The 72,089-nt window shown below is 38.5% G+C and overlaps 1 protein-coding gene across 3 annotated transcripts; it reads left to right on the top strand.

Annotated features, from left to right (window-relative positions):
• Positions 1 to 34,268: 34,268 nt before the first annotated feature.
• LRIF1 (ligand dependent nuclear receptor interacting factor 1) lies at positions 34,269 to 61,163 on the top strand. Of its 3 annotated transcripts, none has more exons than XM_062191942.1 (4): positions 34,269 to 34,343; positions 56,176 to 57,682; positions 58,823 to 59,089; positions 59,945 to 61,163. In XM_062191942.1, exons 2-4 carry the CDS (start codon positions 56,189 to 56,191, stop codon positions 60,374 to 60,376), a joined length of 2,193 nt encoding a protein of 730 aa, XP_062047926.1. In that variant the 5' UTR covers positions 34,269 to 34,343; positions 56,176 to 56,188; the 3' UTR covers positions 60,377 to 61,163. The 3 variants fall into 3 exon arrangements, with proteins under 3 accessions (XP_062047926.1, XP_062047925.1, XP_062047928.1); XM_062191941.1 differs by lacking the exon at positions 34,269 to 34,343 and adding an exon at positions 42,778 to 43,081; XM_062191944.1 differs by lacking the exons at positions 34,269 to 34,343; positions 56,176 to 57,682 and adding an exon at positions 42,784 to 43,081.
• Positions 61,164 to 72,089: the final 10,926 nt, after the last annotated feature.

Here is a 72,089-nt window from a genome sequence, read left to right as displayed (position 1 = left end):
GGCTTTGGAGCCTGCCTGGCAATAGACTGTGATTGGTTAGGGCATAGACTGCCCCTTGACTGGATGGGCTGTCTTGGCTATATAAGCTTCTGTAGCAACTGAAATAGAAAAGTCTGCGGGCTGCTCCCCTCTGGCCTGCTTTCACCCGACTCCCGGGGTCTGTGTGGTGACTCTGCACCTCTTGCCCCCAGCACACTCTTCCTTTCAAGAACGAATCAACAACAACATACTTCCATTACATTAATAGGTTTTTTTCATTTGGGGTGAATTTTCTGAAAGAGTGAAAGATGATTTGTTATATCCTCTTGTTGAATTTCCTGTGTCCCTTTTTAGCATTTATGATTAAAAGTCTGTCTTATCTGATATGTGTATAGATACTCCAATTCAGTTTTGTTTTCCATTTGCATGGTATATTTTTTCTCAACCCTTCACTTTTAGACTATGTGTATCTTTACCTATATGTAGTTTGGTCTTTTTGTTTGTTTGTTTTATTTTGGCCAACCTATATATTTTTAATTAATTAATTAATTAATCCTTTAAGGAATACAAATTTCATATGTACAACTTTAGGAATATAGTTATTCTTCCCATCGTACCTAACTAAATATTATCACTTTAACACTTAAGATGACATTTTTATCAACCAGCTTAATGGGATTTGGGGTCCCATGTCAAATTTTTAAACCATACCCTTAGAAGTTAGTCCTTAAGGATGTATGCACACCTATACAGCCTTACAGTTACAAACTTCCTCCTCCTTCTCTTATTCCCACTCTTACTTCTTATGAAGATCCATCCTCAATTGACTTTATACAAATATGATTAACTCTATCTTAAGTAATGAGTTCAACAAATACTATGAAGAGAAAAAATGAAAAATAAAAAAAACACACACACACCAAAACTGTTCCTCAACAGTCAAGACAAAGGCAGCTCAGGTCAACCCTTCTCAAAGTGTCAATTTTACTTCTGCAGATTTCATTTTATGTGCTCTATTCATTCTCGCAGACCAGGGAGAACATATGTATTTGTCTCTTTGGGAATGGCTTATTTCACTAAGTATGATGTTTTCCAGATTCATCCATTTTGTTGAAAATAAGTGGATTTTATTTTTTACTGCTGAGTATTATTCCATAATGTACGTATCCCATAATTGTTTATCTAGTCTTTGCTTGATGGGCATTTAGGTTGATTCCATGACTTAGCTATTGTGAATTGAGCTGCAAAAAACATAGGGGTAGAGATAACTTTTTTATTTACTAATTTCATTTCCCTTGGGTAAATTCCCAGGAGTGGAATGGTTGGGTCATATGGTAGATCTATATTCAGATTTCTGAGGTATCTCCATACTGTCCTCCAAAGTGGCTTTACCAGTCTGCAATTCCACCAAAAGTGGATTAGGGTACCATTTTCCCTAGATCCTCACCAGTATTTGTTTGTTGATTTCTGTATGAAAGCCATTCTAAATGGGGTGAAGTGAAACTTCACTGGGGTTTTGATTTGCATTGCCCTGATGGTTAGTGATCCTGAACATTTTTTTTCATGTGTCTGTTGGCTATTTGGATTTCCTCTTTTGAGAAATGTCTGTTTAAGTCTTTGCCTATCTCATGACTTGGTTGTTTGTTTTGTTGTTGTATAGTTTCTTGATCTCTTTGTAGATTCTGGTTATTAATCCTTTATTAGTTGCATAGTTTGCAAATAATTTCTCCCATTCTATTGGTTGCCTCTTCACTTTCCTGAGTGTTTCTTTTGCAGTACAGAAACTTTTCAATTTGACGTAATCCCAGTTGTTAATTATGGCTTTGACTGCCTGTGCTCTGGGTCCTTTTCCAAGAACTATTTGCCTATGCCAATGTCTTTCAGGGTTTCCCCAATGTTCTCTAATAATTTGATGGTGTCATGTCATAGATTTAGATCTTTTATCCATTTTAAGTTGAATTATGTGTAAGGTGTAAGGTAGGAGTCTTGCTTCATACTTCTACATGTGTAAATCTAGTTTTCCCAGCAATATTTGTTGAGACAATATTTGAAGAGATTGTCCTTTTTCCAGGGATTGATTTTAGCTGCTCCTTGGAAAAATACAATTTAGTTGTAGATATTGGATTGATTACTGGTGACTCTATTCTGTTTCATTGGCATAACCAGTTTTTTAATGTGATGTATCACATTGGTTGATTTATAAATATTGAAGCATCCATTCAAACCTGGGATAAATCCCACTTGGTCTGGATGGATAATCTTTCTGATGTGTTGTTGGATTCAATTGGCTAGAATTTTGTTGAGGATTTTTGTGTCTGTATTCATCACGGAAATTGGTCTGTAATTCCCTTTCTCTGTTGCATCTTTTCCAGGTTTAGGAATTAAGTAGATGCTGACTTCATAGAAAGAATTTGGGAGGATTCTCTCCACGTAAATTGTTTTTTAATAACGTCTGAAGAAATGGAGTTAGTTCTTCTTTAAATGTCTGATAGAATTCAGCAGTGAAGCCACCCAGTCCTGGGTATTTCTTTTTTGGGAGGGCTTTTATTACTGATTCAATTTCTGTCTTGGTTATGGGTCTTTTTCAGTTTTCTATGTATTCCTGGCTCAGTTTATTTAAGTTGTATGAGTCTAGGAATCTAGCCATTTCTTCTATGTTCCCCAGTTTGTTGGCATAGAGCTCTTTGTAATAATTTCTGATGATTCTTTTTTATTTATGTGATGTTAGTTGTTAAATTTCCTTTTTCATCTCTAATTTTATTGATTTTGATTTTCTCTCTCCTTTTTTAGGGATAGTTGGGCCAATGGTATATCTATTTTGTTTATTATTTCAAGAAACCAGTTCTTCATTTTGCTGATCTTTTGTATTTTCTTATTCAATTTTGTTGATTTCTTCTCTAACTTTAATTATATATTTTCTCTAATTAGTTTTGGGTTTGGTTTGCTTTTGTTTTTCTAGATCCTTGAGATGTATTGATAGCTCATTTATTTGGTGTCGTTCCAATTTCTTGATGTAGACTTCAATTGATAGAAACTTTCCCCTTAACACTTCTTTTGCTGTATCCCATAGATTTTGATATGTTGTATTATTCCCATCTTTGTTTCCAGAAATTTATTGATTTCTCTTTTGATTTTTTTTCTATGACCCACTGTTCATTCAGGAGCATGTTGTTCAGTCTCTATGTATTTGCATATGTTCTAGAGATTCCTGAGTGGCTGATTTCCTGCTTCTTATGTTGTGGCCTGAAAAAATGAATGATATGATTTTGATATCTTCAAATTTGCTGAGACTTTCTTTATGGTCTAGCATGTGGTTGATCCTAGAGAAAGAAGGATGCACTGCTGAGAACAACGTGTATTCTATAATTTTAGGATGAAAAGCTCTGTAGATATCTGTTAGGTCCATTTTGTCTATAGTGTCAATCATCTCTGCTGTTTCCCTGCTGATTTTATGTCTGGTTGATCCGTCCATTACTGAAAGTGAAGTACTGATGTCCCCCAATACTATTGTATTTGAGTCTATGTCTCCCTTTAGATCTCTTAACATTTCTTTTAAATAGCCAGATGCCCTTTAGTCAGTTGCATACACATTTATAATAGTTATATCTGCCTGTCGAATTGATCATTACATAGTGCCCTTCTTTGTCTTTTTTTTCCCACAGGTTTTGTGTTAAAGTCTATTTCATCTGATAATAGGATGGCTATACCAGCACTTCTTTGGTTACTGTTGGCATGGAATAACTTTTTATATCTTTTAACTTTCACTCTGCATTCATCTTTGTTGGTGAGATGCGTTTCTTGTGGACAGATAAAGGATTGGTTTTGTTTTTTTAAATTTTTATTTAATAAATATAAATTGCCAAAGTACGTTTGGATTATAGCAGCTTTTTCCTCCCATAACAACCCTCCCACCTATAACCATCCCATCTCCCACACCCTCTCCCATTCCATTCTTCATCAAGATTCATTTTCAAATATCTTTATATACAGAAGATCAATTTAGTATATATATATATATATATATATATATTTAACTTTTACTTAATGAATATAAATTTCCAATGTACAGCTTATGGATTACAATGGCTTCCCCCTCCCATAACTTCCCTCCCACCCACAACCCTCCCCTCTCCCGCTCCCTCTCCCTTTCCATTTGCATCAAGATTCATTTTCAATTCTCTTTATATACAGAAGATCAATTTAGTATAAAGATTGCAACAGTTTGCACCCACATAGAAACACAAAGTGAAACATACTGTTTGAGTACTAGTTATAGCATTAAATCAAAATGTACAGCACATTAAGGACAGAGATCCCACATGAGGAGCAAGTGCACAGTGGCTCCTGTTGTTGACCCAACAAATTGACACTCTAGTTTATGGTGCCAGTAACCATCCTAGGCTGTCGTCATGAGTTGCCAAGGCTATGGAAGCCTTCCAAGATTGCCGACTCTGATCATATTTAGACAAGGTCATAAAAGACAGAGTGAGGATAGTAACCAATGATCCTAAGAGTGGCATTTACCAGGTTTGAACAATTATACAGCATTAAGTGGGGAAGAGGACCATCAGTACACACATGTTGGGAGTAGAGCCATTGGTGGTAGAGTAGAGGTTATGATTACAAAGGAATGAGGCCCAAGTACACTAGACAGGGCCTAGAACAAAGGACAGAGTCATTATTAGAGGAGCTAAGAAAGGTGCTGTCTAAGCTACAATTAAGTTTTCTGACTGAGAGGCAAATAGAACCTCACAGAAGGGGCTTGATAATAATCTGGTGGGCTTTAGGCCTTGTAAATTCAGAGGCCCAGACCAATCTATCTCTTCACATGGGGTATATCCTAAGGGAGGTGTGAACTTCCTAGGGGAAGGCACTCTGTTGACTTTCATTACTTGGCTGGCCTGGGAGGAGAGCTGGCCAGGTAAAGGCAGGGGGCATCTCTAACAAGAAATTTACAGTTCTGCCTGCAATGTTGCTGACCCTACTTGACCATCCCCTCAGCTGCAGTGGTCACTTTGGAAGTTGGGCTGAGTGAAGGGCTTTTCAGCTTAGAGCCAATCAGATCTGTGGCTCTGACCTGGGCATCCTTCGACTCCAGGGCAGGTCCATTTCCAGTGATCCAACTCTTGGCAGAGCTGCCAGGGCTCTTCACAAGCTGACTTCTGCTGAAGCCCAGGCTTACCACATTGAAAGCCACTGCAGTGGACTGGCCTGTTGGGTCTCCTTGAGGGCAGATCACTGTACAGATCAGCCATTAATAGGCCTGCCACCCATTGCTTCTGATGCCGAGCTTTCTTTTCCTCCTGGTTTGTGTTAAAGCAGACCAGAGGATGCAAGTCAAGGGAGTGCCCGTTTCCCATCTCTAATCTTCGGTGGCCTGAACTACAAGTCTATAGTCACAGGCATGTTCTGTAGTAGTTTTTCTAAGGTAGACAATGCCCATGAGGAAAATTATATTCTCACTTTAAAACTTTCTTTCCCTTTGGTCTGAAAGGGAGGTTTTTTTCTACTTACTGTATACTTCGCTGATGGCGAAGTGAATCTAGCTATGAGATTATTATTTACGTTCTTATTTTGGCTATGCTATTACAGAAAAATGTTAGCCATCTCTTTTATAAGGTCTAAAGATTAAATTGTGCATCCTACAGATTCCTTTATAATAGAATTAGTTTCCTACCTTGAGGAGAATAGAGAAATGAAAGAACAAGTTGGGCTTAGAATAGAGAAATGAGGGAGCAAGTCCTAGATCGCTTGCTGACAATAGCAATATCACATGAATACTTAGCAAACCATTTCAACCATTAGATAACAACTTAAGAAAACATTTACCAGAAGGTCTAATGCCTTCTATAAATTTTAAGAATCATGTATTTGGAAACACCTCTTAAATATCTAACATGGTGTAGTTTGTTTAGCCAGTAAACTTAAGCACAACCATATAAAATGTTAAGTAAAGATTTCAACAGTTTGCACCCAAACAGAATAACAAAGTATAAAGTATTGTTTGAGTACTAGTTATACCATTAATTCACATAGCACAACACATTAAGGACAGAGATCCTACATAGGGAGTAAATGCTCAGTGACTCCTGTTGTTGACTTAACAATTGACACTCTTATTTATGGCATCAGTAACCACCCGAGGCTCTTTTCATGAGTTGCCAAGGCTATGCAAGCCTCTTGAGTTTGCCAACTCCGATCTTATTTAGATAAGGCCATAGTCAAAGTGGAAGTTCTCTCCTCCCTTCAGAGAAAGGTACCTCCTTCTTTGATGGCCTGTTCTTTTCGCTGGGATCTCACTCGCAGAGATCTTTCATTTAGGTCATTTTTTTTTGCCAGAGTGTCTTGGCTTTCCATGCCTGCAAGATTCTCTGAGAGAGAGGTCTTCCATCTGTTGGTGCATTTCCCAAATGGTTGCAATATAGGGTTCCCAATATGACTGCAGGGTCCAAGTACTTGAGACATCATCATCTACTGCTTCCCCAGGTGCATTAGCAGGAAGATAGATTGAAAGTGGAGCAGCCAGAACTTGATCCAGCGCCCGTATGGGATGCTGGCTGCTTTACACATTACTCTACAACACTGGCCCCTAATTATTATCATTTTACAATAGGTGGTTATAATTAAAGATGTTTTTTTTAAACCTCATGGTAACCAAAAATCAAAAATCTATAAAATATTTATCAAAAATAAAAAGCAAAAATCAAAGTATACGACTATGGATAATCACGTAACCACAATTAAAGATCTTAAGAAAAGGAGAAAGAAAGAAAAAACTTCAATAAAAATATATAGCAAGTATCAAAATGGTGGTAGTGAGACCTTGTCTATCATTAATTACCCTAAATGTGAATGGTTTAAATTCTCTATTTAAGAGCCACAGAGTGACAAAATGGATTAAAAAAGAAAGACCTCACCATATGGTGCTTACAGAATCTTACTTCACATCTAAGGAAACTCATGCACTGAAAGTGAAAGAATGGGTTAAGAAAGCAGAGTAGCCAAATTCTATCTGATAAAATGTACTTTAAATGAAAAACAGTAAAAACAGAAGTGGAATTGTCTTATATGATGATAATGGATTGAATCCAGCAGGAGCAAAGAACAATTAATATATATAATCATGTAATTACATAAAGCGAATTTTATTATACCTAAAAGGAGAATGTGCTCGAGTACAATAATAGCATGGAATTTAATGCATCACTTGCAGAAATGGACAGATTATTCAGACAGAAAATCAACAAAGGAGGAGTAGAGGTAAATTGAATGCTAAATAAATTAGACCTGACATCTACATAATGTTTCAGCCAAAAGGAGCAAAATACATGTTCTTCTCAATAGCACATTGAACATTCACTCAGAGAGATCAGGTAGTACGACACAAAACAAGTCTTTTAAAAAATATTTAGTTATTGGAATGGTAGAAATAGAGAGAAAGAGAGAGAGATAGACATAGATACATATTTCCATCTGCTGGTTCACTCTCTAAATAGTCACAACATCGAAATCTGGGCCAGGCTAAAGCCAGGAGCCAGGAATTGCATTCTGGTCTCCTACATTTATAGCAGGAGCCCAAGCACTTGGGCCATCATTTACTTCCTTTTTAGGTGCACTAGCAGAAAGCTTGATCAGAAGTGTGGTATATATACACAATGGAATACTACTCAGTCACAAAAAGAATGAAATCCTGTCTTTTGCAACAAAATGGATGCAACCACAGACCATTATGTTTAGTGAAATAAGCCAGTCCACAAAAGATGAACATCATATGTTTTCTTTGAGATGTGATATACAGAATACAAAAGATGCATAAGAATGAAACTGACATTTTATGATTTGATTATTATTTTTAGCCATTGTCTACACTCCACGGTGGAACAGTAATCTTTCTACTTTTTATTTGTTGAACCTTATGGTTAGTTAGTGCATGAAACCTGTGATTATAAAGTCAATTGAAATTATATTATTACAAAAATTAAAAGAAAAAATAAAGGAAGGAAGGGGGTATCAAGAGAGGGAGAGTGGGAAGTATGGGTTATCTTAGATTTGTACCTATGAAGGCCAGTGCCGCAGCTCATTAGGTTAATCCTCTGCCTGCGGCACTGGCACACTGGGTTCTAGTCCCAGTCAAGGCACCGGATTCTGTCCCGGTTGCTTCTCTTCCAGTCCAGCTCTCTGCTGTGGCCCAGGAGTGCAATGGAGGATGGCCCAAGTCCTTGGGCCCTGCAACCACATGGGAGACCAGGAGAAGCACCTGGCTGCTGGCTTCAGATCAGTGTGGTGCACCAGCCGCAGCGCACTGGCCATAGTGGCCATTGGGGGGAGAACCAATGGAAAAAAAGGAAGACCTCTCTCTCTCTCTCTTACTCTCCACTCTGCCTATCAAAAAAAAAATTGTACCTATGAAATCTGTTCTTTTTTATATCTACTCATTTTTTTTGAAAGTCAGAGTTACAGACAGAGAGGTCTTCCATCTGCTGATTCACTCCCCAAGCAGTCACATTGGCTAGAGCTAAGCCAGGCTGAAGTCATGAGTCATCCGGGTTTCCCGTATGGGTTGCAGGGGTACAAGCATTTGGGCCATGTCTGCTGCTTTTCCAAGGCCATTAGCAGGGAGCTGGATCGGAAGTGTAGCAACCAGGACATGAACTGGCACCCATATGGCATGCCAGCATCACAGGCATCAGCTTTACCTAATACTATGCAATGCTGGCACCTATTCTCTTTATATTAATAAAAATTTTAACTGCCAAAAACACAAAAAGGAAGTAGAGTAGATGGGACTCAAATTGGCACTCTCATATAAGATGCCAGCATTGCAAGTAATGGCATAACCTGTACCACAAGACAAGTCCCTACGATACAAATTTAAAAGAATAGAAATAATAATATTTCTGACCACAATACAATATATCAATAACAAAAACTTTGGAAATAAATACATGGAAATTAACTTTCTCATGGACAACCAATCGATCAAGGAAGAAATCAAGAAGTAATATTTAAAAATTTTCTTGAAATGAATAAAATGGAAATACAGCATACTAAGTCCTATGGGGCATTGCAAAGAAGGAGGTTTAGAGGCTGGTGATGTGGCATAATGGTTAAGCCACCGCCTGCAATGTTGGCATCATGAATGGTCACCAGTTCTAGTCCCAGCTCCTATACTTCTTATCCAGTTCCCTGCTAATGTGCCTGGGAAAGCAGTTGATGATGGCCCAAATCCCTGTGCCCCTGTACACAAGGGAGACCCAGATGGAGCTCCTGGTTCCTGGTTTCAGCCTGGCCAATTCTAGGCATTGTGGCCATTTGGAGTGAAAGAGCAGATGGAATAATTCTCTCTGTGTCTCTCCCTCTCTATCTCTGTAACTCAGCATTTAATATAAATAAAATATTTTCTAAAAAGGAGGTGTATAGCAATTTATGTCTGCATCAAAAAAGCAGAATACACAGCAGGCTCATAGAATGGCAGATGTCCTAAATAGCACTCTGGCCTCAGAATCAGCCCTTAAGGCATTCGGATATGGCTGAAGAGCCTGTGAGAGTATTTTAGGCATGGAAAGCCAAGATAACATGGAAAAGAAAAAAAGAAGACCTAAATGAAAGATCTCAGCGAGTGAGATCCCAGTGGAAAGAACGGGGCCATCAAAGAAGGAGGTACCTTTCTCTGAAGGGAGGAGAGAACTTCCACTTTGACTATGACCCTGTCAGCATAAGATCGAAGTCGGCAGACCCTAAAGGCTTCCATAGCCTTGGCAACTCATGAAAAGAGCCTAGGGAGATTACTGATGCCATAAACAAGAGTGTCAAATTGTTAAATCAACAACAGGAGTCACTGTGTACTTACATCTCATGTGGGATCTGTCCTTAATGTGTTGTCCAGTGTGAAGTAATGCTATAACTAGTACTGAAACAGTATTTTTACACCTTGTGTTTCTGTGTGGGTGCAAACTGGTGAAATCTTCACTTAGTATATACTGAATCGATCTTCTGTATATAAAGATAATTGAAAATGAAAAAAAAAACTTGGTGTTAAATTGGAAATTACATAGAAAATTAACCAATTCTTAAAAAAATATCATGTAGGATCTCTGTCCTTAATGTGCTGTACATTGTGATTTATGCTATAACTAGTACTCCATCGGTATTTTTCACTTGGTGTTGCTATGTGAGGGCAAACTGTTGAAATCCTTACTTAATATATACTAAACTGACCTTCTGTATATAAAGAGAATTGAAAATGAATCTTGATGTGAATGGAAGGGGAGAGGGAGCGGGAAAGGGGAGCGTTGCGGGTGGCAGGGAAGTAATGGAGGGGGAAGCCATTATAATCCATAAGCTGTACTTTGGAAATTTATATTCATTAAATGAAAGTTTAAAAAAAAGTAAAGATAATTGGAAATTAAAAAAATCTTGGTGTTAAATTGGAAATTACATAGAAAATTAATCAATTTTTAAAAAATCATGTAGGATCTGTCATTAATGTGCTGTACACTGTGATTTAGTGCTATAACTAGTACTCCAACAATATTTTTCACTTTGTGTTGCTATGTGAGGGCAAACTGTTGAAATCTTTACTTTATATATACTAAACTGATTTTCTGTATATAAAGAAAATTGAAAATGAAAAAAAGCAGAATAATCTCAAATAAACAACTTACTATTGGACATCAATTTACTAAAAAGGTAAGAACAAATCAAATCCAAAATTAGTAAAAGAAAGAAATAATAAAACTCAGAGCACAAATAAATGACAGATACAAAAAAACTGTAAAAATTCAAGAAAACAAAAAATTGGTGCTTTGACAGATTGATAAACCTTTGGCTAGACTAAATAAGAAAAAATGAAAGCAGATTCAAACACATAAAATTGATGATAAAAATGGAGACATGACAGATGCCAGAGAAATACAAAGGATTGTGAGAGATTATTATGAACAGTTACATGGTAAAAAAAAATCAAAAAGCTAGAATAAATGGACAGATTCCTGGACCCATACCTATTCAATAATGAATCATGAAGAAATAGAATTCCTAAACAGACCAATATGAAATAAGTAGAACTGAAAATCAGTAATAAAAACTCTTATGCTAATGAAAAGTTCAGGATCAAATGGCTTCACTGCTGATTTCTTCTAATTGTTTAAAGAATAATTATCAGCAGTCCTTCTTAAATTATTTTTAAAAATGGAAAAGGAGGACGTTCTTCCAATTTCATTATTTTGTATTGATAATAATTTTTGTTAATATTTCAATGATAACAAATGAAAGATTGTCTAAAATTGAATAAAATAGGACTAACAATAAAGAAAGTAAGGATAAATACAGGTCCAGTGAATGTGATTTTAATTCTTTTCCTTGAGTGTCTCCTGTAGAAGTATAGCAAAAGAAAGGGATAGTTAAAGTAGATTAAGAACAAGGATTTAAACAATGTTTATTAATATAAAGGAAACAAATTTCATGTATTTCATAGACACAGTTATAAAAAAGATAGCCGTATTTCCTACCTTCTCTCTTTACCTCAGTCCTTTCTCCTTCCTTCCTTTCTTTTTTCTTTAATTTTTTTGGTAACATAATTTCAATTTACTTTACAATAATAGGCTTAATGCAACACTAACGATAATGTCCAACAAGTAACAATTAAAAAGATTGCTATTCCACAGTAATATAGACAAGAGTTGCAACCAATAGTTAAATCATAAGCTGTCAGTTTTATTTTATACTCTCCTTTGTATTCTATATTAAGTACCACATGTCAGAGAAAACATTTGATGTTTATCTTTTGGGGTCTGGCTTATTCCACTAAACATAATAGTCTCCAATTGCATCCATTTTGTTGTAAAAGACAGTACTACATTGGGTATATGGAATACTATGTTCTCTTTATCTGGTCATTAGCTGATGGATATCTAGGTTGATTCTATATCTTAGCTGTTGTGAACTGAGCTGCTATAAACATGGAGAGGATTGAAATAACTCTTTCATATAATGATTGCATTTCCTTCCCAGGAGTGGAATGGCTGTATTGTATGGTAGCTCTATTTTCAGAACTCTGAGAAATATCCATACTGTCTTCCACAACAGTTGTACTAGTTTACATTCCCACCAACAGTGTATTAGGGTACCTTTTGCCCCACATCTTTGCCAGCACTTATTATTTTTTTCCTTTTGGATGATATCCATTTTAATTGGTTGAGGTGAAACCCCTCTGTGGATTTTATTTTAATTTCCCAGAAGGCTAGTGATCCTGAGCATTTTTTCCTGTGTCATGGCCATTTCTATTTCATCCTTTGAAAAATGCCAAATTCATTCTATGAGGTCAGTATTACCTTGCTACCAAAACCAGGAAAAAACAACAACAAAAAAGAAAGCTGCAGGCCAATGTCCTTGGTAAACATAAATGTAAAATGCCTCACCAATGATTGAAAACTATTATTTACCATGGTAGAGTGGGATTAATCATGAGGATGCAAAGGTCGTTCAACATAGTCAAATCAATAAATGTGATACATCACATTAAATAAATGACCAAAATCACATACCTCAGTAGATAGAGGAAAGGGATGTGATAAAATTCAACATCTTTTCATGATTAAAAACCTCTGAATAAATTACTTATAGAGAGAGCATACCTCTACATAATAGAGGTCACTTGTAAGAAGCCAACGTATAATATATTGTATGGGAAAAAGTGGAAGTCTTTAAGATCTAGAACAACACAAGGATGGACACTTTCACCACTTTTATTCCACATAGTACTAGAAGTTCTAGCCTGAAAAATTAGGCAAGAGAAGGAAATAAAAGGCATCTAAATCAGAAAAGAGGAATAAAATTATCACTGTTTACAGACAGCATGATTTTTTAAAAACTTTTATTTAATAAATACAAATTTCCAAAGTACAGCTTATGGATTACAGTGGCTTCCCCCCCATAACTTCCCTCCCACCTGAAAACCCCCCATCTACCAATCCTTCTCCCATTCCATTCACATCAAGATTCATTTTCAATTATCTTTATATACAGAAGATCAATTTAGTATATATGTATATATATATATATATATATATATATATATATATATTGACAGGCAGAGTGGACAGTGAGAGAGAGAGACAGAGAGAAAGGTCTCCCTTTTGCCGTTGATTCACCCTCCAATGGCCGCTGCAGCTGGCGTGCTGCGGCCGGCACACCACGCTGATCCAAAGGCAGGAGCCAGGTGCTTCTCCTGGTCTCCCCTGGGGTGCAGGGCCCAAGCACTTGGGCCATCCTCCACTGCACTCCCGGGCCATAGCAGAGAGCTGGCCTGGAAGAGGGGCAGCCAGGAGAGAATCTGGCGCCCTGACCGGGACTAGAACCTGGGGTGCGGCGCTGCAAGGTGGAGGATTAACCTATTGAGCCGCGGTGCCGGCCAATTTAGTATATATTAAGTAACAATTTCAACAGTTTGCATACACACAGAACATAAAGTGTAAAATACTGTTTGAGTACTAGTTATAGCATTAATTCACATTGAACAACACATTAAGGACAGAGATCCTACATAGGGAGTAAGTGCACAGTGACTCCTGTTGTTGACTTAACAAATTGACACTCTTGTTTATGGCATCAGTAATCTCCCTAGGCTCTTTTCATGAGTTGCCAAGGCTATGGAAGCCTTTTGAGTTCGCCAACTTCAATCTTATTTAGACAAGGTCATAGTCAAAGTGGAAGTTCTCTCCTCCCTTCAGAGAAAGGCACCTCCTTCTTTGATAGCCCGTTCTTTCCACTGGGATCTCACCTGCAGAGATCTTTCATTTAGGTTCTCTCTCTCTCTTTTTTTTCCCCCAGAGTGTCTTGGCTTTCCATGCCTAAAATACTCACATGGGTTCTTCAGCCATATCCGGATGCCTTAAGGGCTGATTCTGAGGCCAGAGTGCTATTTAGGACATCTGCCATTCTATGAGTCTGCTGTGTATCCTGCTTCCCATGTTGGATCTTTCTTTCCCTTTTTAATTCTATCAGTTGGTATTAGCAGACATTAGTCTTGGTTATGTGATCCCTTTGACTCTTAGACCTACCAGTATGATCAATTGTGAACTGAAACTGATCACTTGGACTAGTGAGAAGTACTGAAAAACCCAATGGCTTTAGCAAAAAGCTCTTAGATCTAATAAACAAATTCAGAAATGGTGTGGGACACAATGTAACGAGGAAAATCAGCAACATTTTATACACCAATAGGAAATCATCTGAAAACTAAATCAAGAAATTAATCCTATTCCCAATAGCTACAAAAATAAAATATCCAGGAATAAATTTAACCAAGTGGATGAATGATCTCTATTATAAAACTGTAAGTCACAGCTGAAAGAAATTGAAGAGGATACAAAGAAATGAAAATACATTGAGTTCGAAATGTGCCAGGGGATTCCAATTCAATCCCATCAAGGTGGCATGTACAAATGCCATCTCACTAGTCCAAGGCACTCTGGCCTCAGAATCATCCCTTAAGGCATTCGGATATGGCTAAAAAGCCCATGAGAGTATTTTAGGCATGGAAAGCCAAGACACTCTGGGAAAAAAAAAGAGAGAGAACCTAAATCTCTGCGGATGAGATCCCAGTGGAAAGAACGGGCCATCAAAGAAGGAGGTACCTTTCTCTGAAGGGAGGAGAGAACTTAAACTTTGACTATGACCTTGTCTAAATAATATTGGAGTTAGAGAACTCAAAAGGCTTCCATAGCCTTGGCAACTCATGACAAGAGCCTAGGGAGATTACTGATGCCATAAACAAGAGTGTCAATTTGTAAGTCAACAACAGGAGTCACTGTGCACTTACTCCTCATGTAGGATCTCTGTCCTTAATGTGTTGTCCAGTGTGAAGTAATGCTATAACTAGTACTCAAACAGTATTTTACACTTATGTTCTGTGTGTATGCAAACTGTTGAAATTGTTACTTAATATATACTAAATTGATCTTCTGTATATAAAGATAATTGAAAATGAATCTTGATGTGAATGGAATGGGAGAGGGAGTGGGAGATGGGGGGTTGCAGGTGGGAGGGAAGTTATGGGGGGGGGAAGCCACTGTAATCCATAGCCGTACTTTGGAAATTTGTATTTGCTAAATAAAAGTTAAAAAATGAAAATACATACTGTGTTCATGGATCTGAAAAAAATTTATATTGTTAAAATATGCATATTACTAAAACAGAGTTTTATATTCAATATAATCCCTATAAAAAATCCCAGTGACATTTTTCACAGAACTAGAAAAAAAATTACTAAAATTTGTGTAGGAAAAACGACCCCAAATAGCCAAAGACAGCTAGAGTGAAAAACAGAGGAATTACACTGCCTTTGAAATATATTAGAGCTACAGTAATTAAAACAATATTGTATTGACACATAGTCAGACCCATAGATCAGTAGAGTAGAACAGAGACCTTAGAAATAAACCTGCATATCTACAGTCAATTAACTTTTGACAAAGGCGCTAAAAACATGCATTAGAAAAAAGATGGTCTTTTTGATGAATGTTTCTAGGAAAATTGGATATCCGTAGGCAGAAGGAAACTAGACCTCTATCTCTCACCATGTATAAAACTTAACTCAAATAAAGACCTAAGTGTAAGTAGCTGAAATTATAAAACTAGAAGAAAATATAGAGACATTTAACTTAAGCACATTGGAATTGGCAAATATTTTATGAATAAAACACAAAATCACAGGAAACAAAGCAAAAATAGAAAATGGAAAACAAAGGAAATGTACTTAACGAAATAAGCCAGTCCAAAAAGGCAAATACCATATGTTTTACCTGAACTGTGGTAACTAACAGAGTACCTAAAAGCTACTGTATAGGAGTGAAATTGACATTTTGAGATTCAATGATTGTTTATAGCCCTTGTCTTGATTATTGAAGAACAGTGCTTTTTTTCCCTTCATACTATTTGTTGAACTCTACTTAGTGTAGGATTACTCTGATGAGTATAAAGTTAACTTTAAATAGATCTTTGTAAAAATTATGAGTGGGAACAGGAGAGGGAGGATGAAGAAGGATGGGAATGTGGGTGGGAGGGAGGGTAGGGTTGGAAATATCACTGTGTTCCTGAATCTGTATATAGGAAATACACAAAATTTGTATATATGAAATAAAATTTAAAACAAAACAACATAAACAAAAAAAGAGTGAAGAGATAACCTACAGTATAGGGAAAATATTTGTAATCTGCATATTGAACAAAGGATTAATATCCAGAATATAAAAGAAGCTAAATTGAATTTCAATGAAACAATGGAATTAAAAACTGGGCAGTAGATATAAACAGGAATTTCTCAAAGGAAAAATACAAATGGTCAATAGGTACAGGAAAAAATGTTCAACATCAGTAATCATCAGGTAAATGCAAATCAAAACTAAAAAGAGATATAATCTCACTTCAGTTAGATTGGCTATTATCAAAAAGACTAAAGATAGCCGGCGCTGCGGCTCACTAGGCTCATCCTCTGCCTTGCGGCGCTGGCACACCGGGTTCTAGTCCCTGTCGGGGCACCGATCCTGTCGCGGTTGCCCCTCTTCCAGGCCAGCTCTCTGCTGTGGCCAGGGAGTGCAGTGGAGGATGGCCCAAGTACTTGGGCCCTGCACCCCATGGGAGACCAGGAGAAGCGCCTGGCTCCTGCCTTCGGATCAGCGCGGTGTGCCGGCCGCAGCGCGCCTACCGCAGCGGCCATTGGAGGGTGAACCAACGGCAAAAGGAAGACCTTTCTGTTTGTCTCTCTCTCTCACTGTCCACTCTGCCTGTCAAAAATAAACAAAAAAAAGAGAGAGAAAAAAAAGACTAAAGATAGCAAGTATGTGAACAAAAGATAACAACTGCACATGGTTGCTGTGAATGGAAATTATTATAGTGTTGTGTAAAAAAGTATAGCGTTTCCTCAGAAAACTAGCAGTAGAACTACCATTAAGTCCAGTAATCCCACTACTGGGCGTACACCCAAAGGGAAGGAGATCAGTCTGCACTCCTGTATTTACTAGAGCACTATTTACAATAATCTAAATTACCAAATTTGAATGTGTCACAAAGAATATTCACAAATATAGAAGATCTACTGAGCATTCAGCTTTTTAAAAAAAGACTTTATTTATTTATTTGAGATGTAGAGTTACAGACAGAGAGAGGGAGAGACAGAGAGAAAGGTCTTCCATTTGCTGGTTCACTCCTTAGATGGCTGCAATAGCCAGAGCTGAGCCGATCCCACTCCAGGGGCCAGGAGCTTCTTCTGGGTCTCCCACACAGGTGCAGGGACCCAGGGACTTAGGCCATCTTCTGCTGCTTTCCCAGGCAATAGCAGAGAGCTGGATTGGAAGTGGAGCATCTAGGACTTGAATCAGTGCCTGTATGGGATGCTGGTGCTGAGTGTTAGTTTTTTGCTACTATTCCATCCCTTCTATCATGTTCAGATACAGAAACTAAAAATGTACTCTACTATCCCTCAGCTTTTCTGTCTTTGAACTGGTCATAAAAAAGTTCTCTGAGCAGGTATACTTTGCCTGATAACAACTAAGAACCTTATCTGAGAAGGAGTCTTGCTCCATATCTGGGAGGAGAGAGGCCAAGAAGAATCTGAACATACAGTCCTTTCTGGGCTTCCCTCTTCCGGCATTATATCATACTGGTTTTGTGCAATCACATTTCTATGCAGCTGTCCATGCTTTGATCATGCACATGCAATGAAGTCCCCATTAAAAAATTCAAACTGTGGGGTTTGGCACACTTACAAATAGCTGATCGCACTGAGAAGTTCCTGGAGGGCAGTGCACTCAGAAAAGGCATGAAAGCACCACCTGCCTTCTCCAAACCTCTGCCTGTGTACCTCTTCACTTTTGTGTTTTAATATACTTTATAATAAACCAGTGAATATAAAAAAGAAGTGAAAACAACCTTAGTGTGCCAATACTGATGAATAGGTAATAAAATGTGGTGTATTTACTCAAATGGAAAACTACTCACCTAAGAAATGGTGAAGTCTTGTCATTTGCAATTACTGGATGCAACTGGAAGTCTTTATATTCAGTGACATATACCAAGCACAGAAAGACAAGTACCACATGATGCCACTCATATGTAAAGTCTCTTAAAAGAGGTGATGTTATAGAAGTTAAAAGTGTAATGGTACTTACCAGGGGTTGGCAAATGAAGTGGGGTAGATGGATATGGAAAGTTTGATAAATGTGTACTAAGTTATAACTAGATATGAGTAAGAACTTTTGGGTTCTGTTGCACAGTAGGATAACTATCAGTAGTAGTAATGTTCTACTAGAGAAATGTACTAGTAGAGAAAAAAATCCTAGAAGATACAGTTTCAGATGTTTTCACCTTAACAAAATGTTATACATTGGAGGAGATAAATGCATTTAACATGATTGGACATTCCACAATGTATACATGTATTGAAACATAGCATGATACCCCATAAATATTTATAATTCTTATATGTCTATTATATTTTAAAGTTAAAAAATAAAATAAAATTGTGGGATACAACAAAAGCTCTAAAATGAAAATGTATAACCTTAAATATTATATTAAAGAGGACTAAAAAGTGATGAAATAAGTTTGCAAAGTACCAAACTAACAAATGAAGAGCATATTAAACTGAAAGAATTATGGGAGAGGCAGCTGTAAAGTTAGAAGACATCAGTGAAATGGAAAAGTGACAGACAATAAAAATTAGCACAGGCAAATGTTATTTCCTGTAAGGATTAATTTCTAAAGCCTTGGGGAGACTAATTGAAGATGAAAACACAAACTACCAATAGCAGAAATGTCAAAAAGAACATTAACAGAGATGTTATACACATTAACAGGATAAATAGGAAATAATATAAGCAACTCTAGAGTAGTTTTGAAAGCTACCTAGAAATTGCCAACTTTCTTGAAAAACTCAATTTACCAAAACCAGCATGGGAAGAAATTAAAATATAAATAGGCTTATCCTACAAATTAAATAAGTTGAATTCATAACTTGAAACTTTCTCACAATACCACTCTACTTCCAGAGTGCTTCATTTAAAAATATTTAATACAGAAATAATATCAATGTTATACATTTAAAAAAGAATATAGTAACAGAGTAAGCTGTGTGGTATTAGAGAACTCCTATACTACTTCCAATTTTTGTTTTGCAAATTTTAGGCCACCCTGAAATAAAAAGTTAGAAAAATCAAAAAGAAAATAGAAGACAGAGGAATCTGTTGTTATTTGGTTTATGGAGTGAGCTAATTCTAACAAGAAATCTGAGAAGGACATTGAAAGAACTACAAATACTCATCCATGAACAGAGAAGTGTTTTTGATTTTAGCTAATCTATTCAAGCAATATATAAAATAACATGATCATTAAAAGCTTGAATCATCATTGGAAAATCATAAAATAAAAAGTAAAATCATATAATAATTTTAACTGATAAAGTGAGAAAATTGGATAACATTCCAGCATACATTTTATATTAATTATTTATTTGGAGGCAGAGAAACAGAATGAGAGAGCTCCTATCCACTGATTCACTCACTAAATGTACATAACAGCCAGGGCTGAGCCAGCGCCAACACCAGCAGCTGATTATGGCGACTATTGGTCCAAAACCTTCAGAGATGATGTTTAGGTTAGAATCTGGAGGCCAGAAACTCTTGAAGTGATGTGCTAGTAAGAGACCAAAGGTCAGCAGGCACAATAGGACCAGGAAGAATTGATGTTCCAGTCTGAAGTCTTTTATTTGGGGGAGTGTCAACTTTTTGTACCATTGAGGTCTTCAAGTAACTTCAATTCCATGTACATTAAAGATTACAAACTGCTTCACTTTTGATATGGATTTCAATGTTAACCTAATCCACAAAAGTCTCATGGAAATATCCAAAACAATCTTTGACTAACCTTTTGGCTGCCCTGTAGCCCAAAAAAGGTGACACATAAAATTAAGCATCACAAGTGGTAAACTAATAGGGGACAAAATTGTAAATATTATTAAAATAAATCAAAACCCATCTAACACTCATAGTTAGAAATAAGTTTACAATCGGTATGTATAATTGATAAACTGAAAAATATTGCAGAAAAAACTTTAAAACTCAAAAACTTCTGCACAGTAAAGGACACACTCAACAAAGTGAAGAAGGAACTGACAGAATGGGAGAAAATATTGCAAACTATCCATCTGATAAGGGATTAATATCCATTGTATCTAAGGAGCTCAAAAACTCAACAGCAACAAAGCAAACAATCCAGTAAAGCAATGGAAAGGGATGTGAACAGCCATTTTTCAAAGGATGACATACAAATGGCCAACAGACACAGGGAAATTGCTCAGGATCAAGAAACATCAGGAAAATGCAAATAATAAACACAGTGAGGTTCTACCTCACCCCAATTAGAATAGCTATCATGCAAAAATCAAAAAACAATAACTGCTGATGAGGATGTGGGGGAAAAGATACCCTAACACAGTGTTGGTGGGAATGTAGATAGTACAATCTTTAGGAAAGAGTATGGAGATTCCTCAGAAATCTGAAAATAGATCTACCACATGACCCAACCATTCCACTCCTGAGAATTTATCAAAAGGAAATGAAATCAGTGTGTGAAAGAGTTATTTGTACCCCTATTTATAGCAGCTCAATTCATAGTAGCTAAGATATAGAATTAATCCAGATATCCATCAACTGATGTCTGCATAAAGAAAATATGGTATAGGTACGCAATGGAATATTACTCAGCCATGAAAAACAGTGGTCTTTCTATTTTTCATTCATAGAACATTGTAGTTAGTAGCGTATTAAGCTCGTGATTATATAGTAACCTGAAAGTATATTATTGGGGCCAACTCTGTGGCATAGCAGGTAAAGCTGCCACCTGCGATGCCAGCATCCCATATGGGTTCTGGTTCGATTCCCAGCTGCTCCACTTCTGATCCAGCTCCCTGCTAATGTTCATGGGTAAGCAGCACAGGATGGCCCAAGTACTTGGGCCCCTGGATCCACGAGGGAGATCCGGATGAAGCTCTTGGCTCCTGGTTTTGGCTTAGCCTCAGCCTGGGCCACTGCAGCCATTTGCGGAGTCAACGAGCAGATGGAAATATCTCCCTCTCCCTCTCTCTCTCTCTCTCTCTCTCTCTCTCTCTCTCTCTGTAGGTGTGTGTGTGTCTCCCTTTTTCTCTGTGACCCCAACCTTCAAATAAGTTGATAAATGTCTTTTAAAATGTATGCTATTCCCGAAGATGGCGGAATAGGCAGAGAGCAAACTATTAGTCCGGAGACAGAGACAGGTGAATATAAGTGGAGATACTGCAGGGTCAAGGAAGAGTACGGGAAGAAACAGCAGAGGAAACTCTTCCGGAACTAGTGATTCACAGTGGACCTGCGTGGAGAGCGTGGGAGCCCAAGTTCGGGACACCAGCAGCAGACTCAACGCACCAGCGCTGGAACGCGAGGTGAGCCGAACCACAATAGCCCGAGACACCAGCGGGCAAGCGGAAAGAGGAGGCTAGAGGGAACGAGGCTTGAAACTCCGTGGGGAAAAGTTCACCAGGCTAACTAGAAGAGAGAGAGGAAAAAAATAAAAAAAGCAACCGATACGGACACAAGTTTCTCTCTCTCCGCTCACCTCTCAAAGGCGAGCAAGACAGAGCAGGCGCCATTTTGGACATACGTCATAAGCAGGGCGACCTCAGATCTGCACCAGCCCTGAGCCTAGCAGAAAAACCTGACTCTGGGGGGAGGGGTGAAATAACAGGAGATTAGCATCTAACTTGGCAACCCAGTGGGAGATTTCAGGAGAATTGGAGCCCACACTGAGGGCAGCAGAGATTGCCTGTGTGGTCCGTGGGAAAGAGCTTCCGATCTCTGGCTCCTGTGGGTATATCATTTGCCTGCTAACTACCTCCAATTACGTTCAGCTGTGCGGAATTACTTCCCTTTTGAATCAAAAAAGAGAGAGATTTACCACACCTAACCTGGGAGTGTCATCTTTGACACACCCTCAGCCCTGAGAAACCAAACACAGCTCTCAGTCCACGCTCATCTCAAGCCTCTAAGGCACCACTGAAAGCAGACAGTACACTTAATATAGAGCCATAGTGTAACAAGAAAAAACACCACAGTGAAGAAACCAAATATCTCCAACATGCCAAACAACAAACGCAAAAACCAAGCTAACAAGAACAAGGAAGACACTATGACACCCCCAAATGAAAAAGACACCCCAATTCAAGATTATGAAGATGAGGAGATTGAAGAAATACAAGAAGCAGATCTCAAAAAATTGATAAGAACATTAAGAAGTTCTCAAAAACAAATTCTTGAACTACAGAAATCCCTAATGGACAAGGTAGAAAATCTCTCTCGTGAAAATGTAATATTAAGGAGGAATCAAAATGAAATGAAACAACTAGTGGAACAAGAAATGGTGATAGTGACGAGAAATCTTAATGAAATGAAGAATTCAATAGATCAAATGACAAACACATTAGAGAGTCTTAAAAACAGAATGGGCGAAGCAGAAGAGAGAATATCAGACTTAGAAGACAGAGAACAGGAAAGGAAACAATCAAATCAAAGAAAAGAAGAAGAAATCAGAAATCTAAAAAATACTGTCAGGAATCTACAGGATACTCTTAAAAAACCCAACATTCGAGTTCTAGGAGTACCTGAAGGCATGGAGAGAGAGAAAGGATTAGAAGGCCTTTTCAGTGAGATACTAGCAGAAAATTTCCCAGGTTTGGAGAAAGACAGAGACATCCTAATACAGGAAGCTCATAAAACCCCTAATAAACATGACCAAAAGAGATCCTCACCACGACACGTCGTAATCAAACTCACCACAGTGAAACACAAAGAAAAGATCCTAAAATGTGCAAGAGAGAAACGCCAGATTACTCTCAGAGGATCTCCAATTAGACTCACAGCTGACTTCTCTTCAGAAACCCTACAAGCTAGAAGGGAATGGCGAGACATAGCCCAGGTGCTAAGAGAGAAAAACTGCCAGCCCAGAATATTATATCCTGCAAAGCTCTCATTTGTGAATGAAGGTGAAATTAAGACCTTTCACAGCAAACAGAAATTGAAAGAATTTGTCGCCACTCGTCCAGCCCTGCAAAAGATGCTTAAAGATGTGTTACATACAGACACACAGAAACACGGTCACCAATATGAAAGAAGGTAAAGGAAGGAAACCTCACACCAAAAGATCACAGGAATCTCAAACCATATATTAGAAAGTATCTTTGGCAAATGGCAGGGCAAAGTTACTCCTTCTCAATAGTCACATTGAATGTTAATGGCTTGAACTGTCCAGTTAAAAGACACCGATTGGCTGATTGGGTTAAGGAACAAAACCCATCCTTTTGCTGCTTACAAGAAACCCATCTATCCAACAATGATCCATACAGGCTGAGAGTGAAAGGCTGGAAAAAGATATACCACGCCAACAGAAATGAAAAGAGAGCGGGCGTAGCCATCTTAATATCGGACAACATAAACTTTACCACAAAAACTGTTAGGAGAGACAAAGAGGGGCACTATTTAATGATTAAGGGATCCATTCAACAGGAAGATATAACGATTATCAACGTATATGCACCTAATTACAGGGCACCAGCTTATTTAAAAGACTTGTTAAGGGACTTAAAAGGAGACATAGACCCCAATACAATAGTACTGGGGGACTTCAATACTCCACTCTCAGAGATAGACAGATCAACAGGACAGAAGATCAACAAGGAGACAGTAGATTTAAACGACACTATAGCCCAAATGGATCTAACAGATATCTACAGAACATTTCATCCTACATCTAAGGACTTTACATTCTTCTCAGCAGTACATGGAACCCTCTCTAGGATTGACCACATACTAGGCCATAAAGCAAGTCTCAGCAAATTCAAAAGAATTAGAATCATACCATGCAGCTTCTCAGACCACAAAGGAATGAAATTGGAAATTGGCAACTCAGGAATCCCTAGAGCACGTGCAAACACATGGAGATTGGACAACATGCTCCTGAATGAACAATGGGTCATAGAAGAAATTAAAAGAGAAATCAAAAATTTTCTGGAAGTAAATGAGGATAACAGCACAACATACCAAAACCTATGGGATACAACAAAAGCAGTGTTAAGAGGAAAGTTTATATCAATAGGTGCCTACATCAAGAAATTGGAGAGGCACCAAATAGATGAGCTTTCAAGTCATCTCAAGGATCTAGAAAATCTGCAGCAAACCAAACCCAAACCCAGTAGGAGAAGAGAAATAATTAAAATCAGAGAAGAAATCAACAGGATTGAATCCAAAAAAACATTACAAAAAATCAGCCAAACGAGGAGCTGGTTTTTTGAAAAAATAAACAAAATTGACACCCTATTGGCCCAACTAACTAAAAAAAGAAGAGAAAAGACCCAAATCAATAGGATCAGAGATGAAATGGGAAACGTAACAACAGACGCCACAGAAATAAAAAGAATCATCAGAAATTACTACAAGGACTTGTATGCCAGCAAACAGGGAAATCTATCAGAAATGGACAGATTCTTAGACACATACAACCTCCCTAAATTGAGCCAGGAAGACATAGAAAACCTAAACAGACCAATAACTGACACAGAAATTGAAACAGTAATAAAGGCCCTCCCAACAAAGAAAAGCCCAGGACTAGATGGATTCACTGCTGAGTTCTACCAGAAATTTAGAGAAGAACTAACTCCAATTCTTCTCAAACTATTCAGAGCAATCGAAAAAGAGGGAATCCTCCCAAATTCTTTCTATGAAGCCACCATCACCTTAATTCCTAAGCCAGAAAGAGACGCAACATTGAAAGAGAATTACAGACCAATATCCCTGATGAACATAGATGCAAAAATACTCAATAAAATTCTGGCCAATAGAATGCAACAACACATCAGAAAGATCATCCACCCAGACCAAGTGGGATTCATCCCCGGTATGCAGGGATGGTTCAACATTCGCAAAACAATCAATGTAATACACTACATTAACAGACTGCAGAAGAAAAACCATATGATTCTCTCAATAGACGCAGAGAAAGCATTTGATAAAATACAACACCCTTTCATGATGAAAACTCTAAGCAAACTGGGTATGGAAGGAACATTCCTTAATACAATCAAAGCAATATATGAAAAACCCACGGCCAACATCCTATTGAATGGGGAAAAGTTGGAAGCATTTCCACTGAAATCTGGTACCAGACAGGGATGCCCTCTCTCACCACTGCTATTCAATATAGTTCTGGAAGTTTTGGCCAGAGCTATTAGGCAAGAAAAAGAAATTAAAGGGATACAAATTGGGAAGGACGAACTCAAACTATCCCTCTTTGCAGATGATATGATTCTTTATTTAGGGGACCCAAAGAACTCTACTAAGAGACTGCTGGAACTCATCGAAGAGTTTGGCAAAGTAGCAGGATATAAAATCAATGCACAAAAATCAACAGCCTTTGTATACACAGGCAATGCCACGGCTGAGGAAGAACTTCTAAAATCAATCCCATTCACAATAGCTACAAAAACAATCAAATACCTTGGAATAAACTTAACCAAAGACGTTAAAGATCTCTACGATGAAAACTACAAAACCTTACAGAAAGAAATAGAAGAGGATACCAAAAAATGGAGAAATCTTCCATGCTCATGGATTGGAAGAATCAATATCATCAAAATGTCTATTCTCCCAAAAGCAATTTATACATTCAATGCAATACCCATCAAGATCCCGAAGACCTTCTTCTCAGATCTGGAAAAAATGATGCTGAAATTCATATGGAGACACAGAAGACCTCGAATAGCCAAAGCAATCCTGTACAACAAAAACAAAGCCGGAGGCATCACAATACCTGATTTCAGGACATACTACAGGGCAGTTGTTATCAAAACAGCATGGTACTGGTACAGAAACAGATGGATAGACCAATGGAACAGAATAGAAACACCAGAAATCAATCCAAACATCTACAGCCGACTTATATTTGACCAAAGATCCAAATCTAATCCCTGGAATAAGGACAGTCTATTCAATAAATGGTGCTGGGAAAATTGGATTTCCACGTGCAGAAGCTTGAAGCAAGATCCATACCTATCACCTTACACAAAAATTCACTCAACATGGATTAAAGACTTAAATCTACGACCCGAAACCATCAAATTATTAGAGAGCATTGGAGAAACCCTGCAAGATATAGGCACAGGCAAAGACTTCCTGGAAAATACTCCAACAGCACAGGCAGTCAAAACCAAAATTAACATTTGGGATTGCATCAAATTGAGAAGTTTCTGTACTTCAAAAGAAACAGTCAGGAAAGTGAAGAGGCAACCAACAGAATGGGAAAAAATATTCGCAAACTATACTACAGATAAAGGATTGATAACCAGAATCTACAAAGAAATCAAGAAAATCCACAACAACAAAACAAACAACCCACTTAAGAGATGGGCCAAGGACCTCAATAGACATTTTTCGAAAGAGGAAATCCAAATGGCCAACAGACACATGAAAAAATGTTCAAGATCACTAGCAATCAGAGAAATGCAAATCAAAACCACAATGAGGTTCCATCTCACCCCGGTTAGAATGGCTCACATTCAGAAATCTACCAACAACAGATGCTGGAGAGGATGTGGGGAAAAAGGGACACTAACCCACTGTTGGTGGGAATGCAAACTGGTTAAGCCACTATGGAAGTCTGTCTGGAGATTCCTCAGAAACCTGAACATAACCCTACCATACAACCCAGCCATCCCACTCCTTGGAATTTACCCAAAGGAAATTAATTTGGCAAATAAAAAAGCCATCTGCACATTAATGTTTATTGCAGCTCAATTCACAATAGCTAAGACCTGGAACCAACCCAAATGCCCATCAACAGTAGACTGGATAAAGAAATTATGGGACATGTACTCCATAGAATACTATACAGCAGTAAGAAACAACGAAACCCAGTCATTTGCAACAAGATGGAGCAATCTGGAAAACATCATGCTGAGTGAATTAAGCCAGTCCCAAAGAGAAAAATATCATTTGTTTTCCCTGATCGGTGACAACTGAGTGCCAAAGGGGAAACCTGTTAAGTGAAATGGACTATAAGCAACAATGAACTGATCAGCTCCTGTCCTGACTTTAGATGTACAATGTAATACTTTATCCTTTTTAGTATTTGTTGTTGTTGTTGTGGTTCTAGTACTATTGGTTGAACTCAGTAATTAACACACAATTATTCTTAGGTGTTTAAATTTTAACTGAAAAGTGATCCCTGTTAAATCTAAGAGTGGAAAAAGAGAGGGAGGAGATGAAGAGCTATGGGTTATTTAACTATGTGCTTATTTTCAAAGACTTGAATAATCACCTTGTAACAATGATCAGATTTGGTCTATGTTATGTCATGATTTTAAGGAATCTTATTTCAACCAGATATTTTGGATTTTGATATTGGTCTATTATGCTATGTTATATGTGCGTACATATTGTATGTCCACATGGGGAAATTTTATTAAGAGTTTTATTTTAAATGGCTTTTAGATAAGATTGTCCATAAATTTAAGCTGCTAAAATCAATCAAAGATACATTTTAATTTGTATGACCTGAATCTGTGTATCATATGTTTTAAACTTGTTGGTAGAAAGAAACTAAAAACATTTTATATGGTTGTGCTTAAGTTTACTGGTTAAACAAACTACACCATGTTAGATATTTAAGAGGTGTTTTCAAATACATGATTCTTAAAATTTATAGAAGGCATTGGACCTTCTGGTAAATGTTTTATTAAGTTCTTATCTAAGGGTTGAAATGGTTTGCTAAGTATTCATGTAATATTGCTATTGTCAGCAAGTGATCTAGGACTTGCTCCCTCATTTCTCTATTCTAAGCCCAACTTGTTCTTTCACTTCTCTATTCTCTTCAAGGTAGGGAACTAATTCTATTATGAAGGAATCTGTGGGACGCACAATTTAATCTTTAGACCTTATAAGAGATGGCTGACATTTTTCTGTAATAGCATAGCCAAAATAAGAACTTAACTAATAATCTCATAGCGAGATTCACATCGCCATCAGCGAAGTATACAGTAAGTAGAAAAAAAAAAACCTCCCTTTCAGACCAAAGGGAAAGAAAGTTTTAAAGTGGGAATATAATTTTCCTCATGGGCATTGTCTACCTTAGAAAAACTACTACAGAACATGCCTGTGACTATAGACTTGTAGTTCAGGCCACCGAAGATTAAAGATGGGACACGGGCACTCCCTTGACTTGCATCCTCTGGTCTGCTTTAACACAAACCAGGAGGAAAAGAAAGCTAGGCATCAGAAGCAATGGGTGGCAGGCCTATTAATGGCTGATCTGTGCAGTGATCTGCCCTCAAGGAGACCCAACAGGCCAGTCCACTGCAGTGGCTTTCAATGTGGTAAGCCTGGGCTTCAGCAGAAGTCAGCTTGTGAAGAGCCCTGGCAGCTCTGCCAAGAGTTGGATCACTGGAAATGGACCTGCCCTGGAATCGAAGGATGCCCAGGTCAGAGCCACAGATCTTATTGGCTCCAAGCTGAAAAGCCCTTCACTCAGCCCAACTTCCAAAGTGACCACTGCAGCTGAGGGGATGGTCAAGTAGGGTCAGCAACATTGCAGGCAGAACTGTAAATTTCTTGTTAGAGATGCCACCTGCCTTTACCTGGCCAGCTCTCCTCCCAGGCCAGCCAAGTAATGAAAGTCAACAGAGTGCCTTCCCCTAGGAGGTTCACACCTCCCTTAGGATATACCCCATGTGAAGAGATAGGTTTGAGCCTCTTAACTTACAAGGCCTAAAACCCAACAGATTATTATCAAGCCCCTTCTATCAGGTTCTATTTGCCTCTCAATCAGAAAAATTACTTGTAGCTTAGACAGCACCTTTCTTAGCTCCTCTAATAATGATTCTGTCCTTTGTTCTAGGCCCTGTCTAGTGCACTTGGGCCTCATTCCTTTGTAATCATAACCTCTACTCTACCACCAATGGCTCTACTCCCAACCTGTGTGTACTGATGGTCCTCTTCCCCACTTAATGCTGTATAATTGTTCAGACCTGGTTAAGGCCACTCTTAGGATCATTGGTTACTACCCTCACTCTGTCTTTTATGACCTTGTCTAAATATGATCAGAGTCGGGGAACTTGGAAGGCTTCCATAGCCTTGGCAACTCATGACGACAGCCTAGGGTGGTTACTGGCGCCATAAACTAGAGTGTCAATTTGTTGGGTCAACAACAGGAGCCACTGTGCGCTTGCTCCTGATGTGGGATCTCTGTCCTTGATGTACTGTACATTTTGATTTAATGCTATAACTAGTACTCAAACAGTATGTTTCACTTTGTGTTGCTATGTGGGTGCAAACTGTTGAAGTATTTTATACTAAATTGATCTTCTGTATATAAATAGAATTGAAAATGAATCTTGATGTGAATGGAAGGGGAGAGGGAGCGGGAGAGGGGAGGGTTGCGGGTAGGAGGGAAGTTATGGGAAGGGGAAGCCATTGTAATCCATAAGCTGTATACTGGAAATTTATATTCATTAAATAAAAGTTAAAAAAAAAATAAAATGTATGCTATTCCCTAAATTAAAGGAAAGAAAGGAAGGAAGGAGGGGGGATTGAAGAAGGGAGTAGAAAGGGACTTGTGGTTATCTTCTTAGAATTATATCTATGAAATACATGAAATCTGTTCTTTTGATATTAATAAAAAAATTTTTAAAAATTTAAAACTCTCCAAGTAATTAAAAAATGTACTATGTTCATGAGTTAAAAAAGCCAATAATGAGGGCCGGCGCTGTGGCTCCCTTGGTTAATCCTCCACCTGCAGCACCGGCATCCCATATGGACGCCAGTTCTAGTCCCGGTTGCTCCTCTTCCAGTCCAGCTCTCTGCTGTGGCCCGGGAAGGCAGTGGAGGATGGCCCAAGTGCTTGGGCCCGCATCGGAGGCCTGGAGAAAGCACCTGGCTCTGGGCTTCAGATAGGCGCAGCTCCGTCCGTTGTGGCCATTTGGGGAGTGAACCAATGGAAGGGAGACATTTCTCTCTGTCTCTTGCTCTTGCTGTCTGTAATTCTACCTGTAATTCTACCAAGTAAAAAATATAAAAAAAGAGTCAATAATGTTTGAAAAATTTAACTCTAGGGACTGGTGCTGTGGCGCAGTGGGTTAACACCCTGGCCTGAAGTGCCAGCATCCCATATGGGCTTCACTTCCTATCCCGGATGCTTCACTTCCTATCCAGCTCTCTCTATGGCCTGGGAAAGCAGTAGAAGTTAGCCCAAGTCCTTGGGCTCCTGCACCTGTGTGGGAGACCTGGAAGAAGCTCTTGGCTCCTGACTTCAGATCGGCACAGCTTTGGCCGTTGCGGCCAGTTGGGGAGCGAACCAGTGGATGGAAGACCTCTCCCCACCCCCACCCCCTCTCTCCTCTCTCTGTGTAACGCTGACTTTCAAATAAATAAATATATCTTTAAAAAAATTCACCTCTAAACTTAATACTTGTAAGTCAGTTTTCTGTTACTGCAACAAAATACTAGAGACAACTAACTTTATAAAGATGAGGTGTAGGGGCCGGCACTGTGGCACAGTGGGTTAAGCCACTGTGTTCAGCACTGGATTCCCATATGGGCACTAGTTCGAGTCCCGGCTGCTCCACTTCCCATCCAGCTCTTCTCTATGGCCTGGGAAACCACAGAGGATGGCCCAAGTGCTTGGGGACCTGCACCCATGTGGGAAACACGGATGAAGCTCCTGGTTCCTAGCTTCATCCTTGTCCAGCTCTGGCCATTTGTGAAATGAAACAGAGAATGTAAGTTCTTTCTCCTCCGTGTGTGTGTGTGTGTGTGTGTGTGGTTCTCTGTCTCCCTGTAACTCTTTCAAATAAATAAATAACTTTTTAAAGAAAAGGTGTATTAAGCTCGTAATTTTGTATGTTCAAGTCCAAGATCAGGCAGCCCATTGATCTGGAGTCTTATGATGGCAGTGGCTTACAAGGTTGGAGTGCATGCATAGGAAGGATCACATGCTAAACCAGGGAGCAGAGAGAAACTGCAGGGGCCCAAACACAAGCTTTTAGCAGAACCCTCTTGTGAGAACTCAAGAAACCACATGAGAACTCCCTTCCAAGGGCACCCCCTCCATCATGATTGAAGGGTCTCTGTTCATGCTCCACTTTGTAAAGGTTCTCAAAAATAGTACCACCTTAAAGACCATGCCTTTAACTCATGGGCCTTTTGGAGATATTCAAACTAGTATCCAAACCATAGAATTCCGTCTGTTACCTCCAAAGTTCCATTCCCATCTCACAATGCAAAATGTATTCATTCCATCCCCCAAGAATCCCAGAGCCTTAATGTTCCAGCACTGCTCAAAGCCCAAGTCCAACATCTGAGACTCAAGACAAACTCCCTTAACTGTGAGTCCCTGTAAAACTTTTAAAAAAGTTACATACTTCTTTATTTAAAAGATTTATTATTTATTTATTTGAAAGAGTTACACAGAGAGAGGAGAGGCAGAGAGAGAGAGGTCTTCCGTCAGCTGGTTCACTCCCCAATTGGCTGCAAAGGCCAAAGCTGCGCCGATCCAAAGCCAGGAGCCAGGAGCCAGGAGCTTCTTCCAGGTCTCCCACGCAGGTGCAGGGGCCCAAGGCCAAGGACTTGGGCCATCTTATACTGCTTTTCTTGGCCATAGCAGAGAGCTGGATAGGAAGTGGGATGCTGGCACCTCAGGCCAGGGCGTTAACCCACTGTGCCACAGCATCAGCCCCAAAAGTTACATACTTCTAAGATACAATGACTGGACAGGCAGAGGGTGTACATTTCATTTCCAATCAGCCCAAAGCAAGAGACAAAGCAACATGGAGCAAACATTCAATATAAACTTCAGATCTAGTATCCAGGCACACGAGGGTGGAGTATGAGCTCCCAAAGGTTTGTGCAGCCCCAACCTTATAGAGGTAGAGAGAAGAGGGGAGAGAGGGGGAGAGAGAGAGAGAGAGAGAGAGAGAGAGAGAGAGAAGAAGAAGAAGAAGGAGGAGGAGGAGGAGGAGGAGGAGGAGGAGGAGGAGGAGGAGAAGGAGAAGGAGAAGGAGAAGGAGAAGGAGAAGGAGAAGGAGAAGGAGAAGGAGAAGGAGAAGGAGAAGGAGAAGGAGAAGGAGAAGGAGAAGGAGAAGGAGAAGGAGAAGGAGAAGGAGAAGGAGAAGGAGAAGGAGAAGGAGAAGGAGAAGAAGGGAGGGGAGGGGAGGGGAAGGGAAGGGAAGGGAAGCGAAGGGAAGGGAAGGGAGGAGAGGGGAGGGGAGAGGAACGGAGAGGAACAGAGAGGAGAGGAGAGGTGATGAGATTTGGGGTTAGAACCAGAGAGCAGGAGTGCAATCCAGCTGTTCTGCATGGTAGCCATCCCTATCACCTCCTAGAATCTGCACAGTCAGGAAGCTAGAGTCAGGAGCCAGAACCAAGAATTAAATGCAGGCATTCTGATGTGGGATGTAGGCATGATAACCACCCCATCCCAGGCTTTCCTTTGGTAACTTGGTGAAAGCAATTGTGACCCCACAAACTCTTGTATTCTCCTAGTCAGCAAAATCAGTATCATGTGGATGATGCCAAAACCTGTTGGCAGCATGAGCTACACCTGGGCCCCACTGAACCATGGCTGCAGCTGTGGAGTGCTTCACCACCTGAATATCCCCAAGGTGGTCTTGTACAAGCCTATGGAAATTTCCCCAGGATTCCATGAAATGGGGCTTCTGACAATTGTGGGTGTTTTGGGGGGTTGCTGCATCAAAGATTTCTGGGATGTCCTCAAAACCTTTCTTCCAGTATTTTGCCAATTATCACATGGCTCCCATTTACTCTTTAGGAAGCAGTTTCCCCATCACTCTCCTGTTCAGAGTACGCTATTTCTTCTCTCCATCTGGGGACAGGCTGTAAATTTTCCAAATGTTTCTGATTTGCTCATTTTGCTCATGACTCTTACTGCAAGACTTACTAAAGCTGGCCAGTAACATCCATGGCTCAGTCCCGATCCTTTGCTCTTTTGAAATCTGTTCTGCCAAATAAATTAATCTATCATCATTAAGTCTGGCCTCCCACAAAGCCTCAAGGCATGGACACAATACAAACAGGTTCTTTTTGCCTCTGTACAACAAGAGTGGCCTTTCATCCAATGCCCAATAGAAACCTCATTTCCAGTTTAAAACCTTTTTGTCTTTGCTTGTTTATTTAAAAATTACTAGTAATAATTTTACATGTTTATGGGTTATAGTATGATATTTCAATACATTTATATAATATGCACCAATCAAACCAGGGTAATCAATATTTCCCCTTATCTGACATTGCTTTATGGTTATAGCCCTGGTGCTCCTTTATTCTATTTATTCATAAAATACATACTAAGTTATTATGGAATATAGTGCTATTGTGTAACACCAGGAACTTATTCCTTCAATCTAACTCTGATATGGTATCCTTCATTCAAACATTCTCCAACCTTCCCTTCCCAGCCTCTGCCTCTAGTAATCAACATCCTGTGTAACTCTGACTTTCAAATAAATAAATAAATCTTAAAATAGAGAGAACACACATGCGCGCGCACACACACACACACAGATCATTCATCTGCTGGTTCATTCCCCAAATGGCTGCAATGGTCAGGAATGGGCCAGGTTGAAACCAGGAGCCAGGAACTTCATCTGAGTCTCCCACATGGGTGCAGGGGCTCAAGGACATGGACCACATTCTGCTGCTTTCCCAGGCACATTAACAGGGAGCTGCATTGGAAGTGGAGAAACCAGGGCTCGAATCGGTACCCATAAGGGATGCCAACATTGCAGGTGGAGGCTTTAAATACTGTGTCACAACACTGGCCCCCATGTCCATTTATTCACTGAATTGATTGTTATTTTGTTGTTGATTTTTGAATTCCTTATCTATATTCTGGATATTAATCCTTTGTCAGATAAATATCTTGCAAATAACGTATTCCATTCTGATGATTGTCACTTTACCGTGTTGATTGCTGTGCAGGAGCCACTTAGTTTAATGCAATTTCATTTTTTTTTTTTGCTTTTGTGGCCTGTGATTTTGTGGTCTTAACCAGAAAACCACTGCCTATGCCACTACATTGAATTTCTCCCTATAATTTCTTCTTATAGCTTCACAGTTTTGAGTCCTACACTTATATCTTTAATACATTTTAAGTTTAATTTTGTACAGGGTGAAGGTAGGAGTGTGACTCATATACAAAAGCATCTATTCCGTTTTCCCAGTACAATTTGATGAAGACACTCTTTTCTCCAGGATATGTTTTTAGCTCCTTTGTCAAAGGTAAGTTCATTAATTGCTTAGCTTTCTATTTCATTCCATTTTGTATATATCTGTTTAATGCCAATGCCATACTATTTTGGTTACAATAGCTCTAGAGTATGTTTTGAAATCCAGAATTGTGATGCTTCCAGCTTTGCTCTTTTTGTTCAAGATTGCTTTGAATATTCAGTCTTCAGTGTTTCTATATGCATTTTAGGATCATTTAATCTAGTTTTGTGAAGAATGCTATTGGTACTTTGGTGGGGATTACAATGAAGTCATAAGTCACTTTGGGTAATATAAACTTTTTAACAACATTAATTCTTCCAATTCATGAACACTGGGAGTTTTTCCATTTTTGTATCCCTGGGTCAATTTCTTTTTTTTTAAGATATAGTTTATTTATTTCAAAATCAGAATGACAGGCAGAAAGGGATCTTCCATCCACTAGTTCACTTCCCAAATGGCCACAGACTTCCAGGGCTAGGCCACACTGAAGCCAGGAGCCTGGAATTCCATCTGGGTCTCCCACGTGGGTGGCAGGAGCTCAAAAAAGTGGGACATCTTCTGCTGCTTTCCCAAGCACATTAACAGGAAGCTGGACCAGAAGAAGAGCAGCTAGGACTCAAACTGGTTTGATATGGGATACCATTGTCACAGGCAGCAAGTTAACTGCTGCACCACAATGCCAAACACCTTGGTCAATTTCTTTCATAAATGTTTTTAATTTTCCTTGTAGAAATATTTCACAGATTCGGTTAAATTTATTCCAAATTGAGCTGGGAACTCAATTATGTGCAGCTATTGTGAGTGAGATTGCACTTATAATTTATTTCCCAAATAGTTCATTTTTGGTGTATAAAAATGGTATTGACTTTTGTTTATTGATTTTTTCCCTGAAACTTTGCTGAATTCATTTATAAGTTCTTATAGTCTCTTGAAGAAGTACTACTCCTGCAAACAGGAGTAGTTTGACTTCTTCCTTTCCTGTTTTCATGCCTTTATTAATTAATTAATTAATTAATTTATTTCTCTTGCCTAATTTCCCCAGCTAAAACTTGCAATAATATATTGAATAGAATGTTCTATGTGCTGATGAAAAAAATGTGTACTTTTCAGCTGTTGAATGGAATTTACTGTAGGTTTGTCAGGTTAATTTGGTTTAAGTGTCGTTAACGTTAATATTTGTTGAATTTTAGTTCAGGTGATCTGTTCATTGAAGAAAATAGGGTATTGAAGTTCCTCACTATTGTCATGTTGGAGCTTATCTTTTCTTTTAAATTTAATAATGTTTGCTTTACAAAACTGAGTGCTCAGGCATTAGGTATGCACACATTTAAAATTATCATATCTTATTGAATTAATCACTTTTTTGTTATATAGTAACCATATTCATCTCTAGAGTTTCTGTCTTCAAGCCTATTTGGTTTGTTACCAGTATGGATGCCCCTGCTTGGTTTTGGTTTCCATTTGTATTAAATACCTCATTCTATTCTTTCACTTTCAGGCTATATGTCTTTGGAATTTCTTCTAGGTGACATAGAATTGGGTCTTTTTCTCCATTAATCTAGTTCATATCTTTTAATTGGGGAACTTAGTCAATTTACAATCAAAGTTACTAATATGTAGGCTTTGGTCCTCTTGTTTTTACTTTATTATTTCATCTGTTTATTCACAATTTCTTCTTTTATTCATTTTTCCAAGTATATCTTTTTTATTCTATTATTGTAGACATGGCTATATTAATAAAAGTTTGTCTTATCTTATTTTTTATTTTTCTATAATATAGTTTTGTCTTTTCTTTCTCTTTGTGCCTTACATTAGACAGGAAAATTCCTTCTGTAGTACACAAAGGATTGCATTCTATTTTTTAAAATATTTATTTATTTTACTTGAAATGTGGAGAGATAATGAGATATCACCCATCCAACGTTTCACCCCATAAATGCCCACAACCTCCAGGGTGGGGCCAAGCCAAGCCAGGAGCTGGGAACTGAATTTTGGTCTCTAATACAGATAGGGATGCAACCACCTGAGCCATCAGTTGTTACCTCCCAAGGTGCACATTAGTAGGAATCTAAACTGAAAGAAGAGGCAGGACTCAATCTCAGGACTCTAATATTGGATACAGGTGTCCTAGGAGGTGTCTTAACTGCTATGCCAAATTCCTGCCCCTATATTCTAACTTTGTTATTTTGATGATTAAGACCCTTATTCGAGTTTGTTTGCTGAGTGCTGTTTTATAACTGTATCACTTTATCTTTTAGCTGACAAGATTTACATTTTAATATGCTTTGATTTCCTTTTGGTCTCACAGTCATCCCATTCTCCATGCTGTATGGTCCAGAACATCACTGTGCATTAACACTTCCTATAACAGTGGGAATGCTCCTTTTAATGCATTGTTGAAAACAATAATCCCGTATAGCTTTTGAGCACTTGAAATGTAAAAAATTAAGCTGATAATGTTCACTAACTTAAATAGCTAAATATGAATAGTCCCTAAAATACTGGCAAGCTCAGGTGTAGAATGTGAGTAATGGTTTATTATGAAAACATTTTACATGTCTTGAACCTCCTTCTCCTAAAGCAACAATAAAATATATCAAGATTTCTCTAAAATTTTTGGTTTTTCAAAAATTTGAGAGGCATAAAGAACACAACACATACAAACACACACACAGAGAAAGAGAGAGAGAGAGAGAGAGAGAGAGAGAGAGAGAGAGAGAGGAAGAGAGAGAGACCCACATCCACTGGTTCACCCTCCATGATTCCCCAAATGCCCATAATGATTGCATAGACCTGCCAGAGCTGGGTACCATGAACTCAATCTAGATCTCTCATATAGTTGACAGGGACCCAATTATTTAAGCAATCATCTACCACTTCCCAAGGTCTGAATCAGCAGAAATCTAAAATTATGAGTAGGAATGATCCAGGCATCCCAATATGGGACATGGACATTTAAACCTTAGCTTCTAGGCCAAAAACCTACCCCTCTATCAATATCCTAATTACTACTTCCTACCGCTCTTGGACCATCTCTTGAATTTTTGTCTCCTAATTGCTTCCATCAACAGTGCTTAAAAAGAATCATTTTATTGTAAATTTCATGAAACCATGTATTTTAAAATACTCTCATATTTGAATAACAATTGGTTGAAGCCAAATAATCGGCTGATTTTTAAAACTAGAGGTCTTTTGCTTTAATATATTAAAACAAACTGCTCCATTATCTTCTTTCTAGCATTGCTACTAAGAATTACGGTGTGTCTGATTATTATCCCTTTCCAGGTGGTATGCTGTTTTTGTCTGAAATGTTACAATTTGTTTTTGCTTTAATATTATTTTAAAGATTTATTTTATTTGTGTATTTGAAAGGCAGAGAGAAAGAGAGACAGAGAGTTCTATCCATTGATTCATTCCACAAATGGCCACAATAGCCACGTGTGGCTCAGGTCTAAGTGAGGAGTCAAGAATTCTAGCCTGGTCTCCCACATGCATGGCAGTGGGTACCATCATCTGCTGCCTTCCTAAGCACACATTAGCATGAAGTTGGATCACAAGTGGAGCAGCTGAGTCTCAAACCAGCACACTGATATGGGATGCCAGCATCCTAAGTGACAACCTGATATGAGTTGCCTGCTCCATGCTTTTCATATTGTTAACTTTCACCATACTCAACCTAAGCATGAGTTTTCTTTATCTTTCCCATTTGGCAGCATCATAGCCCCTTAAATTAAGTGGTTTTTGTTTTTGTTTTTGTTTTTGTTTTTTTTTACTTTCTTTATCTCTGAGAATTTTTTTTCTGTTATTTGAGTGTTCCATATTTTTTCTGGAATTTCTATTACCAAGATATCATTTTATTTTTTGCCTTTTTTCTTTTCAGTCTTATTTTTAATATTCTCTATCTTTATATTCATTTTCACTGCCTTTTGGAATAGTTCTTCAAAAAGATCTTTCCATGACTAATTCATTCTTTGTCTTCATATCTTGCTTATCCACTATATATTCTATTTCATTAAAAACTTTTCATATTTGTGATTGTTTTTGCTTCAGATACTTGAATACCATCCTATTTTTTTACAAATGGCCTATAACTTAAATCATTTACTTCATCTAACCCAATTATTCTGCTTCACATGGTATATGTTATTCAGTGTTTTGTTTTTCTTTCTAGAGTAACTGTACTCAATAAGCCTACTTGTTTTGGCCCATCAGCTCACAGTTTCTCTTGAGGGTAACCCCTACCCTGCCTTAAAACATGTTAGAGAAAGGAAGTAATTTAAGCCTTAGCCTGCCTTACTCAGTGAATTTAGAAGACAATGTAAATGTGCTGAGGATACCAAAGAACCGTTGCTGTTTATGCCAACTGAATTCCACTTCACAAGGAAATTTCCCTGGTTAAGTTTTAAATATAAAATTTGGGCAAGAATGCATTGAAATAAGACATGTTACCTATTTGAAATGCACTATCCCTGACAGTTTTTTTGGATGGGTAGAAGAAAATAAGGAAGGATAGCAGTTGGATCTCAGCATCTTTAATATAATGGAATGTATTTTTCTTCTGGAAATAGAAAAACACTAATGATGGAAAATGTGTGGTGAACAGAAAAGAGCCTGAAGTTTTATTTTGAACATATTTCATTTGAAATATCTAAAAAGAGTTCTCGATCTAAGAGAAGAAATAATGGGGACATAAATTTGAGTTGCATAGACAGTAAAGTATACGAAATTTACAATCAGAAAATCTATATTTGAATTCTGGCTCCACTACTCACAAATTATATGGCCTCTTGAAAACTATCTATTCTCTCTGGGTAGTTTATTATTGTTAGGAGTAAATGACTTAATATATTAAAACACAAAGAACAGTGTCTGGAAGTATTACATACAAGATTGTTAGAGCAATGGTATGTAGAGACAGTAGTTTAGGCCGAGAGAATGGATGCAGTTCTTAGAGAAACAGGGAAGTTTGAAAAAAATAAGATCAGTGACCAAAATGTGAGGAACTCTAATTCAATGACTAAAAAGGGAATAAATAAATAATCAAAAGAGACTGAGGAGTTATAAACAAAATGGCAGTAGGGACTCAGAAAGCTAGACTATCCAGGGCATCAGGAGTGAGGAAATAATGGTGCTGCTGAGAAAATGTTTTGAATGAGTGTGAGATAAATAGCATCAATTGCAATAAACAGTGTTTGAGTGGTTCAAGGAGTGCAACATATGCTTTGATGTATGTCTAAGAACTGCCTTTGGAAATGAAGGTTTTATTTTCCAAGCTGCTGGGAGTGCTGCCAACAAACATGCCTCAGCTATCAGCTTCCTTGAAAATTGCCCTGGCTAAACATTTTGTTGCGTAAGGTCATAAAGCTTTCCTTGGCAAAGGCTGCAACTATTTGCTGATTATCATGGAGCATCAAGGCTAATCTTTCTCACCCCACTGGTCAAAACGTTACTTCTTTCTTATTTTGGAGTTCCATGTGGGATAGTCTAAGGCCTTTGTTGAGACTGGGCATCAAAGCTTAACTTCTCCCTCTGTCTAAATTTGCTTCCTTTCTTTTCTTTCCCTGGATACCTATCTCTAATAAACTTACTGCATACAAAAAATCTATCCTAAGAGTCTGCTTCCAAAGGGACCCAAACTGATACTAAGATTTCTTTATAGAATCTGGTGATGGGTAAGATGAGAAACTAGACTGCAAAAGGTAAGAAAAGAATTGTGACAAAATGGAATAAGGAAGAATGGGGAATTCTTTCAAGTAATTTTGTTTTCACAGATAGGATATCCCAGACTGAGCATTATTGCCCACCACTCTGCTCCCTCTTTAGTATGGGAGATATTTGACTGAACGATAAGCAACAGTTGTAGATATGGATTCTGTATAGTTGAAGCTAACCTATAACACAGAGTGAATAAGTTAGAAAGTCTTGTTTCATGTGAACGTATTTGGAAGGTCTTTAATCAGCATTACTTCATTAAGGAGTTAGGAGAATGTAACTTGCATTTTTAAAGACCCAAAATCTTTAAATTGGCTATTTTGGTGTTATCACCCTATATTTGAACAGTGTGAACCGATTTACATGGAAACTCCCATACCTGATAGAAATGGACCTTCAAAAGCACTACTCTCACACCTAATCCAGGTAAAGCTGAACTAGAATTTTTATCCATTCACCATCCTGAAGCCATTTTTCAGATAGTGACCTAACAGCAGGAATTAAGAGACTTCTGAACAGCAGGCTCATAGAATGACAATTGCTTTAAATAGCACTCTGACCTCAGAATCAGCCCTTAAGTCATTCTGGTCTGCATACAGTCCTACAGATTTACCTCTAAGGGTACAAAAAAACTTGGCATGGGACTCCAAACCCATAAAAATTGGTAGTATAAATACCACCTTAACTGTTAAGATGAGATATTAAATGTTAAAGTCAACATATAGATAGGTTTAAGTGTAAAAGTGATCATATAAATAACATAAAGTGCCTGGTAATAACAATAGAATTAAAAAGGAAGGAAAGTCCAATATGGGAAGCAGTCCACACAGCAGACTCCTAGAATGACATTCACCATAAATATCACTCTGACATCAGAACCAACCCTTAAGGCTTTCTTATCTGGCAGAAAGGCCTGTGAGAGCATTTCAGGGATGAAAAGTCATGACTCTGTGGCAAAAAATATCCTACACAGAGGATCTCTGTGGAAAGCAAGGGTCATGTACTCAAGAATGTACTCTTCTTTAAAGGGAAAACACCCACTTTGCTTATGCCCATGTCCAAATACCAATGGAGTCACAAAAGGCTTCCATAGCCTTGGCAGTCCATGGCAAGAGCCTCGGGTGATCACTGACGTCATTAATAAGAGTATTAATTATTCAAGGAACAACAGAAGTCACTGTGCATTTACTCCCCATGTAGGACCTCCATCCTTAATGAGTTGTACTATGAGAATCGACTGCAAATTTTGTTCCCAAACTGTACTCATATGTCATGTGTGTGTGTGGGTGCAAACTGTTGAAATCTATGCTTAACATGGAGTTGGTCCTCTGTATATAAAATCAAACTAAAAATAAGTGTTTCAGGCATGGAAAGCCAAGACAGTGTGGCAAAAAAAAAAAAAAAGTCTTATATGAAGGACCTCAGTGGGTGAGACTCTAGTGGAAAGAAGTGGACATCACACTTTTCACTGAAGGAAGGAGAGAACTTCCACTTTGCTTATGGCTTTGTCTAAATACTGACAGAGTTTGTGGATTCAAAAGGCTTCCATAGCCTAGGCAGCTCAAGAGTGTCAGGTGATCACTGCCCTCATACATAAGAGTGTTAATTGTTAACAACAGGAGTCACTGTGCACTAACTTCCCATGCATGACTCTATCCTCAAAGAGCTATACTATAATTATGTCTAAGTTCCCACAAAGGATGCATCATTCTTGGGTACTTCTTTAAAGGTAATTAAGTTTCCCAAAAAAAGTGAAATTAACTTCAAGATGCAATGACTTTGAATAGTCCTTGTCTCCTCTGGTGAGGAACAGTATTTTTTTTGTTGTTGTTCCTGCAAAGTGTGGAACTCTTTGTATAGTGTCGGTCTTCTGTGTATAAAGTTACTTGAAGATGGATCTTAGTGGAGAATGGGGCTGGGAATAGGAGAGGGAGGAAGAGAAGGAGTGGGCGTGTGGGTGGGAGGACGGGTATTGCAGGAGGAATCACTATATTCCTAAAGTTCTATTTATGAAATGTACGGTTTGTATTCCTTAAATAAAAGGTTTCTTTGGGTGGGGGAGAAAAAAAAGGGATACTTTTGAAAGATTTTCCCTATACATAAAAATAAAGTAGCTAAAAAAGTTTATCTAGAGAACGAAACTTTTAGAGAATTCGGGAATTAAGTGTATGACAGTAAGTTTTGACTGAGACAAGAATGTTGGGGTAGAAGCAGGAGTTAATAGACTTCGAAGCAAAGCTTCAGAAAAGAGGAACCAGGGACGATCAGAGACTGGAGATAATGTATCACTAGCAACAAGCATACGACGACTGCAAAACAGCCCGCTGCCGTTACTTAAGGCTGTGGTGGAGCAGGAACATTACACCAGCGGCGAACGCAACGGCAGAAAATTTACTACTGACCCCGGAAGCATTTTATTTCGGGTAGGTGTTTGAAGAACTTTCTTTCGCGATTCGTTCCTTGATCCGGAAGAAGAGAGCAACATCACTTGCGATTGGGTCGTCCTAGGAGGGCGGAGCTCCAGCGAGCCAGTCACGTTGGCGACCGGACGTGACGACAGCGGAAGGCTCTCTCCGCTCGCAGCTCGGTGGGCGGGGTCGGCAGAGCCAAGCGGGCGCAGTCTTCTCCCCTGAGTCAGCCTTGCTGGGGGCGGCGCCACTAGGGGCACGCCTCTCGCGCCCGCTCCGGCTGGCTCGGGAGCGCTGTCAGCGGCTTGGCGGGGCGGAGCCTAGGGCAGATTCGCAGCGCCCAGCGCGCGCCGTCACCGCCGGGAGTCTTCCGGCTTCTGGGTGGACTCGCGTCCTCTCAGGAGGCTGTGGTCGCCCTCCGTTTCGCGTGGAACCCCCTCAGCGTTGCTGCCAGGCAACTTCTTGAGCCCAACATTCTCGCTCCGGTTCTCGCCCTTCCGAGAACCTCGGCCCCACACGCCCCCATTTCCCTGGATGCGCCGCCCCCTCCCACCCCTCAAAAATGTCCAATAATCTCCGGAGGGTCGTGCTCAAACCCGCTGAGGAGAATTCAGGCAACGCCTCACATTGGTAAGTACCGCGTCCGAAACCGCCACACGCCCGCCGCGGCTCCTAGCAGGACGTGAGGCGGCCTCCGCTTCCAGACGCTCCGCGGTGGCGAGGAGTCGGGGCCCCAGGGTGCGCCACCCCGGCGGGGACGCCCGGCGTTAGAGTCCTCGGCGCGGGCGCCTCTCGGAAGCGCAAAACCTCCTCCGAGTCTGACGCAGTCGCAGGACTCCGGCGTCTCAAGTTTCATAAGCGGACCGAGTAGATCTCCACGGGAGCGGAAAACCAACATGGCCGGCCGACGCCGCCTTTTTTTTTTTTTTTTTTTCTCTCCAAACGACCAAAACCTTCTGGAAGATTCTCGTGCGTAGGCAGAAAAACACGCAGGAATCGGCGCGACTTAGAAAGTACAATCCTGGTGGCGCTGGACCTTCAAAGAAAGTAGCCACGTTTTTCTAGCGCTAGTGAGCAGAGACGTTAAGATTGAAGAGAAATGTTCTAGAAAAGGGGAAGTGAATATTTTAAAATTTCTAGTAACCTTCTGTCGAAGAGAGAAGAGTGGAAACATAAATTCTTGTGTGGAGGTAGCCCTGTCGAACGGCAGGTGTAATGAGAGTGCCAGCTCATTGGAAGGCTCCGTAGAGGAACTTGTGTTTGACGGAAGGCGATCTCAGTATTACGTAGAAAGACAACTTTTCTTACAAATTTATAAAATCGGTTATCAGTACCTGGAGAATTTTTCCAACAGCTTGAATTAATCAAGATGAAGTAAAGTATTAGCGGAGGCAGAGTATTTTGTATTCTTAATGGTCAGTGGACGTTTTTTGTAGGTGGTGAGAGAACTGTTAATGGGTCTGCAGAAAGAAAATGAATAGAACATGGAAATTCAAGATGCAAAACTTAGGAGATTTGTGTTTGAAGAAAATCAGGCTACTCAAGTTAACCCTAGTTTTGCCAGGTATTTGTAAGGGGAAAAAAATTGCCAGTCAAAATAATAGCGCCTAGAGATATTTTTTAAGGATTAAAAGAATGAATACATATAAAGCACTTCGCGCGGAAAAAGGACTATTTCAGTGTTAGCTATTAATACTGTAAGTGCACAGTTTTAGTTCCGTACGCATTTTAGATCAGGAAGTAGATTTTCTTTAATTACCAATAGATACAAAACCTGATTGCCTAAAGAAGTAATTGGTGATTCTTCAGAAGAATTCACAGTGTTATAAAAGTAAAGGATCATTAATAGCAGTGTGCTAAAACAGTACTGAAGAACCCACAAGAGAGAACCATTGAATTGCAAATCGTGCAAAAAGCCAGCTTTTGTGTACATGTTTTTGGTTTTTGCATTTTTTTTTTTTTTTAAATATTGTGATGAAGTTTGAGGAAGAGGCAAAGATAGTGCACTGCATAAAAACGAAGGGTAGAGTTTTTGGGGGAGTTTAATTTTTCCTTTTTTTATATTGTGATGAAGTTTGGGGGAAGAAGCAGAGATAGTGCGATGCGTAAAAACGAAGGGTAGAATTTTTTGGGGAATTTAATTTTTCCTACCTTGTTTTAGTCTGTGCGTATTTGATGACATCTAACTTAATGTGATTCACAGGCGATTAGTTTTAGGATTGTGTTCTTTCCCACTGTCATAAATAAGATGAGCTATAATGAAGGTGTTTATGGGTACTTTAACTCATACAGTTGGTGGTGCTTTTGGTTATTTTGGGATACTTTAAAAATGACTAACTGAATTATGTTTTGGTTACATTCATAGTCCCTTCAAGTTCATTAAGTCATTTATTCATGCATTGTTTTCATGATCTATAACTCATTGATTCATGCGTTGTTAACTCATTGATTCTCCCGTTGTTGGTTATCTTTAAGTGTATTTATTTCTTTAAATCACTGAAGTTTTACTTCATGTATTGGGAATATTTACCAGATCTCTTTCTGAAGCTGCTTCACGTTTTCGTTATTGGTTGCATCTTTGGGTCTATTCAGTTTTGTAAATAACAACCTGCATGACCTCCTAATATAATTTTGTAAATAGTGTGATTAATGGCATCTCTTTTACTTTATTGAAAACTTTTTTTCTTATTTTGCTTAATATTTTTGATGGTACTAAATGATTTACTTTCTTTATAACTGAAAGTGACTAATACAGAATATATATTATTTGAAGTATCAAATTCATCAGAGCATAAAATCTAATCCTCAAAAAAAAATGAAAAATCTGGAAGATATTTGTGGTAGTATGCATTTGGTTTATTTAGAATTACATTGAGTGCTTTCTATGTACATGATAGACTGTTACATAGGGAGATTGACTGAAGAGTGGGATATGGGATATTCCCATGACAAACTTTATGATAGTGGGCTAGGGGTAAGCTGCTACTTGTGATGCCGGCATGCCATATCGGAGTGCAGTTTGAGTCCCAGCTGTGCTGCTGATGTGCCTGGGAAAGCAGCAAAAGGTGGCCCAAGTACTTGGGACCTTGCAACTCATATGGGAGACCATGATGAAATTTCTGGCTGCTGACTTTGGCCTGGCCCAGACCTGGCTGTTGCGGCCATTTGGGAGTGAACCAGCGAATTAAAGATCTCTGTCTCTTTCTCTTTCTTGCTGTGCCTTTCAGATAAATCAATTGATCTTTTAAAATTAGGTCAAACCTTACAATGAGGAGTGATGTTTTATTTATGAAAACATTATGCCACAAGATGCTGTGAGGGCATGTAAGAAGGGAGTTACAGGAAAGGTTTCAGGAACAGCTGTTGGGAAACAAGTTATCTGGTTAAAGGTGACTGTAGGATATATCCAAGCAGAGGGAATTAGTAAATAAAGCATAAGTATAGTTTATTAATAATTGGTATTTATTGCTTGAATCTGTAGTACAAGCCGTGTAAGGAGATGGCTTTGTTTGTTTTTTTTTTTTTTTTTTTTTTTTTTTTTTACAGGTAGAGTTATAGGCAGAGAGAGAGACAGAGAGAGGTCTTCCCTCCGTTGGTTCACTCCCCAAATGGCTGCTACAGCCGGCGCTGTGCCGATCTGAGGCCAGGAGCCAGGTGCTTCTTCCTGGTCTTCCATGAGGGTGCAGGAGCCCAAACACTTGGGCCATCCTCCACTGCCCTCCCAGGCCACAGCAGAGAGCTGGACTGGAAGAGGAGCAACCAGGACTAGAACCTGGTGCCCATACAGGATGCCGGTGCGGCAGACAGAGGATTAACCAAGTGAGCCACGGTGCCGGCCCCCAGGTAGATGGCGCTTAAGGGTTTGGCTTGCCTTGCTAAAGAGATTAAACTTTATCTATTAGAGTTTGTTGAGAGGATTTTTAAGAAAAAGACTGACATGGTCAGGTGGGCATTTTAGGTAGGTGATGGCACTGTGGGTTTGTGGATGTAAGATATACATAAAAGGTTTCTATTTCATATGTCTTTTCAGAGATTTGAGGGCCTGAACTAGCTGGTGTATAGGTTGGATTCAAAGAAATATGTAAAGAGAAAATGGGTAGACCTTGTTAGTGAATTTGCAAGAAGAAAGATTAGTTATGCCAGTTTTCTGGGGTGCGAGGTATTAGCAAGTTAATTGAAATGAAGAAGCATCAGATATTTGAATCTGAAACTTAGGGTTAGAGCTGAAAATAGAGACTTGGGACTCATTAGCTTAGAGGTATTATAATAAAAGCTGATGATTATACATCCCACAAAAATATTTATTAGCATGTCTTTTGAGTGGTAGTTGTTTTCTATCCGTTCTTAACCCTTTGTTTTCAAAGCTAAATTTGGTATGCCTGATTAGGGTGTTTGGTTTGTTTAAAAGGTTGTCAGTTTGGTGTGTATTTAGTTGTATACAGTGTAAATTTTTGTATCTGTGGTTTTGTGATTTGTGTGAGTGTGTATGAGAGAAATGCACATAGCATATAGGCTAACTGAAATCTGTTACTAATCTCAGCTTATGCATTTGAATTATTTGAGCCCTGTTTTTGTGTGGTTATACTAAAGTAAACACAAACTGTGGGTAAGATTGCTGAAGAGGAGCCTGTGAATAAGTTGTTTTATATTTTTAAACCTTTGTTTTTTCAACTACAAAATGGAAATGGCAATATCCACCTTACTGGGTGACTAAGTAGAGTTTGAGTTAGTGAACTGTTACATATTCCCTATTATATGTCTAATATATGGTATATATTATTGTATAAATTGTTATGTACTTATGTTAATATATGTATATAAGGTTAAATCATAAGTATTATGATTGAAAAGGGTTTTGTAGCACTGAAAAATATTTTGCAAAAATACCAACAAAATTTTCACTTGCCTCCAAAGTTTTTACCTTTTCATTTCTAATATGTGAATGCTGTGTGTCAATATTAGGATAAACATGTCAGAAATTACATGTTGTTATTAGTATATTACTGAAGTTCTCATTATATTTTCCAAAGACCTTCCCTGAGTCATTTCCTTATTCTTGGGGACCAATTGCATGTTTTAATGGAAGGTGATAATATCATACTCTCAGGCAGTTATTTTATTTCCTTTTCATAGCATGCCCTATTTTTCCCATATAACAAATGAAGAAATTTAAAGAGGTTTTTAAAGGATTTAAAGAGGTTAAGGAAATTTTTCTAAATCATTGAGTGGAAGAGCCAGGATTAAAAGCTCATATTTATAATATATTTCTCTTGTTTCTGTTAAAATAATAAAATTATTATTTTTTCTGTAAGCATGCAATCTTTATGGTATATTCTTTTCTCTTTTGAAGTCTTAGATTATGTTAATTTTTCTAGTTGGTTCAAAATAATGAGCATGTTGATGATTCTTTTTATGTGACCATACAAAAGCATGGGATGCAGATTTGGTTTAGTTTTAGGGCTGGTATTGGCCAGCAGACTATAGGCTTTAAAAAAAAAATCTTTGTGGGGTTTTTGTTAGTTGTTCTCTTAAGTGGAAGGTTGCCACAGATCTGAAAAAAAAAATGAGTATTTGATTCAAGGAGTATGTGTTTCATTCTGATTTATCATTCTAATTAACATTTATATTTGTTTAATTTTTAGAACTCATTCCTTTTTGTTGCCAGAAAACTATGGATAATTTATATTATCATTGCCTATAGGATTTAATTGAACCAACATTGTTGTAATGTTGAATTGCTGTATTAGATGCAGAGGCTGTATATATGAATAGATTAACTTACCTTTAAGGAATTTGTGGTCTCTGGCAGATTGTGTGAATCTCTACTGATATAGTCACATGGAAGAAGGTATATTTTCCTTCTCCTTTTAGAGGAGAAATATAGAAGAAGAGGGGAAAAAAACAGTGATTGTATTTGCAAATAGTTTGTACAATATTCACAAAGAATTTTTGGCAAAGCAGAAATATAGAGGCCATGTAATGTAATATGTAAAGTTTCAGAAGTCTGTAATTTGTTTGAATACCATGTCAATAAAAACATCGTTAATTCTACACAAATAACTACAAAGGCATGGAGTCTTCTATGTTGAACCCTGTAATTTGTTAGGGAGATGTTACTGGCAAATGAAATACATAAGTAAACTAAGGGAGACTAAACAATAGGAAGCATTGATAGAGTTCACTTGAGATGGCAATAGGAAAGAACTGCATCATTTCTTGTGTAAGATTTTTGAAGATCTACTCTTCTTAGTATTAGAGGAACAATTGCAAAATAAACTATATAATCTTTCACTTTAAGGACTTTCAGTCTACTGGGAAAAATACTTTTTTTAATAAAAATTAATAGATCAAAGGCAATAAAGAAGTTATGATGCATAACTCCCAGCTGTAGTGGCACCAGTAGGATTGCTTTAGGGATTCCAAGTTGGAATAAATTAATGTGAGTTTAAATGAAAGGCACATCTTTTATAGAAAAGATGGAATTTGAGCATCATTTTATATTATTGAAGGAAAATTCTTTAATTAAATAATTCACATGTCATATTCCTGAATAACAAAGGAAACTAATAAGTACAGAGAGTTCATGTTGAGAAGTCATAGGTGGTACTGTTGGAGCTAGACTGTAGATGATTTCTTTCTTTCTTTCTTTCTTTTTTTTTTTTTTAGCCTTATTTATTTGAAAGGCACAGAGAGAGACAGAACTTCCATCCACTGGTTCACTTTGCAAAATGCCCACAACAGCTGGGCCCGGGAAAGGCAGAAGCCAGGAGCCAGAACTCAAACTAGGTCTCCCATGCGGGTGGGAGGGACCCAAGTACTAAAGCTATCACTTTCTGCCCACCATGATTAGCATTAGCAGGAACCTGGAATTGGAAGCAGAGCTGAGACTTGAATCCAGGCACTCCAGCATGGGATGCAGGCATCCCAGGCATTGTCCTAACTACCTCACCAAACACCCAACTACTATTGATAATTTTCACATCCAACTGAATTGCCAGTGATGAATATTGAAACTTTTGGCAAGGAGGCAACAGGATGAAGACATGCCTGAGATAATTACAAGTCAACAGTAGCTGCAATCAGAAAAATCAGTTTATATCAGAGTGAAACATAAGGATGAGATGATGAGTGCTAGATATAAGGTGATGAGGGCTAAACTAGATGGTGGAAGTCACAGTGGTTAAAAAAAAGTATAGGTAAGTTCTGTTGAAAAAAATTATAGACTTGCTGATTCAGTGTACATTTATTGAATTTTTACCTTTTGTAAATATATACAAGATGCTGCAGTGAATGAAAAGTTCAAAAAGGGTATAAAAACAAGAGATGACTAGATGGTTTAAGACATATGTAAGCAGGAAAATAGTAATGCCGCATGGTTGGAAAGTAGGATAGAGCTAGTTTTCAATAAAGATTAACTTGTTGAAGTTAAAACGTGAAAATGCTTGGTAAAACATCAAAGACATGTAACTGAAGTAAATATTGGGATATGCTAACCTCTAATAAATCAAAACATACACTGTAGGGGGTCATTATTGCAAAGGAGATAGCTGAGGAAAATAGTTGAACCCATCCTAATTTTATACTCTCTAAGGAAGACTGTCTTGAAGAATGAAAAGTAGGTCAATAACTGTACTTTGAGGGAATAGTCATAGTTGGATACTTACGTAAAAAAATGTTAAAGGAAGCATTAAGAAAGTCAAAAGATGGGGCAGGTGTTTGGTTTGGCAGTTAAGATGCCCATATCACCTATTGGATTGCTTGGGTTCAGGTCCTGGCTCTTGCTCAAATAAGTGGGTCCTTGTCACTGTGTGGGACACTTGGATACTGGCTTCAGATTGGCTCAGCCCCTGTATGCATTTGGAGAGAGAACCAGCATATGGGAGATAAAGCTCATTCATATTCATTCTCTCTCTCCCTCCCTTTCCCTTTCCCTCTTCCTCCCCCCCCCCCCTTTCCCTGTCTGCTTTTCAAACGAATAATTTTTTGAAAGTCGAAAGAGACCGAGATTGTTCATGGTAGACACCATGAAAGGGAAGAGGTTCACTATGAAGGGATCATGCAGCAGAGAGCATGCAGAGAATGAAGGTAAAGGTTAACTTGAGGACATACCTGATAATTTATGAGAATGAGATTTAGGGGGACTGCAAAAGACAGTGGGACATCAAGGCAGTTTTCTGGAATGTCAGTTATTAATTCTGACTTGTTAACACCATCTACCAACTTCCTGTTACTGAACTTGGCACCTAGCTCACAATCTTCTAATTCTGCTTGACTTCAACATCTGTATAGATAATTTCTCTGTCATCTGGTCTTTCAGTACAAAGACCTTTTTTTCCAGTGATCTTATTACTCTCCAGTCAGTCAAAGTCATCCACTTAATAACATGGTCTTTGTGATCAGATGAAATTGATGCATTTGTGAAATTACTGATTCTCGCTTATTTAAATACTAGCACAACAAATACTTGTTTTTCAATTTTAATTTATCTGAGAGACAAAGAGTGAGCTCCCACATAGTGTCAAATCCAAATGTCCTCAAGAGCCAGGGTTTGGCAAGGTCAAACCCTGAAGCTAGGATCTTATTCCAGGTCTCCCATGTGGGTGGCAGGGACTCAACCACTGAACCACCACTTGCACTCTCAGTGGGTACACATTAACAGGAGGCTGTAATCGGGGTCAGATGCAGGCATGCCAACTGATGTCTTTAATGCTAGGCCAAATGCCCATCCCAGTGACTATTCAGGATTTTCATCTGACCCTCCTGTCTGATAATCCCTTTTTTTCCTCTCTCTCAGCCTTTTATTCTCTGGTTTTTCTCTCTAACTGTAGATTCCATGTTTTCTCATGTTAATAGCTCATCAATGCCTTAAATTGTTTTTCTCTTGATTTTTATTGTACCCTTTTGAAGCCTTCCCATCCCTGCATGAACTCAGTGCCTGTTAAGGAAAATTTTACAAACACATACTTTGGTACCGCTATAACTTCATAATCACTTCCTATCTCTGAGCCATCAGTACTACTTGGCAACACTAATCTTTTCTGTGATTAACTTATTCTATGACAAAGAGTGTTTCAAAACTTTGATTCCCTTCAGAGTTAATGTTTTTTCTTATTCTTAGCAGATAATGTCTTTTTTCACAAAATAAAAGCCATTAAAGCATAATTAGAATTTTCTGACATCAAAGCTTTAAGCTTGCCTGCAAGCACATCTAACCTTTCTTCCTTTCTTTAAGAGTCAGTCCCTCCACCTGTCTTCTGTATCCCATTTCCTACTTCCCATTGACTGTGCCTCTTTTCTCCTTCGTTACCAATTTCTTCCTCATAACTGGCTCACATGAGTATTTACATATGCTCCAGTTCACCTAGACCAGGAGAAGCACCTGGCTCCTGCCATTGGATCAGCGTGGTGCGCCGGCCGCAGCGCGTCTACCGCGGCGGCCATTGGAGGGTGAACCAACGGCAAAAAGGAAGACCTTTCTATCTCTCTCTCTCACTGTCCACTCTGCCTGTCAAAAATTAAAAAAAAAAAAAAAAAAGAAATTAAATAGAAAAAGACCCTTCTTTGACTGTATTTCTCCTCTGGATACTTACCATTCTTTCTCTTTTTCTTTAATTCTCATTCCACTTGGCCTCTCAGAAACTTTTTTTTTTTTTTTTTTTGACAGGCAGAGTGGACAGTGAGAGAGAGACAGAGAGAAAGGTCTTCCTTTGCCATTGGTTCACCCTCCAATGGCCGCCGCGGTAGCGCGCTGCGGCCGGCGCACCGCGCTGTTCCGATGGCAGGAGCCAGGTGCTTCTCCTGGTCTCCCATGGGGTGCAGAGCCCAAACACTTGGGCCATCCTCCACTGCACTCCCTGGCCACAGCAGAGAGCCGGCCTGGAAGAGGGGCAACCGGGACAGGATGGGTGCCCCGACCGAGACTAGAACCCGGTGTGCCGGCGCCGCAAGGCGGAGGATTAGCTTGTTGAGCCACAGCGCCGGCCGGCCTCTCAGAAACTTTTAACAAGATTATCCAGGTTTCTTCCAATTCTTTCTTCTTTTGTCTTCATTGCATCAGAAGCAATGGTTTTCTTTCTACTTCTTTTTTTTTTTTTTGACAGGCAGAGTGGACAGTGAGAGAGAGAAACAGAGAGAAAGGTCTTCCTTTGCCGTTGGTTCACCCTCCAATGGCCGCCGCGGTAGGCGCGCTGCGGCCAGCGCACCGCGCTGATCCGAAGGCAGGAGCCAGGTGCTTCTCCTGGTCTCCCATGGGGTGCAGGGCCCAAGCACTTGGGCCATCCTCCACTGTACTCCCTGGCCACAGCAGAGAGCTGGCCTGGAAGAGGGGCAACTGGGACAAAATCCGGCACCCCGACCGAGACTAGAACCTGGTGTGCTGGCGCCGCTAGGCAGAGGATTAGCCTACTGAGTCGCGGCGCCGGCCTCTTTCTACTTCTTTAATGATATTGGGAAGTCACTGAAATGTTTTAAGCAGGGAAGCACCAGCTTTAGTGTGCTGAATGAACCGAAAGGGAGAGGGTCTCAAAAAGGAAAGCAGATCAGTTATGAAACTACTGTAGTAAACCAGAGATGATATTTGCTTGTATTAGAGATGATAATTGACTTGGAAAGATTTGAACAGATCAAAGGAAATTTGAGAGGTAATATTAACAATTCTATGGATTAGATAGATAGAGGGAGTGAGAAAGCAGGATTTTCCTGCTGAGGCTTAGACATCTGCGATAGTTGATCCCATGTACCAAAGAATAAAACATTGGAGGAGGAGGAATTTTGGATGTTAGGCTGGGCAGAGATATTCTGGACATGTTGAATCTTAGGAACCTTTGAGATTCTGAATGGAAATGTGGAGAGAGAAGTTGGATAAAACAAGCCTGAATCTCAAAGCAGCTGCCGGTAGAAATACTGGAATGGTTCATATGTAAGCAGCAATTTAACTGAAGTCATACATGTAAAGGAAATTATTTAGGGAAAAAGTTCTAAGCTTTGGGTATTGCATTTGAAGATTGATTCAGATAGAGTAAGTTGGCAAAGAAGAATGAGAATGTCATATTTAGCAGTTCTAGAGAAGAGAATTAGAGGTTCTGGATTTTGCTGTAAATGAGGAGCCAGCAAACATTTTCTGTAAAGGGCCAGATAGCAAAAAATTTTGGCTTTGTGATTGCTGTGATCTCTGCTGCAAGTATTCAATTCTGCCATCATGGTATAAAAGTAACCCTGTACAAAAAATTAAAAATGAATGTGACTATGTGCTAATAAAACTATAACTACTGAAAATATAATTTCCTGTAGTAAATCATTATTATTTTGATTTTTTCAAACCATTTAAAGTATAAAATCCATTCTGAGTTTGTGGGCTGCTCCAAGGTAAAGAGGGCCATTTTTAAGTTACTGACATTTTTAGCCTTACTCAGCCTTGGTATCTGAACCATGACAGATACTCAGTACATTTTTACATAGTGAATTAATGTTAAATAATTTATTCTTATTTTCAGTTGTGCTTTTTGAGGGGATAGGGCTGTGAAGGAGGTGGGTTTTTTCTCTTCAAATCCTCTTAGGAAGAATTGATACTTGGAGGGGGTGGATCATGTTTTTCTTTATAATTTAACTTTCAGTTTACTAAAAGGTAGCATAACATTTTGATACACTATCCAGTTTCAGAACAGTGTTAAATTTCTAAGGATGCAGTGATGTTAATGATTGCAGAAAGGTAAAACTAAGTTCTAGCACTTCCTAGAATACATAGACTTTTGGGCATTGATTTTTATTAATAACTGAAGATTTTAAGAACATCCCTGTGGAGAGTAAAACAAATATCTACACTTTTGAGAATCCTTATTTTCATTATTATTTGACCTTGAAATTTTTTCTTTATTTAATCTTGCTGATTTAAGAGCATAGTGATTCTGTGGAACATGGACTCTACTCAGATTGCTAGAATTTAGTATAAGAGATGGCCTGTAGACAAGAAAACAAGCATATTGATACACGAAGATGATCTGTGATATGTAACATGAAGGAAATTAACAGTTATAACATTACAGAATAATTATAAAGGAAGGGCAAGAACAGTTAAGATATTCAGATAATGTTACCTCAGAAAGTTACCATTTATGCTGAGACTTGAGTCATATAAAGAGTTCGATGGAGAAGTACCTGGATAGAGTGATAGCATGTGTGATGGCAGTGAATCCCATGAGTGTTAGATATTCTCCAGGGATTGAAAGATGTTTTAGGTGTAAATAGCTGAAGATAATCTACATTCAGGTAGTCCCCAAATACTTGGCTTTACAGAGATTAAAATATACTGTTTTTTTAAAAAATCTGACAGTCTATTCAAAAACTAGCTCATATGCATTGAGATTAAAGCTGGCTAGGTCAAGGCCAGCGCTGTGGCACAGCAGGTTAAAGCCCTGGCCTGAAGCACCAGCATCCCATATGGGTGCTGGTTCTAGTCCCTGCTGCTCCACATCTGATCCAGCTGTCTGCTGTGGCCTGAGAAAGCAGTGGAAGATGGCCCAAGTCCTTGGGCCCCCGTACCCACATGAGAGATCAGGAAGAAGCTCCTGGCTCCTGGCTTCAGATTGGTGAAGCTCTGGCTGTTGCGGCCATCTGGGGAGTGAACCAGCAGATGGAAGACCTTTCTCTCTCTCTGTCTCTACCTCTCTCTGTAACTCTTTCAAATAAATGAAAATAATCTTAAAAAAAAAAAAAAACTGGCTAGGTTAAAACAATTGATTTCCAGTCTATTCTACTTTCATTGAAAACTACTAAACTAAAAGTGCCATGTATAGATAAATAATAGACAATAAACTAATGTAAATAATTGTTATACTAAAGACTATTTCGCATCAAACCTCAAATGTGCTGAAACAGTAATCAAAGAAGAAAATGGTTCCTTCATGAATAAGTCAGTTAAGACTACAATATAAAAATGGCAAATTCTCAAGTTTCACTGTAAGATGTCTTAAGAATAAAAAAGGAAGTGTTACAGAAGTTGTGTGAATCATTGTCAAGGAGAAAAAGGTCTTGAGAGCCAAAAAGAGTGACAGAAATAGAATGAGAGTAGTATAGGAATCCTGATTAGGGTAAAGGAAGAGGGCAAGACAAAATAATTCAAGAAAAGGAGAGAATATTAGTAGTTTAAGGATGTCTAGTCTAGTAGCATTATTTTACATGGGGTTAAAACTTTAGACATCTCTGCTTTTAGTTTTGGGAATATATGGTGGTATTAATTTTATTTTTAAATTTTTGATTGACATACACAAGTATTTAGAGGGGTGCAAGGTGATGTTTGATTCATGCATATATTATCTAGTGATCATATTAGAGTAACTAGCATATCTGTCACCTCAGTTTATTTCATTGGGATGAGAACATTAAAAATCTTCTTGCTATTCTGAAATATAAATACATTGTTAACTGTGGTCACCTTGCTGTGCAGTAGAACATCAAAACTTGTTCTTCCTATCTCACTTCTAGATGTTATTTTTTACCTATTGCTTACTCATGTGAGAAGATCTAAATCAAAACTAACTATACTTGTGTCTTTTATTGTCTCTCCTACTTTAAAATCTTTGTTTTTTCAATATTTTTAAAAGCTTAAAATAGGAAATTATATACTTGTATAATTTTATATTTTAAAATACTTGCAATGATTTGTTTTTGAATAAAATGTATATACCATGTAGTATGTTGTGTTTATTTACTCATAATCTTCTTTTAAGTGTTTCAGGCTGCATGTACCAAGTAGTTCAGACGATTGGCTTGGATGGAAAAAATCTTCTGCAGTTACTTCCAATTCCTAATTCTTCTGGAAATTCTATACCGCTAGTTCAATCTTCAGTCATGTCTGATGGTTTAAAGGGGAACACAGGAAAACCAGTTCAAGTTACTTTTCAGACTCAGATTTCCAGCTCTTCCAAAAGTGCATCAGTTCAATTGCCCATTTTTCAGCCAGCCAGTTCTTCAAACTATTTTCTTACAAGAAAAGTAGATACACCAGAAAAAGGTAGAGTTACTACTGTGAGAACTGAAAGTTTTACTTCATCAGCTTCTAAAGTTAAGAGACATGGTATAAAAATGGATGGACTTACCATGCAAACATTTGCTGTTCCTCCGTCCTCAACACAAAGTGATTCATCTTATATTGTAGTCAATACCCAGAGTCTTCCAGTGACTGTGAAATCTCCAATTTTGCCTTCTGGGCATCATTTACAGATTCCAGCCCATGCTGAAGTGAAATCTGTACCAGCATCATCATTGCCTCCTTCAGTTCAACAAAAGATACTTGCAACTGCAACCACAAGTACCACGGGAGCAATGGAGGCCTCCCAAATACCAACTGTTATTTATGTATCGCCTGTCAATACAGTGAAAAATGTAGTTACAAAGACTTTTCAGAATATTTACCCAAAACCCGTTACAGAAATAGCAAAGCCAGTGATACTAAATACCACACCAGTTCCAACGAATGTTGCTACAGAGACGCAGTTAAAAGGTGGTCAGCATTCTCAACCTGCTCCAGTGAAATGGATTTTTCAAGAAAATCTACAGCCTTATACTCCAGCTCTTACTCCTGTTAAATCTTCAAATAATGTGGCTTCAAAGATTCTAAAAACTTTTGTAGACAGGAAAAGTTTGAATGATACTATAAATATGCCACCATTGAGTACCTTCAGTCCTAGTGGGACACAATCCATAAGTATGCCTATTAAAGATAATGCTTTGGTTATGTTTAATGGGAAAGTCTATCTATTGGCTAAGAAGGGTACAGATGTTCTGCCATCACAGATTGACCAACAGAATTCTATTTCTCCTGATATTCCACTAAGAAAAGACGTATCACGGGTAGTGAGTTCAAGTCCAGTAACAGAAATATCCAGAGAGGTTTTAAATATTATTCTGGCTAAAAGTAAATCTTGCCAGATGGAGACAAAATCATTTTCAAATACCTACCTTGCTTCCTTGGCCAATCTAAGGGCAGAGAAGAATAAAAATATGGAGAAATCATCTCTCTCTACCACAGAGCCACATAGTATGAATCAATCCAATAACTACCTAAAACAGAGTAAGACTTTATTCACAAAGCCAGTCTTTCCAGATGGACTTAGTACAGGACAAAATGCCCCCAGAAAAGGAAATACCATCCAGTGCATAGAGAAAATAAGTTCCTCTGTTGATGCAACAACTATTACTTCACAACAGTGTGTTTTCAGAGACCAAGAACCAAAGGTAATTTTCCCATGTTAGGGTATTTATATATCTATATATATATATAGCAAATTTTTCTTTCTTAGTTCTCAAAGTTATCTATGATGCTTCTGCCCCACCCCATTTCATTGCACACACGAATGCTTAATTAAGTCAAAGATTTCATCTGAGTAAATATTTGAGAAGAAACAATTAGGAGAATCAAAGTGTATCTCTCTGTTGAATCATTTGGTATGCCAAATCTTTTAAAAAAATAAATCACAGAGCCAAAAGGTTTAGAAGAATTGGGGAAGGGTAATGTGATTTCAAAGCTTAGTAAAATTTGTGTGTGCACGTATGCATTTGCATACATATGTACACATACATACATATTTGCATCTAATTGCCTGCTTTTAGTAAATGAATATGCATATAGGAGAGATTTGTGTGTGTGTGATTGTAGTATAAAGATTCTTAGAAAATTTTTTAGGTAGACTGGAAAGGGTAGGACAGGGCTAGTCAGTACCTTTTAGTCATCTGTGGAAATAGGCTTTTATCAACATTTTGGGCTGGTGGGATTTGTTTTGTTTTGTTTGTTTTGATAGAAAAGTTACTTTTTTCCTCCTTTAGCCCTTCTTTCTGACTCTTCACCCAATTACCCACATAGTTCTCCTTCTATTCTAGTTAAGTGTTCATGTGCTCATTAAATATATGTACCTACCTTTTCCTTGCATACTTAGACATATACTTAACAATATCAGCATCTCTCCCCTTCAGTTACAGAATTCATTGAACTATAGAGATGTACGGAGGTAAATTCTGATTGTTAAGTACTAAGTTGATTAAAGGCGTGAGGTTTTTTCAGAAGACTACAATTTCTAATATTACCTAGATTATTTTTTAAGTTGTCGTTAGTTTGTTTTTTCATTTCAGTTGCATGAAAATTGACTACTTGGAACCTTTCTAGTGCAACCAACAAAATGTGAAGTTGTAAGGAAATATTTTATTTGTACTCATTCAGTTTCTCAAGTGTGCAGGATAAGGCAATGATAATGCAAACCAGCCATTTAGGATTTTCAAGTGTGGTATATTCTCGTGTAAGATTAGATAATCAGTTGTTAGCCTGATAAAATAACTTGAGTAATTAACAGTTCTGTTTGTATTTTCTTGTCCTAATTCCAGATCCAGAATGAGATGGCATCGACATTAGAAAAAGGTACTCAAGAAAGAAATGAAAAGAAGGATCCTCAAGGAAGAAGTAAGGCATCTTATCTGAAGAGTGATGCTGAATTTAAAAAGATATTTGGTCTCACCAAAGATTTGAGAGTACGCCTTACTCGAATTCCTGACCATTTGGGTTCTGGAGAAAGTTTTGATTCCTTTAGCAGTTTAGTGAAGAGTAGTACTTTGAAGGAGACAGAGCTTATGGTGAAAGAAGAAAGAAAGCAGGTAATAAATTTTAAATTCTTTTTGAAAGATACTATAAAATACATGGTTATATTAATTTTTGGTTTTTAGCCCTATATATTATATGAATTATGGTTGTTAACCAGATTTGTAGAAATATGTACTATATCAAAATCATTTTAATAAGAATCCTGTGTGTATATATATATATATATACACACACACACAGTTGAAATGCATCCCCACATTTTTATTCACCTATTGTTTATTTTTCTGTTATAATGTTATAAGAAAATTGCCCTACCTTTTTAACTAGTTACCCTACCTTGAAGACTTTAGATTAAAGGAAATAATGCAAATATAGTAAAAGATATAAACATGAAGATGCTAATTACAATATTACTTTTATTAAAAACATTTCAAGCAACCTCTTAATAGTAATGCTGAAAAGAAATGTTCCTATATCTACTGTCATTGTACTTATAAATATATCATTATTATCTAATACTCTGAACTTCAGAGCAACCTTTCCAGTCTAACCCTTCCCAGTGAAGATCTTCCATGTGTTACTAATTACAAAGGAAAATAAATAATTAAATCAATAGTCTTTTTTGACTGCATCATAAGTGATGTAATGTTTTGGTGGCAGGTCAGAATGGCTTCTAATACTTGATGGAAGCAGTAAAATAAAAATGAAGCGATTTATTCTCAGTATAATTAGGCTATTGCTATTCATACTGATACCATACAGTGGGAAACATTTCTTTTTGCTATGCTTGTCATTGAATTGACTTTCATTGCTAAGTATTTCTATCTGCAAACTGTTAAATTTGAGAGTTTATTGTTTATATGGTAATAACATTTTGCTTTTCTTTTGGAATCGTACCATTGCAACAGAGTTTTGATAAGAAAAGGAAAGCGAAAACCCCTAAGAAGATGGATCGCACAAAGAGAAGAAAAACTAAGAATGCTAGTACCACAGTTATCAATGGGGGAACCAGTGCCACCAGTTCCCAGTTCAGTATTTTATCAACTTCAGATATATCACAGCATAGCATTGTCACAAGCCACAGCAAAACCAGAGAAGAAAAAAGAACTGAGACAGAGCACTGTACCCATGAGAAGCAGGAGAAAGTTGCATTGCATTCCAATGCAGTTTTTGAACAAGGTCATTCCTTTAATAAAAATTATACTGAAGATATTTTCCCAGCAACACCGCCAGAATTAGAAGAAACCATTCGAGATGAAAAAATAAGAAGACTTAAGCAGGTGCTGAGAGAGAAAGAAGCAGCTCTTGACGAAATGCGTAAAAAGATGCAACAAAAATAAAATGTCCTATACTTAAAGACTTCAGTGAAATAACTGTTTTTTTTTAAGATGCTATTGGCTGAAATACAGTAGTCCCTCCATATTCACAGGGAATATGTTCCAAGACCCCCAGTGGAGGCCTGAAACTGTGGATAGTATTGAATCCTATATACAACCACTGAGGTCCCATCACAGTCAACCTGATAGCTGAGATGGCTGCTGTGTGACTCATGGGTGGAAACTGTATATCGTGTTGATATGCTGGACTAGGGGATGATTTTTCATCACACTAAGGATAGCTTGCAATTTAAATTTATGAACTGTTTGTTTTTAACTTTTTTGGACCATGGTTAACCACGGGTAACAAACTGCAGAGAGTGAAACCACAGTTGAGGGGGGACTACTGTAAGTAACTTTTAGATGCATTCCAAAAGTGTCTTTGAATATGAAATTTGTTTCTTCATCAGATTATAACATTGTATTTAAGGAATACAGAAAAGGGTGATTCACATATGACTTGTGAATAATCTACATGAGGTATCTGAACCTTTGTCCTAGATACCTTTTTTTGGAAGGAAAAGTTTTATATTTTTCTATTATTTTAACTTGAATTTCCCAGGTTTAAATATTTGTGCAAGGTTTTTTGTTATATCTTTAGCTAAATTGCTCAGGTGTTACTACAACAATAAATAATTAGTGAAATTCCACAACCCAAAAAAGAAAATTGGTTCTAAACTTGACTTTCCTAATGGGTTTGTATATGCACTTGCTTGATCTCTTTACCCATAAAATGTTACCTTCTTCTTGCCGTTGTTGTTGCTGTTTTTTATTTCATGAAAGAAAATGCACTACAGCAGCATTATTTAAATATTTGCACATTTCTCAACAGTGAAAGACATTTTTGTAACTTTACAAAGTAATTTTATATAATCCAAATAGAACATATATAGATTTCAGGCTATTTGGTATATTGTTTACTTAATGTGATTATAGGCAAATGCTGCTGCTGTTGTTCTGGCTTTGAAGTAACTATACATTTTAATAACAAAATACAGATCTGATCAGTGTTCACATTTAATACCTTTTAAATTGTAAAGTATTTTTTAATTGAGAGACATTTTTCTGTCTGATTAATTTTTGATTTGGGAGAGTTGGGAGTGGTATGGGGATAAGGATTAAGAATGCAGAGGAGGAAAAGATTATAAGAAGGTGATTAACATCCCTGGAGGCTTAAAAAAAAAGTGCATAGTGCAACAACAACAAAAAAGAGTAAATCACAAAATATTGAAAAGGAGTGAAACAAATGTAACAGATTTATTAAGATACAATTCAACATAACATAAAATGCACCTGCGGGCCGGCGCCATGGCTTAACAGGCTAATCCTCCACCTTGTGGCGCCGGCACACCGGGTTCTAGTCCCGGTTGGGGTGCCGGATTCTATCCCGGTTGCCCCTCTTCCAGACCAGCTCTCTGCTATGGCCCGGGAAGGCAGTGGAGGATGGCCCAAGTGCTTGGGCGCTGCACCTGCATGGGAGACCAGGAGAAGCATCTGGCTCCTGGCTTCGGATCAGCGAGATGCGCCGGCCGCAGCGGCCATTGGAGAGTGAACCAGCGGCTAAAAGGAAGACCTTTCTCTCTGTCTCTCTCTCTCACTATCCACTCTGCCTGTTTAAAAAAACAAAAAACAAACAAACAAACAAAAAAAACCACCTGCTATGAGTGGTTTAAAAGCATCAGCACTCTTAATTTCAGACCATTTTCAGCAACCTCCAGGCTCCATACTCATTAGCAGGTATTCTCCATTCCCTAACTTTCACCCTAGGAAACCATTGATATATTTTTCTATCCATAGTGTTGCCTGTTGTTAACATTTCATCTATGTGAAGCCATAGAGTATTATTTCTTTGTGATTGGCTTATTTCATTTAGCCAGATGGTTCCAAAGTTTATCCATGTGGCAGCGTGTGTCATTATCTGTTGCTGACTAATATTTCACTATATGGATATGCAGTCATCTTTCCGTATCCTTAAGGGATTGGTTTCAGAACCCAAAGGATCCCAAAATGCTAGAAGTTCAGATCCCAAAAATAAAGTGTCATAATATTTGTGTATAGCCTATACACATCATATTGTGTATGTTAACTCATTCCTCATGTACTTAGTACAATGCAAATGCTGTGTAGATAGTCGTTTATTGTGTTGGCAATATTGAAAAAAGCCTGTACATGTTCCTTACAATGCAAATTGTTTTTAATATTTTCAGTTGGGTTGGTAGAATCCACAAATGTGGAACCCACAAATAGACATTGCCGACTTACTATACCTTATTTATTCATTCATCTCTTAGGGACATTTTGGTGATTGACACTTTGGGCTGCTAAAATAATGTTGCTATTAATGTTATGTGGACATTTGTTTTCATTTTTCCGGAGTATACATCTAGGAGTTTAATTACTAGATCCTACAGTAACTCTGTGTTTAATATTTTGAGGGACTGCCAAACTATTCCTGTGAGGTTTTGTTGTCCCTACTCCACTAAAACATCTTGCCAAGGATATCAGTGACGTCTGTTTTTCCAGATCTGGTGATAAACTGTCAGTCTTATTAGCAGAATGTAATTTAATGAATCATTACTTCCTTTGAAAAATATTTAGAAGTAGTGTGCACATATTATGAAAAAAAATCAGAAAATACTGCAAACCAAAATATTAAAAATTAGAACTTCACACTCCCATCCATCCAGAGTTCACCACTGATAGTACCTTAGTGAAGATCCTTTTTATCTTCCTCTGTGCTCCGTGCATATGATTGGTTGGTGGTTTTGTAACTAGGGTTCTTATGCATACTATCCTGAATCATTTCTTAAAAAAGTTTTTAAGGTGAACAAATTTCATGTGTTTCATACATACAGAGTTAGGAACATAGTGATGCTTAACCACCCTGCCCTCCCTCCCACATGCTCCCAGCCTCTCCTCCTTCCTCTCTTATTCCCTCTCAGTTTTTTCAGTGATTTGCTTTCAGATTGCTTTATACTCATAAGATTTACCCTACAATAAGTAAATAGTTTAACAAGTAGAAGAAATAATAACACAGTTCCTCAATAGTAGAGTATCAAAAAATGTAACCCATAGGAGTGAAATTGCTATTTTGAAAGATGCAGTGATTGCTTGCAGCTCTTTGCTGTTGAATATCCTGCTTTTGAAGTTAATAGTCTTAAGCTTTTCCTTTCAGTAAGTTTTCAACTCTTTTCTACTCAAGCCAGATTCACCAAGGATATACCAGGATATCTTTTATAGCTGGTTTTGCCAAAGCAGTTACTAAATGTATTTTATCTAGCTATTAGAGCCTGTAGAGCTCTTTTAATGCAGTACATGTTTTAAAAAATTGTATTTATTTAAAAGGCCAGTCTCTTAACCTGACACTTTTATCCTTGATAGTTTTTGCTTAGAGAAGACCATGTTTCTCCTGCCTCACTTGGCAATTCCTTCTCTTTTCCCCAATCAATGTTTTTAAGTACCCCAAGTCTTAGTTCTTGGTTTGCTTCTCTGCTTATACTGACTTTCTTGGTAAGCTCATCCAGTTTCATGGCTTTAGACACTATATGCTGACAACTCATGAATTTTTATCTTTACTCCCAAACCCTCTCTCTTTAATTCAAACTTGTATAGCTAATTGCATATTTAGTATCTCTATTAGATGTCCAAAGAAACATGTGAAACTTCTGTCCAAAAGTGAAATTGTTCTGTTTTCCTGGACCAGTTTCACACAGTATTCCTCATTTGAGCTGATGACAGCTCCATCCTACCAGCTGATCAGGCCAAACATCTTGTTCTACTTGACTCCTTTCTTTGAAGCCCCATACCCAATAAAATTCAATTAGTCATCCTTTCAAAATAAACCAGACTAACCACTTTTCATCTCCAGTTCTACCTTTAACCCTGAACTGGGTAGTTAGCCTCATTAAGGGTCTCTCCCCTACCTTTGTACGTCTTTGGCCTATTCTCAGCATGATAGCCAATGATGAGGCATAGGAGATTGCTCATTATCCTTTGCTGAGGAATAGATAGCCAAGGTGACCAAGCAAGTACATTTCTTTGGTTCATAATATGCTAGTAATATCTGATGCACTCCTTCAGTTTCTTTCCAGATCATAAGGTGGAACTCTGCCCCCCCCCCCAAAAATAACGGTTGAGGAAAATCGAGCATTAAATATGCAAAAGGGTAAGCCGGTGCCATGGGTCAATAGGCTAATCCTCCGCCTGCGGCACTGGCACCCCGGGTTCTAGTCCTGGTCAGGGCACCGGATTCTGTCCTGGTTGCTCCTCTTCCAGTCCAGCTCTCTGCTGTGGCCCAGGAACCCAGTGGAGGGTGGCCCAGGTCCTTGGGCCCTGCACCCGCATGGGAGACCAGGAGAAGCACCTGGCTCCTGGCTTCGGATCAGCGCGGTGCACTGGCCACAGCATACCAGCCGCAGCGGCCATTGGGGGGTGAACCAACAGAAAAGGAAGACCTTTCTCTCTGTCTCTCTCTCTCACTGTCTACTCTGCTTGTCAAAAAAAAAAAAAGATTTACAGGTTGAGAGAGCATGGCGTGTAAGAACTAGAAGGCCCATGTAGCTGAAACTTGAGAGCATGGTCATAAAGGCAAGAAAGAGGTTTAATTATTGAAGAGATGGAAGAGGTGGAGCTGATCTTTACTCCTTTCAGGATGATTTGATTATGTAACTGGAGACTTCGTTTTTTTAAAGTGCTTTTAATTAAAATAACCTTGTCACAGTCTGATTTGTCCAATATTTCCTGAATGTTTGTCTTCAAATAGCTCAAAAGGTTTTATTGAATTACTTCTTCAACATCATGAGTTCAACTGCCTTACATGGCCTTTCTTCAGGTCAGGAAGGTTGTCCTGTGTTAGATCGTAGCAGAGGAACACCAACCCCTTTCAGAGCCCTTACCACTTCTGGGCGCCTAGGCATGTCTTTTGGCAAAAATTGTGAGGCATGTCATCCCCAAGATCAAGTGGGCCAGGGCTGCTGTGAGCCACCTCAAGATGTTCGATGGATCCCGTAGCCCTATGACAAGAACAAGCGGATGGTGGCTCCTGTGGCCTTCAAGGTCATGGGCCTGAAGCCTATGATAGTTTGCCTACCTGGAGCACCTGATGCATGGGGTTGTCTGGAAGTACCAGGCAGTGAAAGCCACACTGGAGGAAAAAAGGCAGAAGGCCAAGATCCACTACCAGAAGAAAAAGTTCATGGGGCTACAGAAACAGGCCGAAAAGATAGTGAAGAAAATTAATGGGCCTGGCGCTATGGTGTAGCTGGTAAAGCTGCTGCCTGCAGTGCCGGCATCCAATATGCACTCTGGTTCAAGTCCCAGCTGCTCCACTTTGATCCAGCTCTGCTATGGCCTGGGAAAGCAGTGGAAGATGGCCCAGGTCCCTGGACCCCTACACCCGCATGGGAGACCTGGAGGAAGCACCTGACTCCTGGCTTCGGGTCGGCGCAGCTCTGGTTGTTGTGTCTTTCTGGGGAGTGAACCATTGGATGGAAGTCCTCTCTAACTGCCTCTGCCTTTCAAATCAAATATTTTAAAAAAAATTAACATTCACAGAGATCCCCAAGATTCACGGGCTCCTGGTCTGAGCCCAATAAAGACTATTCCTCATGCTTAGCCTGGTCTGCCCTTATATCCTGGGAGCCTGGGACCCAGAGAGCTGGGGGCAAAAGCAGGCCTCAGGCACGGCTCCTATGAGAGACATTCCTGCAAGGCAAGGCTCCTAAGGGCTGTGCGGACACGACTGGTCTGTTGCCTGCTCAGGATAATTTCTTTAGAAAAGATTTGCAGGGATGAGCTGAAGCACTAGTTGGAGGGGAGCCCCACATTGTGAATGGGAAGATCTGTGGCTCAACTTCCAACCTGGTTCTGTATACCCTGCAGCTGATAGAATGTGAGGAATGGCTGGGGCCTGCGTTGTGACCTAATGGGTGAAACTACTGCCTGTGACACCACCATCCCATATGGTCCCCTGTCCCCACGTGGGAGACCTGGAAGAAGCTCCTGGCTCCTCGCCCCTTGGCAGTTATGGCCATCTTGGGAGTGAACCAGGGGATGGAAAATTCATAATGTCCCTCTCCTCTCCTTCCCTGCCCCCCTAATTCTTTCAAACAAATAAAGTAAGTTTGAGAAAAGGCTTGGTGTACTGTGATCCTGGTGTTGTACAAAGCGTACTTATAGGTGCACAGACTGGGAAGATGAGCAACCAGGGATCATGGACATTGCCTTTGCAACTTCCTGTGTTTTGTTTCCATAACATGACTTTAAAGAAAAAAAAATGCTTTTAATCAAAATCTGTGCATGATTTTTCAGCTCAATATTTATGAAATGTTTTAGTGAATTTTTCAACACCATATGTTCTTTACGTGACCTTCAGATCAGAGGAGTTTTCTTGTATTGGGTCTTATTGCTTCTGATGCATGTGTTATAGACTCTCATTCAAGAAAAGGGGTTATCCACATAAGCTCTCTGTTCTCAGATCTCTTTTATTTTTGATTGTTGAACAGGTATTCATATAACTAACACATTCTAATTTTTTATTTACTTCATTGTTAGTTTCAGCTCCACTATGTGTTTGGTCTCCTTGTGTTTGTTCATTGATGTTTGCTGTTATGTTTTTTTCTCCCCACTCTATACTCCACACAGTTGGGTAGCAGTCTTCATTTAGGTGGTGTTAACCTTAAGAGTTAACCATGATAAGTTCAAATCAGCAGCCCCCAAGCTTTCTTTATGGCATTTTTAGAGTCCCAGAAACTTATTCATGCTTGGACCAAAAGAAATACTAATTGGCTAGGTCTTATGTTGCATAACACATTAACATGGTAATTTAAAGCAATACCTTTTTTTTTTTTTAATTTCACAGATCTGTAGGTCCTAGGTCCAAGTGGGTTTGGTTGGATTCTCTGCTTAGGGTCTCACAAAGCCAAAATCAAGGTATCACTCAAGCTGTATATTAGAGGAAAAATCTTTCAGGCTCATTCAGATTGTTGACAGAATCCAGTTCCTTATGATTATTGGACAAGTTCCTATTTTCTTTTAGATAGCATCTGAAACAGCTGTTGACAGTGGCTTTCCAGGCTGTGAGGTCCCCTCTTCCTTAACAACCAGCCATGCTGCCTCAGATTGTTCTCACACTGGGAGTCTCCCTAACTTCTGCCAGTAGCCATGAAAGCTTCTTTCAAAGGGCCCGTGTGATTAGAACCACTTTTGGCACTATGAATTAATCAAGGAAGTGATATCATTCCAAGGTTCACCCACACTCAAAGAAAAATTAAAGATCCTGGATTACCATTAGAATTCTGCCCACTGCATGTACTAACATATTCATATTCATTTGAAGAAATAATATAGAAATTGAAGAAAATTTAATAAAACAGTGTTGGAATCGTCTGACTGCTGGGCACTGTATATCTTCTCAGGTTTTGGAATCACGCTAGACACTACCACCCTTAATTCCTGTTCTACATTATTAGGAATGCAATTTTATCACAGCAGTTACTGAAGTGGGGGGGAATAAGCTTTATATAGATAATGAAATGCAGCATGGTTTAATATTGAAACTGTGAACTATTAGAACTAGTACTTCATGCAAAGTCCAACAGATAGTATGTACCACCCTTAAAAATTTAAGATAACTTACTGCAGCTCTGTAAGTTTGGTGAATTGAGGACCCTCAGTGCACAGTTTGGGACTAGCAAATCTAAATCAATGTGATTCATCTGCAGCACCATTGTAGCTCATGACATTCTGGCCACAGGGATTGGTTCAGGTGTAGTCCTTAGCAAGATTTTCCCAGGAAATTGGGATAATAGGCACTTTCCTTCTAGGTTGTCTAAAAGAACTGGAACTGTTGGAGCTATATTGCCATACAGAAGTAGGCCAGCATGAAGATGAAGCCGACACCATCAAAACACAGAGTCAGAGACCTGACTGAACAGTGACTGAAGTCATACTTACTTCCACATCTACCTCTGGATTTTATAGTCATACAAGTATGATCCACAAGTTGTCAATCTGAGCTGAGTTTTCCCTTACACCACTTATTTGACATATTCATTCTTTGTACATTTTAAAATATATACTATATACATATATTCGTTAATTTTATTGAAGTTCCTGCTATTAGGCACGTTTTTAGGTACTAGGGACATAATGGTGAATGACAAAATCCCTTCCCTCGTGGAGTTTAGAGCAATAAAGAATGAAATTTAGGGGCTGGCATTGTGGTATAGCAGGTTACACCTCTGCCTGCAGTGCTGGCTTCCCATATAGGTGCTGGTTTGAGTCCTGGCTGACCCACTTCAGATAGCTCTCTGCAAATATGCCTGGGAATGCATAGGACGATGACTCAAGTACTTGGACCTCCACACCTATACATATATATGTATATGTGTATATATATATATATGTAAAAATATATATGCAATGTAGATAGATACCATCTCTAAGCATATTTATTAAGTCTACTGTTTTCCAATTGAATTTTAAATATCCTATAAAATGATCTTGCAAGAATTTTTGAAGATTTATTTCCATACTTGAAATTTTGATATGTGAAAAATTGTAATTAAAATATTTTAATGTGAAGAATTATAACTCTAAAAGTACTTAATGGAACCCATTGTATATTTTTATTAGTATACTAGATGTTTTCTTTCAATTTTTTCATGTCTTAAAGATTTATCCATTAATTCATTCCATTGTTGTGTGGTATATCATTGTATGAATATACCACAGTTTAGCCATTTTATTGTTGATAGACATTGAGGCTTTTCCCAGTGTTGCCTGTTACAGACAATGCTTTCATAAGGAGGCAACCATTTAGCCTAGTGGTTAAGATGCCTGTGTCTGACATCAGAGTGCCCATGTTCAATTCTTGGCTCTGGCTCCCAGTTCCAGCTTATTTCCAATGCAGATCCTGGGAGACAACAGGTATTAGCTCAAGTAAATAAGTCCCAGACATCCTTGTAGGAGGCCTGGATTGAATTCCCAACTACTGGCTCTGACCCTGGCCCAGCCGTGACTTTCATGGGCATTCAGGGAGTTAATCAGCAGTTGAGAGCTCTCTTTTAGCTTCTCGAATAAATCATAAAATTGTGCTTAATCCTTATATGTGTAAGCTCACGTTTCTGTAGGATACTTAGGGTGGAATGGTTTTATCATGAGTGATAGTACACTCCTGTATAAGGTGGTTATATTGTATATTCCTTGTCCTGTGCAAACAAGAGCTAGTTTTTTTTTTTTATTTCTTTATTTAACTGAAAGTCAAGTTACACAGAGAAGGCGAGGCAGAGAGAGAGAGAGAGAGAGAGAGAGAGAGAGAGAGAGAGAGAGGTCATCCATCTGCTGGTTCACTCCCCAATTGGCCTCAACTGCCAGAGCTGTGCCAATCCAAAGCCAGGAGCCAGAAGCTCTTCCGGGTCTCCCATGCAAGTGCAGGGACTCAAGGACTTGGGCCATCTTCTACTGCTTTCCCAGGCCATAGCAGAGAGCTGGATCGGGAGTGGAGCAGCCGGGACTCGAATTGGTGCCCATATAGGATGCCGATGCTGCAGGCGGCAGCTTTACCTGCTACGCCACAGCGCCAGCCCTAGTTTGCTCTTTTATTTATTTACTTCCTTATTTATTTAACCAAAGTGGTATTAGGTAGTAATATCTAATTTATCTGATTCCTAATAAGTTTGAGTAACTCATCATGTTTTTACTGGTCATTTGAATGCCCTCATTTGTGAAGTGTCATGAAATTTTTTTACTCATTTTCCTAAATTGTTCGTACTTTGTCAAGCATTTTTAAGAATCATTTATGTATTCTGGATATAAGATTTGTTGATTATATGTGATGCAGATTTTTTTTCTCTGTGGATTATCCTTTCAATATCGGGAGATTTTTTTTTTTGTTACTTAGAATGTAAACAAGTTCATCAATATTTTCCTTTTGTGCTTGTTGAATCATATTTTTAAAAAATCCTGACCTACCCCAAGAAAATTTCCAGTATCTTCCAAAAACTTTAAAGGTTTTCTTTTCATAGTTGGACATTTATATCATCTGGAATTGATTTTAGTAGCTGTTCAATTATTTATTTCCATGGAGATGTTTTCAAGCTTTTTAGTACCATACGTTAGTGCCACATCTGTCATATACCAAGTTCCTATACCAGCGTACGGTTCGTTGTTCTTTATATTATTGAGCCAATATTGTGTTTCCTTGATTATTCTTGCCTAAATAATGCTTTTATATTTGATAGATAATGTTCCCTACCATGTATTTCCCCTGGAGTATCTTGGCTTATTTCCACTTCTTTAAATTTCCATATAAACTTTGTAACTATTTTCCGCTGTTAACTGAAACATATGCATTATTCTGCTTTTGGTTATGATAATATTTAAAATGTATATCAATTTTGGGGAATTGATACTAACCTTTTAAATCCATGAAATGAAGTATCCATTTATTTAGGTCTACCTTAGTTTCTCTCAATAAAATTATCTGATTTTCTCCATATAATTCTTACATATTTTAATTACATTTTCTTTGATTTGCTTAACTTTATAAATATTTTATGACATCTGATTTCAATTTTACTTTCTACCTGATTGTTATTGATATGTCAAAATACAACTAATTTTTGAACAAGTAGATTGACTTTTAAATCCAGTAACTGCAAAACTCTCATTAATTTTAATGATGTCTCTATAAATGGTTTTGAATTGCCTACATTTGCGGTCACATGTAAATATTGGTAATTCCATCATTTTATCATGTTTCCTTTTTCTTCACTTATTCTCTTACTTTAGAATCTCCAATACAAGACCTAGAAGATGCTCCCGGCTCCTGGCTTCGGGTCGGCACAGATCCAGCCGTTGCGGCCAATTGGGGAGTGAACCAGCAGATGGAAGACCTCTCTCTCTCTCTCTCTCTCTCTCTCTCTCTCTCTCTCTCTCTCTCTGCCTCTCCTTCTCTCTGTGTGTAACTCTGACTTTCAAATAAATATTTTTTAAAAATTTTTAAAAAAAGATCTCCAGTACAATACTAAATAATTATTTTACTCTCAGAATTGAAGGAAAATTTTTCAACTGAAAAGACATAAGACTTTATGGTTTCACTGCTGAATTCTACCACACAGATCAAGAATAACGAAAAACAACCCTTCTTACACTCTTAAATTGAAGAAGATTACATATAATAATATCCTGCCACAAAACCCAGACACGGACAATACAAGAAATGAAAATTTTGGAAGTCAGAGTTACAGAGATCGAGAGGGAGAGACCAAGAGATCTTCCATCCACTGGTTCATTCCCCCAGATGGCTGCAATGGCCAGCGCTTACCCCAGCCGAAGCCAGAAGCTTCATCCATGTCTCCCACGTGTGTGGCTGGGACCCAAATATTTGAGTCATCTGCTACTACCTTTCCGAGGCCATTAGTAGGGAGCTGAATCGAAAGTGGAGCAGCCAGGATTTGAACCATTGCCCATATGGGATGCAGGTGTCACCAGCAGTAGTTTTACAAGCTCTGCCACAATGCTGGCTCCTCCATTGATATTTTTTGACACTTGATTTAGGAGCATAGAACATTGCCAAAATTAGTAACTGCTAATTAGACTAATCCTTTTTCCCCTAAAGGCTTCAGAAGGGACCAGAGTTGCTAGCACCTTGAATTTAGCTCCTTCAGACTCAGTT

The sequence above is a fragment of the Lepus europaeus genome, chromosome 5 (assembly GCF_033115175.1).
Source record: "Lepus europaeus isolate LE1 chromosome 5, mLepTim1.pri, whole genome shotgun sequence".
In the NCBI taxonomy this organism is placed as follows: Eukaryota; Metazoa; Chordata; class Mammalia; order Lagomorpha; family Leporidae; genus Lepus; species Lepus europaeus.
This window is presented reverse-complemented; position numbering and strand designations above follow the sequence as displayed.

Coding starts and splice junctions, on each gene's coding strand:
- LRIF1 (XM_062191941.1), top strand. CDS start 43,014: ATGTCCAATAATCTCCGGAGGGTCGTGCTCAAACCCGCTGAGGAGAAT. Junction 43,082..56,175: donor TCAGGCAACGCCTCACATTG/GTAAGTACCGCG, acceptor TCTTCTTTTAAG/TGTTTCAGGCTGCATGTACC. Junction 59,090..59,944: donor TGAAAGAAGAAAGAAAGCAG/GTAATAAATTTT, acceptor CCATTGCAACAG/AGTTTTGATAAGAAAAGGAA.